Raw genomic sequence first — 70,885 nt, 5'->3', positions numbered from 1 at the left:
ACTACCTAAAACAGGTGTCTTACCTACGGGGGTGTGGGAAGGAAGAGAGTGAGTAAAGTCTGCATCTGCCAGGTGACCATCTCCAAGCAAGCTGTTGAAATCAACATGCCCGTGAACTACTCCCGCTCAAAACACAGCCTCCAGGATCCCCTACCCAGTGCCATCCACCTACTTTGCGGATTCCGCACTCTTGGGAGGGGCAGTTTAACACACTGGCATATTGTTTTCAGGGAAGGAATCAAAAGTGAGACCTCTGGCAAATTTGGTAAAATGTATCCCTTTAACTGGATGGGCAATTTCTGTCCTAGGACTTGATTTAGAAGAAATCATCATGAATGTGGACCACAACAGCTGCAGGATGTTCTGGGCAGCACTGCTGGTAAGAATGAAAAGTTTAGAACAAAGTGAACGTTCATCAATAGGGGAGTCCGTAAGTAGACAGGGTGGTCCAGGTGACGGGAAACTGTGCAACCATTTACCGATGATGCTGTAAAAAGGTCCATGCTATAATATTAAGTAGAAAAGTAGCTCCAAAACAGAATGTACAATCTGTCTCTTTTTAAATGTATATACATAGGCATTGTAGAAAGATTGGGATGGATTTGGGCTGGAGAGGATTTCTTACACAAGAAACAAAAAGTCCAGACCACAAAGGCAAATATTAACACATTCATCCACATTAGAATTAATACTCTGTTCAAAATTCACAATAAAAAGGGAAACGATAAGCCACAAGCTGGGAAAAGTTTGTAACAGTCTGACAAAGATAAGTATCCAAAATATAAAAAGAGCTCCTACAAATCAGTAAGACCAAGATAATCAAAAAGAAAAATAGGCTAAAGATTTGAACAGACGTGAAGAATAGAAAACATGAACAGCCAATGAACACACACAAAGATGTTCAACATCTTAGTAACTAGCAAAATCCAAACTAAAGAGTTCATTTTGTGTCCACGAGATTGGCAAAACGTACAAAGCGGGACAAATTGAAATTTGATCAGTTACACAGAACAAGGATTCCTTGGCACTGGTGATAGGGGGTCAATTTGTACAACCACTTTGAAGAACAACCTGGCGTTATTTTGTACTTACTCTACAGCTCAGTGATCCCATTCCTGGGGACGTTCTAGAGAAACTTGTATGTGTGCACAGGGGTCGTGGGCAACAAGGCTCAAACTGGCCAGACTGAGCCCTTCCCTCAGCACCCTGTTCTTGGGCGCCTGCTAAATTCTTCTTCCTTCTGCCCCGTCCCCTGACTTTCTATGGATGAGGCTGGACAATGCCTGCCCTAGGGTTGGGCCTTTAACTCTCCCACACTGCTGGCTGGTGTGACCCAGCCCTGTTGTCCAATCCCTGGGCAAGCCAGAGTCCATGCTCATCATCTGAATGGAAGCAGTGGGATAAGCTAGACCTGTTCTGGAGACCAGGGAGAAGCCAAGAGTGCTCAGGGTGTTAGGAAAAGAGGTGGCAGGGTGACAATTCATCCAAATAATAGACGCTTCTGCTTCAGTACAAAGAACAGGCAGCTCCATATGAACCAATCAGAAGCATCCGAGATACTCGCCAAGGGGAAAAAAGCAGGCAGAGCAGCTACCATTGCGAAAAGGGGGAAGTAAGGTGTGTCCATACTTGATTACTTTGTATGTGTATAAAATGCTTCTGAGAACAGGAACTTGGCTTTGGAAGAGAGGAAGTGGTGGTTGGGGGGCCAGGGGTGGGGAGAGGCTTCACTTGTCCCCTTGTGTTCATTTTTATTTTGCATATTGCCTGTGATCCTATGGACGATAAATAGAGTCAAAAATGGAAACAAGACAGTCACGGGAAATACAACAGATATGTGACTATTATGAGAGGTCATCCGGTGACATAATGCTACTTCCGGATGATTAAATCGGATTGGTCTCAATTTCAGTGAAGTCTTTTTTTTTTTTTCTTTTAGAAAAATGTTCCAGCCAAGTTTTTCCAGTTTTAGACTTTTCCTTGGACCCTTGAAGAGCCAGTGGCTTCTTGCATTGTGCCTGCTGCGCCAAACGCGTGGAGTAGATCCGTTCATCACACACGCCCAGCAGCCCTTGGTTCCCCAAGGGCTACCCACAGGTATGAACTCCTTTGACTTAAATCATCTATTGAGTTCTACCCTGGGGCTGCTCTTCAGTTCGAGTGAGTCTGAGGGGAATTGGCATGACTCTCCCCTTACCCAGGAGCCAAAATCACAAGGTCACTTTCTAGACCTCAGTTTCCCTTTGGGCCACATGGTGTATATGTGTCTCTCCACCTAAGCTACTCTGCTCTGTCCTACCCCTCACTCCCTTGATCACTCTTCTCCCACCACATTGATTCCTTATTCTTCAAAACTCCCACTGTGGTCGGCAGAATTCCAATATGTACCCCAAGATTTCAGGCTCTCCTCTCTTCCCCCTGCAGGTGTCTAGGTCCAGCAGAATGCCCTGGACTGTGGACGTGATGGTGTTTACTCCCGTGATCAGGCCATAATATACAGTACAGGTAATCTGACTTGTGACTTACAGAACTGTGAGCTAAATGGGTGCTGTCTTAAGCCACTAAGTTTATAGTAATTTGTTACATGGTAATAGAAATTAACAGACACATACACCAGGCCACCTCCACTCTGGCTTTTGTCTGATAGGTCCCTCAGTCTGGAAGGCTCTCCCCACAGATCTCGACAGGGCTCACTCCCTCCCTTCACCCTGGTCTCTGTTCAAACCTCCCCATCCAGAGAGGCCCGCCTGATCACACCATGTAGAGGAGGACCGCCCCTCATTTGCAATTCCCCCTCCTGGGTTATTCTTCTGTATGTCTGTTATCACTACCAGACATTACATGGCTTCAGAGTCATCGGAATAAATTTTTTTTAAAGATTTTATTTATTTATTTATTTGGCAGAGAGACACAGCGAGAGAGAGGGAACACAAGTTGGCGGGTGGGGGGGTGGGGAGCAGGCTCTCCAATGAGCAGAGAGCCCAATGCGGGGCCCAATCCCAGGACCCTGGGATCATGACCTGAGCCGAAGGCAGAGGCTGTAACCCACTGAGCCACCTAGGCGCCCCAAATTTTTTTTAACTTTTTACTTTGAAATAATTTAAAACTTACAGAACAGTTGCAAACACTGTACCAAGAATTCCTGCATCCCCTTCACCCGGAACCTCCAAATGTTGACTTTTTTTTAAGAGAGGGAGAGAGGGGTTGGTGGGAAGGGAGAGAGAGGATCTTAAGCAGGCTCCATACCCAGCTTAGAAGCCATCGTGGGGCTTCATCTCACAATCCTGAGAGCATGACCTGAGCCGAAATCAACAGATGCTGAACCGACTGAGCCACCCAGGCGCCCCCCAAATACTGACATTTAAACACATTTGTGTTATCATTCTTTCTATGTATAGAGAGATTTTTTTCTGAACCATCTGAGAGTAAGTTTAGAGAGATTTTTTTCTGAACCATCTGAGAGTACGTTGATGACCCAATTCCCCCTTGCCCCCAAATATTTTAGTCTGTAGTTCCTACAAACAAGGACATGCCCCTGCCTGACCACAGCAAAATCGTCAAAATCAGGACACTGACACTGATACGTGACCACCATGGAATCTTTAGATCCCAGTCAAATACCACCAATTGTCCCAATAATAACATCTTTTACAATAAGCCAAAGATTCATCCAGAAATCCTCACTGTATGTAGTCGTCTTATCTCTTTCGTCTCCTTTCATCTAGAACAGTCCCTCAGGTTCCCCTTCCTTTTCATTAGCTTGACCTCACCAGGATCACAGGCCAGTTACTTCGCAGAAGCTTCCTCCGTTGGAGCTTTTCCAGTGGCTTCTCCTGATCAGGTTTAGGCTTCGCCTCTTTGGCAAGAACATCTCGGAAGTGACGGGCGCTCCTGTGTGTCTCTCCTGGAGGCATAAGCTAGTTTGCCCTGTCACAGACCATACCACTTTGGTGCTCTCTGATTAAGGTGCTCTCTGCCCTGTTTCTCACCAGAAAGTTACTCTCCTTCTCTTTGGAATGAATACATTATCTTGTGGGGAGATGTTTGGAGACTACGCAGATACTCTGTCCCCAGCAAATTTTCATGGAGTAGTTTTCTCTTGAGCAATAATTCTCCCAGGGTCAATTACACCATAATATTTCCATCCTTCCTTCGACATTTGTTATTAGACATTCTACTGCAAGAAAGCGCTTTCTGTTCCTTCACGCGAGTGTATATATGTATGTAGATGATATCAGCGTGGATCCATCGGGTCCTGTTTTTATTCAACGGGTTATAATCTGCTATTGTCATTATTCATCAGGATGCTCAAATTGTCTCAGATTTGGTCAGTCACTCCTCTGCTCTTCTGACATGTCCCCAAGCATGACTGGAGCCCTTCTACTCACTTCCTAGCACGAGGATATGTTTTGGGCTCCCTGTCTACCTTCCAGAACCCAGCCCTCAAACCAGCCTTCTTTCCAAGGAGCCCTGTTTCCTTGCAGTGGAGGTTGCGGTACTAACACGCCAAGATCTGGGTGCTGGGAGCACTCATTGCCACATGGGTGGGCGTTCTCCTGGGCTCTCTTTGCGGACAGAGCTGGGGAATAATACGGACTGCGTGACGCCCCAGCACACGCACACGCACGCATGTGTGTCTGCCGATCTGTTTGTACAGGTCCAAAGCCGGGAGTTTACCCCGATCCCTCCCACTCCATTCCAGCACCATAGGGTCACCGCAGCCTATGCTGTTTCCATGTTTGTAATTCCCTTCTCTGACAGTGAGAAATCTGGCTCTCGTTTTCCTTAGTATATTACTTATTTGCTCATTCCCCCGTACTACAGAGCCACGGCCTCACTCAGCTGCCTTCCCGGCTTAGCCCCACACCTGACCCTTCACCTACAACAAATACTGGGAAACCGAAGGAGGAAGGGGGAAGAGGAAGTTGAATTTGTTTTGAACGAGTGATACATTCTCTTGGCTCAAGATTTTTAAAAAAAAAATTTTTTTTAAAGTATACAGTGAAAAAAAAAAAAAAAAAGTATACAGTGAAAATTCTCCCTGCATGGTCTGGCTCTCATCCCAAAACCTTGCTCCTCTGGGCTACTTCATTTATTGAATCAGTTTGCCAATCACAGACCTTCGGACCGCATCTAAGATTTGGTTAGGCCAAACAAGACAGCAATAAGGAAACTTGAATGTCTTCATTCCACATGCGTCTAAACACATCCATAAAATAAATGTTCCAAAGTGGGATCATTGATGTGGTCTTATGCGTTTATGTTTAACACTTTCAGGTCTGTCTCCCCTCTTAGACCAGGAAAGGGACTCTGTTCGAGTCACTGCTGTTTTCCCAGCACCAGGAACCACTCGAATATGGTAGACACCCAATAAACACGTGTTCAGTAAATGAAGGAATGACCAATGTTCTTGGATTCTTCCCCTGACTGTCTCTAGAATGTGTGGGGCCCTCGCTGTGTGCTCGGAGCTAGGCATCATTGTGCCAACTTCCCTGGGACAAAGGGACTGCTTTGACAGCCCACTTTACAGATGAGAACTCTGAGGCCCAGAGAGGGAGCACGGCTAAGCTGATGTCACACAGCGAGTCAATGGTCAAGCCACAGTTACCTCCCAGTGAGCCAGACTCGGCAGCCACTAAAAACCTCACCTCCTGTTCTCAATATGTCTCTTCTCTCCCCACACACAGCTCAGTTGTCCAGCCGCATGGACCCCTCTTCTTGCCCCATGCACTTCCCTGGAGCTATCTACCTCTTCTCAGCCTCATCCCCAGCCAAAGGCATCTGCTCCCCACCCTCGGCCCACACAGGACAGGACCAAGGAGAGGAGCTGTCATTTCCATACAGCTGTCCCCGGGAGCCAGTCCTGCCTGAGCCCCCCCAGTTTCCCTGAAAAGGCTGAATTGTCTTGGCTGTTTGGGGGGCACCTTTCGGCACAGGCCGGGCTGCCTGGGCAGGGCCTGGCTGGGCTATTATCCTACATTATCTCACTCCCCTGCTCCTGAAAAGAGCCAGTGACTGCTCGTCCCCCTCAGCCCTCCCCTGCTCGCTCCTGTCTTTTACACTTAATTACCTCACTCATTACCCCGCAGCCTGCAGAGGCCGGACCACAACTGGGGCGTGAGTAATCCCCGCATCACACACCCAGCCAGCCGGCCAGCAAGGAGCAAATTGCTCACACTGCCCATAAATAAAGGAACAGGGCCCACTCAGGCCTTCGGAGCAGAAGGACTTCGTGGCTGCTGCCGTGAGGGGCAGGCATTGGCCCCAGCTTCCCAGTTGGCCTTTGCCAGCCCTAGTGAGATGGTCTCCACCTCCCCCACCCCAGACGGTGACCTTGAACTTCCCCAGGACACTGAAGACACACCTCAGTGCCTCTGACAGATGAGACAGCAGGGGCCCACACCCCTTCCTCACCACAGCCAGGAAACTATCCAAGCACGGCTTCCAGGCTTCCTACGGGACATGACCCCTCCAGCCTAGCCTCACCACCTTCACCCCTGGCAGTGGATACACTGCCGGTCCCCCGTGTCCTCTTTTCCCCCCAGCTCCTCTGTGCACATACTACCCCTTCTGCTTCCCGAACACTCTTCCTGAGCACCCAAGAGCCTCCTTAATTCCTACTTTCTTGAAAGGTCACCTCCTCTGGAGAGCCTTCCCTGATTCCTCTGGGCTGGGTTAGGGACCTCATGGACTTCTCCCATCAAATCATCAAGCCATGACATTGTCACTGTCTTTTTGCTTTGTCTTTGAAGCAAAGACTGAGTCTTCTACATCTTTTATCTCATGCCCGGCCCAGGTCCTGGCATGTGCCTAGGTCAATTACTAAGCGCTAAGTAAACGTGAGTGAGTGTGTGAGCGAGTGAAGGAACAAGTGAATGAATGAGGTGAGAAACGGTGAGCTACACCCGCTGAATGAAGGAGTTGGGTTCCTGGGCCCTGTGGCGTGGCCTCCTCCCTCCAACACTGCAGGCTCCTATTGTCCCCGGCCTCTGAGCACATCAGGTTGGATGAGTGGGGAGCTCTCTGGGGCTGAAATGTCCTTCCCTCAGACTCCTCCCCTTGAATCGCCCTGGAAAACACCAGCTTCTCACCTCTGGCATGAGATGGTCCAGCCTCGGCCCAGAAGTAGCCTGTACCCCCTCTTCTCCATCAACTCAGGGGCCTCTGCTGATTCACCTCTTGTGTACCACCACAGGGAGGCTAGCACAGGGGCTGGCTATGTGGTACTCTTCTCCTGTCTGGAGGACTTTGCCTCGTCCTCTGGGTGCCCTTCCAGATCCAGGACACGGGAAGGAACTTGGGAAGGTGGCGGGGAGGGAATTCCCCAAACCTGAGAGGCCTGAGTTCCTGGAACCCTTTGCTATCTGGTAAATCCTATGGACCCTTTCTCAGAATAATGCCCTTAAATTAATAAAATAAAATGCACAGTCTTACAAAGGAAACCAATTCCATTGAACAGTTATCAAAATATGAAAAACAAGTTTGCATTACAGTAATCTGTGTATTTCTTTATTACACATTATAACACAAGATCTGGCAAATAACTTGTCATTTCCAAGTCATGATGAGTGTAAATGATAATTCAAGATATCTGGAACGTCTGTAATGTGATAAGAAAATATCTGTGGTTTCCATTAGTGACAAAGTCACTGGTCCTGCTGATACCACTACATTCATCACTGAAAGAATGGTAAGTTTCAGAGGAAGGCTAGTGGAATTAAAGATGTAATACTTTTTCTATCCAAGTTCACGGCAGACCTCCTAGATTCTTTCTGTGGAGCCCAGGTTAGGAGCACCTGGGACAGAGAATGACAAGCATGCCAGGCACATGCTCGCTCTTCCCTTCCTGTATCTTGGCAGACATCCTTAATCAATTTCAGCAGTCTTTCCCACGTACCCAAGCTCAGTTCCTGAATCTATCCCAACACCAGACTCCAAGCAATTGCTACCAACCAAAGCGGGCTCTTGAGTCGTCATCAGTTGGTCATTCCTGGGGGGGGCGGGGGAGGGGTAGTACTCTTGGGAGCAGGAGATGGAGGAAGAAAGGGTAGTGACAAGAGGTCTAACAACAGTAGAGGGAAGGGGCTTGATGGCAGCTACGTATCAGTTCACATCATGAACATGTACTGAGACTTCTCTCTGAGCCACATTGCGCTAGGAGCTGGGAACACAAATGGGAACAACCCCAGACCCCTGCCCTTAGAGTGGAAAGAACTGAGTGTCTGCATATCCCCGAGGGGCCATCCCAGGCCAGATGGATGGAGTCTGTGGGATTTCACTCAACCTGAGAAAAACATTACAACTTGAGTTTCCAGAAAATGACGGGCTGCTGAATCATCCAGGATCCGTGGCAGCAAACATGCTTGAAGAATCTCCCAAGAGGGTAAGAAACCAGGACTGAAGGCTTCATAACAAGAAAAAAAAAAAAAAAAAAGAAAAGAAAGAAAGAAAGAAAAGAAAAGCCCCCTGGGGTGCCTGGGTGGTTCAGTCGGTTAAGCCTCTGCCTTCAGCTCAGGTCATGATCCTGGAGCACCACTGAGCAGGGAGTCTGCTTCTCCCTCTCCCTCTGCTACTCCCCACCCCATATTCTCTCTCCCTCACTCTCTCTCTCTCAAATAAATAAATAAAAATCTTTAAAAAAAAAAAAAAGCACCAAATTGGGTCAAAGCCCTGGTCCAAGGGAGAATTCACTGGAACACTGGCGGGGGTGGGGGACAGACGGCAGAGAGGGGTGGAAGGGGTCTGGAGGCCAGAGCTCACACTGCTGACTCTGACGCTGGATGCTGACACTCAGACCTTTGTCCCTGCTGCTTTTGGACACTCAATGTAGAGCCAGAACAGCACGGGGCTGCCCGGGGGTGTCCGAAAAGGTCACCTGTCCACTCCAGACAGCAAGAATCAGGTGCTTCTGGGGCCCAGCTCTGCGCTCAGGACTTCCTATGGATTGTCTCCATGAATCATCTCTGCTCCCTGGCAGGCATGTGCCATGTTCATCAATGCTCATTTTACAGATGAGAAAGGTGACACTAGGAGAATCTAAGTCAGTTACACTTTACACCATTCTTTGCGCTGTGCCACAGAGGTGGGCCAGCTGGATTCGGAGGAGACCATTATCCACTTTGAAGCTGACCAAGGCAACTGAGCCCTAGGTGCCACCAGCCCTGGGATCTCTAGGATTCCAGACTGAACCTGCCACAGTATTGCTAGAATGGGTTCCCTGTGTCCCAAGCAAGGTGCTGCTACATTCTGGACTCTATACAAAAGTCATTTCTGTGACCACCCCACCTAAAACACCCCCTATCCCATCCTATCTTTGCCCCATGTCACTTGTCTTCTCACTGTTTTGCAGACAGGAAGCTGGCATTATCTGCCCACTTGTTTATTACCTGATGGCATAGTAGGACATGAGCAGCGTTAAAGCAGGTCTGTGTTGTTCACTGCTATGTCCCCAGCCCTTGGCATAGTGCCTGGCACATAGTAGATGCTCAGTAAGCCTCTGCTGACTTACTAGCTGTGAGCCCTTGGGCAATTTCTTAACCTCTCTGGGCTCAGTGTCCTCCTTTAGAAAATGGTTATGAACATACTGTATACCCCCCCAAAAGTGGTTGTGAGGGTTCCACGAGCTCATGTATGATCACAATCAAGCGGACCTTTTAGACAGGCCCTACTATGCGCCAGGATTTCCCCGTAGGGCCTTGGCTGTTAGAGACACAGGAGTCTGAGAGAAGATGCTCCCTGGGGCTAGAAGAGAATGAACTTGGAATTAACAATGACTGGCATTACTGAGCACCAACTCTCTGCCAGCTGGCATCCAAAACACCTCTCATTACCCACCTGCTCCGTAAGGTAGGTCCCCTTAGCACCAACATCCCCATTCGACAGTCAAAGAAACTGAGGTACAGAGAAGATAGGTAAGTTGCTCAGGGTAGATAACTTGCCAGTAAGCAGCAGATGTGGTGTTTGACCCCAGGCCATCCAAGCTTTGAATCCCCCAGCTCCCCAGCCCTCCCGCAGCTGGGGTGAGTTGGAGGAGAGGCTGGGAAGGTATGCACTGGGGCACATGGGTGCTCTGAATCCTTGGAAGTCTGTCCCCCCCCACCAAGTCTGGGGTCAGGCACAGGCCAATATGGAAAGCCCCTGGCCTCCGCACACCTGGGCCACCTCCTGGCTTTCTCCAGAAGCTGATGGATCACAGCTGGTGTATAAGCAGAGGCAGGGAGCAGGAAGGCAGAACTGGGGGTGCTGAGAATGGCCGATTCCTCTGTGCCAGGAGCCCTGGGAGCCTGGAAATGCCAACTCGGCAGATCCAACAGCAGCCTCAGCATCTGCCACGGAAGGTTCTGGCTCGGCTGCTGGGGAAGAGAGGGAGGCAGGCGAGGCCACTGTCGGGTGAGGGAGGTGGCCTTGATGTGGCAGGCAGGAGCCTGAAAGTCCCAGAAAAGGAACTTCCCTGCCCCATGCTTCAGATGGGGCACAACTTCTAGACGGGGGTGGTGAGGGGATCATGCTGATATCCCAAAGGCTCTTCAAGTAGAGCTTCCTATTATGTGCCAGGCCTCCTACTAGCCTATTTAATGGGAGTTCTCACTAGTTTCAGTTTACAGAGGTGAAATAGAGGCACAGAGAGGCAAAGTGACTTGCCCAAAGCAACACAGCTTGAAGAGTTAAAACTTGGCTCAGGGTGACCCAGGCCCAAACTCTGAACCACGTCACTTGCTTTTATGTGGGGCACAGGTGTGGGGGTCTCTTAGCCACTCCACTCCCCTTCTAGAGGTTTCAGGGAGCCACTTAAGGTGTGACCTTGTCAGGGACAGAGGGTAGCATATTAAGGAACATCTCCAGCTTTAAGGAAAGACACTTTAACGAGGGAATGGTGAGGCCCGTGATAGGATAGGGACTCGATTATCCCCAAAGGCAAAAGGAAATCTTGAGGGCTGACAAATCAACCCAAACTCAGGCCGAAGAGGACTAGGGTGAGGAGGGGGTCATGAAGAGGTTTTTCACTCAACAGTCTATTCATTCATTCAAGAGATATAGTCATTGAGCCCATTTATTTGCCCAGCACTCTGTAGATGATGGGACGTGGCGGTAAAGGGAGTGGATCTGGGCTCCCATTTGAGGAGCATTTGGCCCTGGAAGGGGGAGGAAGAAGGAGAACCCCTTTGGAGGGCCCTCCCCTACCTCCCCTATCCCAGCATTGGCACCTTTGGCCCTCTTAGAGGGAAGGACTCTATGGTTTAAAATCAGAGCTTTACAGCCAGATCAGCCTCGTTTGAATCCTGACCCCAGCTGGGTCTCCTTAGGCAACCATCTTGCCTCTCTGAGCCTTGGTTTCCTCTTCCGTAAGATGGCGACATCAGTAGGGCCCCATTTGGCCCTGGGTTGTGGTGGTTGAGGTGATGGTTAAATGAGGTAATCCACACAAAGGGGTGGATTTGGTTCCTGGCACTTAGTAAGTGCTCAATAAATGTCAGCTAGCATTATTATCACGTGGTTCTCTGAAATGTGCTCCTTCCCACCACATGTCATGTCTGTCCTGGGCTAGATCCCAGGGTCAAGCAGAAGGGTGGGGGGAGTGATAGCAGAAAGGGGAACTAGACAGGAGGGAGGAAAGAGTGCTCTAGGCAGCAGGAACAGGTCTGCAAAGGCCTTGAGGTGGGAAGCTTTGAGGGAAGAGGGTAGAAGCTTCAAGAGGGTCTGTGACCTGGCCACACCCACAACCTCTCCAGCTGGCCCCTTCCTGGAGCCCGCTGAGGCTCTGAGCTCCTGCGGCAGTGAGGAATGCAGACTGAAGGCTGCCAGGGCCTTGGCCACGGGAGAGGAGGCAGTGGGGCTGAGCGGTCGGAGGCCCGCCTCTGGAGCAGACCACATTGGCTGTGAGACCTCAGTCAAGTCACTTAAACCCTCTGGGCTCTGCTCCCTCCTCTGTAAAATGGGGTTAACCATCATGTCTGCCCGAAAAGGCAAGTGTGAGGATTCACTCAGGTAATAATTTGGAGAGTGTATGGATCAGTACCTGGCCCAGGGCTCAGAGCTGTAAGTGTTCATTAAATGAATAAAATAAAAACACGTGTGGCTGTGATAAGAGGGCTGCCACTGGGCCCTCCTCTGGACTGCACGCACTGAGAGTGGGGAACCAGGGCATGGCCGTTCCACCCAGCGCAGGGCTCCTCCGCAGAAGACCTTTGCCCTGACCAGACTGCCCTGGACCCAAACGGCCGCCTGAGGCTCTCGCTCCACCATCTTCCTTTCTCCCATCTCCCCCTTCACAGGGGCCAGACCCGTGCCCTGTCTGAAGGCAGCCCTCTCTTCTCCACAGGTCTTAGCTCTCATCAAAGTCTGTCCCTCCCCCTCCGCGTTCACACCTGCTTCCCAGAGAACCAAAGTGGCCCAAGAGAAAACCCCACACCCATCAAATTCCGGAGGACCCGCTGGGTGCCCTGAGGGCAAGACCACCTCTGCGAGTCTTGGGGTACAGAGCTTCACCCTTCTCTGGCCTCTCGCCCGGAGGAGGAGGGTCTGGATAGAGCACACTGGAGAAGCAGAGCCGCGTAAGTGACGCTTACCAGAAAAAGGGCCCCATCAGCATGCAGTGAATGCATTTGTGGCCACTCTCCTCCTTGGAATTCATACAGAATTCCATTATCGGCTCTGGACAGCAGCTCAGGGACTGTCTTGTCTCATGCCCATTTGACAGATGAGAAAGCTGGAGCCCAGGAAGTGGGAGCAGAGGGAGTAGCGCCGGGGCTAGAATCGGGCTGCTGACTTGCAGAGCACTGCTCCTTCGCAACCACAGACAGTGAACCCTGCCAACAGGAGGCCTCAGTCCCTCTATAGATGTGCAGAGAGAGCCGCAGGCGGGGGGGGGGGGGGCCCTTTTGCCAGCTCCCTGGACCAACACAGCCCTGAGACCCATACCCAGACACTAGTAGCTACCCTCCCTCCTGACGGGCAGAGCAAGGCTGAAATGTGGAGGATACCAGCGCAGACTAAGGAGGGCAGGAGGGCCGAGCCTGCAGTCCCTACTAGTGAGACCCATTATATCAAGCCCAGGACTCCTGGGGAGGCAGCCAGCAGGCCACATGGATCTCGGACCCTCCTCAGCTCCTCCACAAGGCGACCCTGTGGTCTTGAACCGGTCATTTCAGCCCCGTGTGTAGAATGGGGCCTAACAGAGGCCATGGTGAGGCTTAGATGAGTGAAGATGTGTAAATTAAAATAGTCAACAATTATCAAGTCAAGTTACTGTGGAACTGCTCTGTGACAGGCACTGCTTGAAACATTTCACAGGTACATTATCATGTAATCATCACCCTTGTGAGACAGGACCTGTTAATACCCCCATTTTACAGATGAGCAAACAGAGGCACTGAGAATCCCACCACTAGTGAGTGGCGAGAACTGAAAACAGCCTGACTCTGAATCCCTCTAGCTAAAGCCACCGGCGATGCCCGCTTCTGTGGAGGGCAAGCGTTTAGAACAGTGCCAGGCACCCAGAGCTGCCCAGTGATGCTGCTGTTGGTAGAACAATTATTATTGTCGCAGGGGAAACTTGCCACCAGCAGCGCTCTCTTCCCAAAAGTCAGAAGGATGACTATCCTGATGTGTTTTTACAAAATCTATCAGTTCTTCTCCTTAGAAAGAAGGGAGTAGTTAGCAGGTGCTCAAGGTAAACGTTTGTTGAACCGAATATTTAATGGTCTTTTTAGAAAACATGAAAAGAAGCGGGGAGAAAACCCATAGGCCTCCCGTCCTTCTTTCACTTTTCTAGGCATGTTTATTTTTATTTTGGTTCTTAGTTGCAAACGGGCTGTGAGAGATTTCTGGATTCTACGTACTTCACTTAACATGATTCCATGAGCCCTTCCCTCGTATGACGATTTTTACTGACTATAGAACAGGCCATCTCACACGTGTCTTCTTCACAGCCCCCTCTCCATTTTCTCCAGTTCGGGACTTTTATTTCGGTCTCTGATGCTGCAGCGAACATCCCTGAGATTAAAGTTCTTTACTTATTTGATGTGATTTGGAGACATTAGTTTCTCATAGTGGATGTTCTGGAACCAGGAAGCCAGTGTTAGGGGAGATTTTGGGGACCAAAGCCCCTTCTTGGTGTCCCAGTGATGAAGCTGTGATAGCCATTGTGTATTTCATTCATGTTTCAGGCCTCCCTACCCTATAGGTATTCTTGAACCTCAATTTCTGGGCCCAAGGTTTCTTCTTCTTCTTTTCTTTTTTTTTTTTTTAAAGATTTTATTTATTTATTTGACAGACAGAGATCACAAGTAGGCAGAATGGCAGGCAGAGAGACAGGAAGGGAAACAGGCTCCCTGCCAAGCAGAGAGCCTGATGGGGGGGGGGGGCTCGATCTGGGGCCCTGAGATCATGACCTGAGCCAAAGGCAGAGGCTTTAACCCACTGATCCACCCAGGCGCCCCAAATGTTTCTTCTTATCTGCTAAAGGTGCCTAAGCCACCTTCCAACCAGAGGACAGAGACCTGGGATCTTATGCTCAACCTGGCACTGGTGGTCAACAGGACCTTGGAGAAGCCCTGATGACAGAGAGCCCAGTCCCAGCTCTGTCCCTAAGCCACTGTGAACACTCAGAGTCTTGGAAAACTCCCTGGGTTCAGTGTCATGGTCTCTTTGTAGGAAATGGGAACGGTAGGACTGACAGGCAGGCAGAGATGAGCTCACGGGCACCCAGGTGTCTTTTTTTTCATTCATTTGAGAGAGAGAGAGCCCACAAGCAGGGGGAGGGGCAGAGGGAGAGGGAGCCCAAGGCAGTCCTTGATCCCCAGGACCCTGTGATCATGACCTGGGGCCGAAGGCAGATGCTTAACAGACTGAGCCACCCAGATGCCCCTGACCCAGGTGTCTTATCTACCACACTGGACTAAGCACGTCTAGACGCAATCTCAACACAGATGTCACCTCTTCCAGGAGACTCTTCCTGGCCACCCTGGCTAGGCACCATCATTCTCCATCCCCTTGCCCAGTATTATGTTCCGCACTGAGCAACTATTTGAAAGGATATTGTTGATACCAACATTTCCTTCTTCAGTGTCCCGCCACAGTCCCTTGAATGTCCCCTCCAAGAGAGAAGGGATGAGGACCATCACCACTTACTCCACAGAACCCCACAGATACGTGGGGTGCTCCAGGCAGAACCGTAAACACGGAAGCCACATGTATTGAGCACTACTATAGGCCGCATTCCACTCCAAGCCTTTTATATATAGCAGTTCTGGTAATGCTGCCAAGCCCCTGAGCTGGCAGCAGTTATTATCCCCATTTCATAAAGGGAGAAAGTGAGGCACAGAGCAGTTGAATAACTTGCCCATGGTTCCACAGCTGGTAAGGAGGAGAGCAGGGGTGTCCCACTGCATATCGTAAAAGTATGCTGAGCCAAACATGGGACAGAGTCTCTGTCCCCACCAAGCTCAGGGGTTAAAGGGCAAGCTGGGCTAGTCTACCATATAGGAAGTCAGGATACTTCCTAGAGGAAGTGATCCCTCAGCTAAGACCTAGGGGTGTGCTAGGATGAAGTGAGGAGAAGAACAATCTGAGGAGAGGAAACACTGGCCAAGAGAGAAGCCAGTGGGCTCCAAGCCTAAAGAACTAGAAGTGGCTCGTGTGGCTGTAGTAGGGAACTCATGGGTGTGCCATGAGTCAAGGGGTATGATCATCTCAACCCTCAAAGACTAAGGTTTAAAAAAAAGTCCCAGGAAGCAAACTGTATGAGGCAGTATAGCTGGGAAGATGGGCAATGCACACACCACCCCCAAGATCATGCAGGGCCTTGGCACGCTCAAGGGCCCAAATTTTATTCCAAGATTCTACATCATACCTCAAAGACTGTGCGAACCCCTCACTCATTGGTGCCCAAAGGCCATACAAGGGTTTCTGGAAATTTCTGCTGACTCACTGTAGGACCTCAGGCACCTCCATACCCTCTCCAGGTCTTAATATCCCAACTGGTATTGAATGACCCAGTCCCAAAAGCACATCCCCACTCCATCAGCCTGGCATCCCATAAACAAAATGCTATTCACCAGTGAGGTCCTGGCATTCCTGGAGTCCGATTCTGGGACTCTTGTGCACTGGCCATCCCATACTTGCTGAAGCCAGCCCACCACCATGGCACTTTGCCAAGCAGTCTCTGGGCAGGGTGTTGGGTTCTCCTGCTCCTCGTTCCTCCCAGATATAGGAGCTCCCCCAGGTTTTGGCTGGATGGTGTGTGTGTGGGGGGGTCTGCTCAGATCCTCCTGGAGACAAAGGAGCTGACCTGCAAAGAGTTCCAGCGGGAGCCCCGCTCCCCCTCCCTTCCCCCCTCTCCCTTCCCAGTCCACGTGTCTCTATTGTCTGCTCCCCGCTTCAGGGAAAGACACAGCCTCGGATGTGTCAAAACCACCACCCCCCGGCAGCAGGGAAATTAATTACTGGACGATTTTCACTTCCTCTTGCAGCGCCTGCCTGAGCTAGGCACCGGAACAGGACCGACTGAGCGGGGCCAGCATCCGCATGGGGGACTTGCTGCCCCCACCAGTTCTGGGAGAAGAAAGTTGAACCCCAAACCCAATAGGGCGCTTCAGTGGGAGGTCAAGCTGGGGTGGGGGTGATGACTTCCTCTAGTTAAAGCTGAGTGTCTACACTGGCCACTTCTGAATTGGGGGAAAAGGAGAGGACTGGAGGCAGGAGGGTCGCAGCTGGGGAGCTCACACTCTTTTCTTTGCATCCCCTTCCCTGTGTCCCCATGTGCCTGAACCCCACCTGCCCAGACCACTCTCTGTCCTCTCTCCTTGGCTTCTCCCTCTATCTTACACTTTTCTTTCCCTTTCTTTGCATCGCTGAGGGGCTTTCTTTTTGTGTGTCTGGATCTCTCTCTTTCTCCCATGGGTGTGTGAGCGTGTGTTGCTACTTCTTTCCATCTCTGTTTTCCTATGTTTCTCTCTTGTGTCTTTTTGTCCTTATCTCGGTCTCTATTTCTACCTCTTTCAGTGTGTGTGTCTCTCTTTCTCTGTATGCCTCTTTCTGTCTTTCTCTGTGTATCTCCTCTCTCCTCTCTCCCTCTCTCTCTCTCTCCCTCCTCCCCCCCACTCCTCTTTCTCCGTCTCTCTACATCTCTGCGCCTTTCTCGCCCTCACTTTCTCCCCTCCTGCCTGCCCGCTGCTCCCTGCGCCTGGCCTGCCCCCACCGCTGCCGGTTCAGGGGAACGTGTGCGGAGCGATTGTCCTGGGGGACATTTGATGGATTAGAGCGCTGAACAGTTCCATTGCTAGGGGACCACCTGATCTCCTCCAGCCTGCGTCCCATATAAAGCCGGCAGCCGGAGTGCTGAGCACAGCTCCAGCGATCGCCCGTCTGCGCGCCGCCGCCGCCAAGCCCGAGCGGGAGCCCGAGCCAGAGCCGGGGCCGCCGCCACCGGTGCCGGCTCCGCGCTGCCGCCCGCCCGCCCGCTGGGAGCTGTCCAGTGCTGAAACCCCGTGCAGACAGCCAATCGCGCCCGACTGGCCGCCTCCCCCCACCGGGGCCCCACGCAAGTGCCCCCACCGAGCCCCCCGCCAGTCGCACCATGCCGCGCTCCTTCTTGGTAAAGAAGATCAAAGGGGACGGCTTCCAGTGCAGCGGGGTGCCGGCCCCCACCTACCACCCCTTGGAGACCGCCTACGTGCTGCCTGGCGCCCGGGGGCCGCCCGGGGACAACGGTGAGTAGGACCCGGCGGGGGGGTGGGGGGGAGAGGGAGGGGAGTTCGGGCCCTCCCCATCTCGGGCCACGAGGAGGGGTGCGCGCGGCAGGGAACCCCGGGAGGAGATTTCCCTGGCTGTGTGCGCCTCCCGGGCTTCCCGAGGGCCGGGCGGGCGGGGCAGGGGCTAGGTCCCTACAAAGGGAAAGTCGCAGGGTCGATCCATCCCACAGCCACGCGCCAGCCCGGACTTTGAAAGTTGTGGCCCTAGAACGGGGCTGGAGTGAGAGGTGGTGAGAGAATGGAAAGAGAGGCACCCACGAAGGGCTAATGCTGGGGGGCTAATGCACAAGGCAGTCTGAGGGTCCTCTCTCCCTGGTGGAGGGAAGGAGGCTGGCTGCCTGAGTGTACTGCCCTAGTGGGGAAGATAAGCAAGCCAGGACTACCAGTCCCTGGGGAGATAGGGCTGGCTCCTTGGGTGTAGCTGGGGGCGCCCTCCTTCCCTTCAAGCCTGCTCCCCCTGGCGATGCCAGACAAGTGTACCCAGGCCCCCTCTCTCAGCAACTCTTTTGTTACCCTCAGCCACATGCCTGCCAAAGGCTGGGCCTGTCCTTGGGGCTGCAAGAAAGAGGGGATTTCTAGGAGGTGTTCCCCCAAAGTGGCTCCTGATCCCCTGGGCTGCACTCCTTCCCCACTCCAGCTTCTCAACCCCCTCCAGAGCCAGCTCTGCTGTTCCTTCTAAGTCCCCCACCCCCAACACACTCCATCTCTTCTCAGAGCAAGTTCCTACAGGGACAAGGGTTTGAGGGACAAGAGAGGTCATTCAGCCTCAGAAGGGGGTGATCTCTGAAGGGTGTGGAGAAGAATCAGAGACTGCCTGTGTAGGCCCCATCCCCCATCAAGGGGATCACAAAAGGGTTCTCCTCTCATGGCCCGTACCAGGCAGGTGTCTGGAGAAGAGGCATCCCTTTGGCAGTAAGAAATCTGACATCACATGTGGCATCAGCTTTGGGGTGTGTGGGGGGAAGGGGGGTGAGGGAGGAAAGGAGAGGGGAGGGGAGAAAAAGAAGAGAATAAAGGGCTGGGGGGGTGAAGGCGGGGGCCAGGGAGGGTGGGAGTTTTCACCTTAGGGATTTCCAAGCACTTCACCCACATTCCATCACTCTATCAAGCCAGGTAGCAAGAACGCACTGGGCAAAGGGCTCTGTGACCTCATCAAGGTCAAAGAAATTAGGGAGTGATCAGGGATACAACTATAGTTCCTCAGCCTTGTGCCTCCCCCAGAGAACCAATCCCCTTTTTCCATTGCCTATATGTCCCCTTATTCTACTGTCCTCTTTTCTTGACCCCAGGGCCTCTTGGGGTCAAGGACAGAGGCCCAGGGATATGGCTGGGCTTGTATGAGTGCTGGCAGGACAGAGGGTAGACCTGGGACCATGCCAGGGCTGGGGAGTACGTGTGCTAGGATCTGGGTAGGAACTGAAATGCCTGCAAGATGAGGATGTGGATCCCTTGGGGGACTGACACAAAGCCCCAGGCTCCCACCCCCTGGAGCCCCAGTGGTCCTGTCCAGGCCAGTTGAGGAAACCCAGAGAAGCTTAGAGAATTTCTCTTGCACAGCCCAAACTGCAAACTATTCCTCAGGACGGAGGCAGGAGCGCCTTGCTTTGAATTCAGTCTCAAAAAGCTTTGAAAGGAACCCTTGAGTGAATGGTGGGGTCAAGGCAAAAGTTGGGGCAAAGCTATCAGCAAGGGTGTTCTGTGGGGGTTCCACCGGGTTTGACACCCTAGAACCTCCCCTGTCTTTGGCCCTTTCCCCCAAAGGGCTGTAGACCAGCTCCCTAGCCTCCAGAGAATACCGAGGCTGTCGTGATAGTCTGATATCTGGCCTGGAACTCTGGGAGACTAGGTCTCTGACTCACTGTGTGACCTTAGGCAAGTGTCTTCCCTTCTCTGGTCCTCTGTCTCCCCAGCAGCGAAAGAGTTTGGATGCTGAACTAAGTATCCTTCCAACTCTGACAAGCTCAGCTTTTGTGAAGGTCAACTGTGAGATGGGAGGCACTGGAGATGCCTGGATGAGGGTCTAATGGACTGCAGGGGGCCATTGTCAGGGTCTCTGTAGGATTCTGTTTGCCATCCAATGCCTGGCTGAGGGTGGCAGAGTTTCTGAGACCAAGTATTTCTTAGCTTCGTTCTCTGCAGATGCCCCACAGCGAGGACAGGCACCCTGGCCTAGCTGCTTTGGCAGTGCCTGCGGTAAAGGGCCTGTGCCAGAGACCGGGGGTGACCCTTCAAGCCTGGGTATGGCTGGGAAACACAGGGTCCGCCTCATCCTGTTTTCAAGGGCCTCTCCTATCGCTGGGGTGTGGCTAGACTGGACAGTGAAGGCTCCCTCATTCCATGGGTGGACAGGGTGCTGGGGGTCCTCAGAGAGCCTGCCGTTGTGGCCCTGTGGCCCGTTGTCTCCGCTCTGCCGGAAATAACCTTGCTGAGCGTTTGAGGGAAGTGTGAAAAATTGCTGAGCCGACGTTTTTCTCTCCCAGCGTGTGTAAGTGTGCTGGGTAAACAAGGAGAAAGAGAGGAGGGGGGGAGGTGAGGAGATGGAGGGAGGGAGGGAGGGAGGAGAAGGGAGGGGGAAGGGGGGAAGGGCCTGGGGCTGGAGATAGTTCCAGTTATTAGAAAGATCCTCTTACAAGCCATTCCTGCAGCAACGGCCACAGGGTCAGGATGAAGCTTGTGGGAGGGGAAGCTAGGGAGGGGTGTGGGGAGGGGGCCTGTGAATGTGGAGGTCAGAAGAACCACAGGCTCCTAACTGATGGAAGATGCAGGGCCCCAAATAAAAGAGGTGTACTCCCAGCTCAGGGAATGCCTGGGAGTGCTGAGGATTCCTGGAGGACTCCTCCTCCTACACACACACACACACACACACACACACACACACACAGAGCAATGCTCTTCTTTGCCTCCCTATTCCCTCCCTTTTCAGCCTCTGAGGGCTGGGCAAAGGGTGCGGCAGGTGCATTGGGGCTCCAGGCCGCCCCCCACCCGCCCAAAGAACCCCGAAATAGGGAAGGGGAAGCCTCCCAAATGGAAAAAATCTCCAGGCCTTTCTGCATAGCTCCCCAAAGAAGGGAGACCAGATTTAATTCCACCATCCTGTCCAATACAATGCCTCATTTCTCCCCCTCCCGCTCCTCTTGCTCCTCCACTGTTTTCTGCCTCAGTGCAGCCTCCCCTTCCCCTCCTCTTCCCTGGGTGATGCTGAACACAGATTCAGTCTTGTGAGATGCCAACTCACGTCCCCCTAACCCTCTCACACCCTCGTCCTCCAACTCCGTCAAGCCCACCGCTTTGCAGGCGCTGGGCCCCCACCCTGGGAAGATGCTGGGCACTCTGAGCCATCCCAGAGCAGGCTGCTGCTCATCTATCTGCACAGCAGTAGTCTCCACGGACCTGAGCCGAAGACAGCTTCACTCCCTCACACTCTCACACCCTAACTCGGAACTCCAGCCGGACTCCTGGTCCCCCTTTCTCTGTATCCCCAGCCGAGTCCTGCCTCCATACTCCTTCAGAGTGCATCTGACCCAGGCAGATGAGGGATCAATGCCAATCCAATAACACAGTTGTCTGCCCTCCACAGCTACATTAAGCCTCCCCAGCAGGCCGGGGAAGCACTCCTACTCTTGCCCATGGGCTTATCTAGTTGACCACATTATACCAGCGCCCACTTCCTCTCACTCCCTCTGATGGCGCCGGGGAGTCGCTCCAGGCCAGGCCTGGAAGTCCGGCTGAAAATCCCCAACACATCCACCCCACACCTCAGAAAGTCCATCTTGAGAGCAGGGATGCAAAAGGGCTGCCCCAATCCCTTGGCAGAGGGAGCCCAGAGAAGGCTGAGGAGGTGCCCAAGGACACACAGCAGGCCCATCTGGCTCTTCTTTAACTACCACTTCCCCTGGCATCTCAGTCTTGGTCTAGGTCAACGATACAGGTTAGAGACATGTCAGAGGTCCAGGTTCAAAGTCCAGGTCCAATGTCCAGTCTAATGTCCAGGTCCAGATCTGAGATCCAAGCCTAACATCCATGTTCAACCTTAAGCCCAAGGTCTAGGTCCAAGGTCAATGTGCAAGGTTATAGGTCCTATCCAATATTCAGAACAAATTCATGTCCAAGTTCAAGTTTCAATGTCTAAGATCAGGTCCAGGTCAATGCTCAGGTTCAGGGTCCAGGATTAAGCCCCAGGTCGAATTTCCAGTCCAAGGTCAGGTCCAGGTCCATTCTTGAGGTTTCCCAGGCTCAAGTCTTAGACCCACCATTAGTTTTCTCTGTGGCCTTGGACTAGTCTTCCCCTACTCCAGCCTCGGTTTCCCTTTCATGAACTCAAGCAGTTGAACTTACTCTCAGCTCTGACCTTCTAGGGATCCAGAAATTTGACTTTCCTAAGAATTAGTCAGTGGGAGTATGGAATAAAAGGGCCCATGTGGGATACAGAATCTGGGGCCCACAGCCTCCCCGAAAACCTGGGGTCACAAAGGGGACATGAAGGCCTGGAGCTGAGCACCCACTTTTCAAACAGTCTCAGTTTGTGGTTCCTGAGGGAGAGCAGAATACATCAAGTCCCTATGTCAGCAAAGCAATTTACATATCTCAAAGACTCCCTGCACCCCCTAATCTCCCCACACACTGTGGGCAAAGGGCAGTGAGCACAGCGGGGGGGGGGGGGTAGAATTATCTCCAACCTACAAAGGCAAATGAGACCAGGGAGGCCCATCACTCACACGAGGTCACAAGGGCATAAATGGTGGACCCAGTCACATCTCCCTGTTGAGCACTTCATCTACACATTCTAGGGACACTCACAGCCTAGAGGTCCTCTGGGGGGCACAGTGAGAGAGACGGGGCCCCTACAGTCCCTGACCTCCCTCCCAGCTGTCTCTAGCCGCCAGCCTTTGGTAGGAAGGGAGGTTGGAATAGGCCCTCTGATTGCACCTCTCTGGAGCAGAGAGGGTAGGGCAGAAAGCGGGAGGCTTGGAGAGCCTGCATGCATTGTGCAAGGGCCTGCTGAGATTCCCCCAAGGGAGCACGAGGCTGCTCCACCAGCCAGTGCTAGGCAATTCAAGACCCTTAGCCACCTACTCCTATCTCTACAACCCCTTGAAAAATCTTTCCTATTGATTCCTGCAGAGCTGTGGACCTCCCTGTGGGCCACCAGGAATTGGGTCACAGTCAGGAAAAAACAGAATATGTGGGATTTCTGGAGGGGAGAAAGTGGGGAGGGACTCTGGAATCCTCTAGACACTCCCTGGGCCTGGGTCAGTGGGCATAAGCCCCACACCCTACAGCCGTGGTCACGTTGGGCCAGACCTCATTCTGTCCCCTGATCATCTGGACTCAGGGACCCCTCCCCAGTGGGCAGGTGTACCAGCTGCCAGGCCCTTGGAGGAGGTGGGTGTCATTTCTGGTCCAGTGCCCAGGGAACAGCTAACAAAGATGCTATAATAAGGGGAGGGGGAGGTACCAGCCCCTTTGCCCAGCTCTGTGAGCAGACAGGAGAAACTATTTTTATCCCGCTTTGCTGCTGACAGACCTGGCTTTCTGCTCAGCTGGCTGGAGCTGATTCTCGAGGCCCGAGGCCCTGGCACAGCAAGCAGCAGCTCTAAATATACCCGTGCAGCAGCCCCTCCAGCTCCCACCACCAAGCAGGGCTGGGCCCTCCTCAGGAAAGTGGGCCACCTGGAAAGCTGGCCCACCACCAGGCCCCTCTCTTTTTCTGCCCATCTCAAGGCAGGGAAGTGGGACAGGGGCTGGAAATTCCCGGCAGGAAGTTTGGGACCCTAGAAATCTGGGAGAGACTAGGAAAAGGAGTCCAGGACTAAGAGGCAGGAGGCTGGCCTAGCTCTTACGAGAGCTTGTGACCAAAGAGCTTGCTTTGTGACCTGAGGTGGGTCAAGGCCCCTCTCTGGGCCTCAGCTTCCGCAGGGCACTGTAGGAAGTGACTATCAGATTCCCTCAGACAAGAGCTAGTGTGCACAAAGCACTGAGCAGGGCACCTTGTATACAGTAAGTACTCAGTGTCAATCACTACTTGTACTACTTTTATTTGCAAAAATTTACGAGGGGCAGGAACATTTTCCCAAGCAGCTTCTCCCCAGCCCCAGCCCCTCATCAACCCATCAGACACAGGCCAACTAGGTGATGTTATCTGAAGAAACCCACTGCCCCTTTCCTGCACCAACTGTAAACTTCCCACCACCAGCAGTCGCCATCCAGTTGGGGTGTTTTGGAAAAAACACAGACTCTGGAGGGTTGTAAGCCTAACTCCTCTGCTAGTGACCTTGGGCAAACCTTCTCCCCTCTCTGGGCCCCCACGCCTCTGGGCGTAGCATACTGCCTGGCACAGGGGGAGGCTGACAGGAAGCAGTGGTAGGTAGCAGTAGTGGTATTTACTCAAGATGCCCCCTGCCCTCACCCCAAGGGGCCAGGCCGATGAGACTGTGTCTGTGGAGCACCCAGCACCTTAATCTCCATGAAATTCCCTTCCCACCACTCCTTTGAGTGCAGGATTTTTAATTTTTTAATCGATTCTGGACTTTCCATCTAAAGTATTAAGACTTGTAGGCAGAGAACACCAAAAGTCATTCTCAGGTGACATGTGCGTGACATCGCTGTATCTCCAAAGTGTCCCTCCAAGTGGCAGGGGTGGCTCTGGTCCCTATCCCTCAAATAGGGGATTTGAGCCCAGAGAGGCTGTGTGACTTGCTCAAGGTCACACAGCTAGGATATGGGTAAAAGAGCCAGGGTGAATGTGTCCCTGGCCATTCCTGCCTCTATTGGGACCCAAACAGGAGAGCCCTGCCTCACCCTGTCAGGTGGAAGACAGGCAGCTCAGCCATCTCCGAGTCACCTGTGGAGCAGAGGAAAGCACCTAAAACCCATCTGGGTTCCATGCACAGTTAGAGCACAACTTAGAGTGTCCTGAAGGGTTCTCCAGGGTTGAAGACCAGAGAGGTGAGGTGCTTTGCCCAAGGTCCCATAGCAGCCTGAGACACCCGTGTGTGTCTCCTTCTACTCCTGGTAGATTAGAAGGATATCACCAGAAATGCAGGGATGATAATGATGACAATAATAAAAGCAGCTTGAGAGGCTATTGTGTGCCAAGCATTGTACTAAGCACTTTATATGCATTAACTCATTTAATGCTATTATATGCTATTATATGCTCCCTTACACATATGTGGCACAAAAAGGTTAAATAACTTGCCAAGGTCACATAGACAGGGAGAAGTCTAGGCTGATCTAAGGAGGATGAGGTGGAGTTGAGGGGCAGTTGGGGGTGTGTGTGGAGGATAGGAAAATGGGCATCCCTGGGGATCTCTTCAGCCACGGGGCAGAGTGAGCCTTTAAAGCATACCAGTCAATCTTCTTCCTATACAGACCAAATCCAGAGAGGTTAAGTAACCTGGCCAAGGTCACAAAGCAAGTTAGAACCACCTAGTCCTAATGTGACCATGCAAACTCTCATAGAACCCCCAACTCCTCCCCACCCCCACAACCCATGCTAAGCTCCACAGATGCGGGGAATCAGGTCTGGCCTGCAATGCCCGGCCTGAAGCCAGTTATGCATCCATCCCTAGGCAGAGGATCAGCCTTTGTTTGAGGAACCCCTATTTCTATGTAAAGAGCCCCCCAGCGACAGGAGTACAGTGCTGCAGTGCTGCAGGCTGCCACCAGAGGGCACCACGGGCAGGAAGCCCAATTTGGGTGAGGACTCGCCTCGTTCACTGAACTCCTCCTACTACCCCACCAGAAGTTTCCTCACCCCGAACATGATATAAAAATTACACATCCTGAGGAAACAGAGGCCCAGAGAAGAACATCAGGATGTGTCTTGGCAGGTGCCAAGAAAACTGCAGCACAGAAACCCAGCTGGGAAGGTTATTATTATTACTAATAATAACACCACACATGTATCAGGGGTTTGCAATGTGCCCAGCACTGGGGTGGGATCCTGGCTCTAAGTCACTTGCTGGGCATGTTACTTAATTACCTTGTGTCTAAATTTCCTGATCTGTAAGACGGTGCCAACTGGAGTCATGAGGATGGAATGCATTCGTGCATATAAAGTCCTCAAACAGCATCTGACATGTTAACTGCTCTAGGATGTTCATCATTATTTCTTCATTTTTCACTCACTGTTTGTTTACTCATGGACTCCTTACTACAACTGTATGCATGCTTACATTATCCCCCATTTTAAAGCTGGGGCAAGAGAGGCACAGAGAGGTCAAGCAGTTTGCCTAAGGTCACACAGCTGGGCACCGTAAAGGTGGAACTCCATTCAGGCAGCCTGGTACCAAGGTGATGCTCTCAACCAGTATGCCATCCTTATTTCATAAAAGAACATGCGAGGCGCTGGTCACAAGATCAGTGATCCCCTGCAAATGGATCCTGTACTATCTATCCCCTGAGGCACAGAGAGGGGTGTGACTTGCTCAAGGTCACCCAGAATCTCTGCAGGGAATCAAGCTGTCCCAAGAACAGCCAGACAGAATGGCTTGTAGCAGATCCTGCTGGGCTGGGGAGTAAGGCTGACCTGGCAAATCTTTATCACCATTTATCACCCATTTCACAAATAACTTACGTTGTGCCCACAAGATGGGGCACCAGGGATAGGAGGTGAACCATCCAGCTGTAGCCCCTGCCTCGGGGACCTCTGGGGGTGTGGAAAACAAGGGGAGCAGTGCAGTAGATCCCAATCCTGGCTCCATCCCTTGAACAAGTTACCATCACCTCTCCATGCTTCCATTTCTTTATCTGTGATAGAAGTGGTTTTGTAACATTTGGTCAGGTGAGGGGAGCAAAGCGCTTAGCACAGGGCCCGGCACGCAGTAAGTGCTCAGTAAATATTAGCTATTGTCATCATTATTCCCAGTAGTTACAGTGGAAATATAGGAGAGAGGAGGTCTGGGAGTGTCTGAAGGTATTTAACTTAAGTCTGAAACAATACTCTCTGAATGTTTTGGGGCATGAGTGCGAAGCCTGATTCCTGGACTGGGGAGTGGGGGGAGCCTCCAGACCAAAGGCAGACAGGAGGGGAGGACTGGGTGCTGAGAGGCTGGGCAACCTTCCCTCCCCAATTAAAAAAACTGCCAGCACTACTGCCTTCTCTGCAACCAGAGCCCCTCCCTACTGAGTCATCCACCCCCACAAGCCCAAACCACTTCTGTGTGCAGCGGGTCCTGTGCCAACATCTGAAGGGAAAGAAGAAAAAAATAAGGGGCCTAACCTTGTCTTCAGGGCTGGGGGACAGTCTGCACAGACTTTACTCTATCACCATCCCAGATCCCGGAGGAGAGGAAAAGGTACAGAGGCTGAATGAGGCAGGATGTTTCAAGGAAGGCAGGCCCTGAATCCAGTTTACAAAGTCCTCTTCCACCTGCTTTCTTGAGTTGGGGAGGTTGAAGGTGAAATGTGGGGAGAGCAGGTCTCAAGGTCAGAAGGTGAGGTTCAAATCTCCCACTTTGCCCAGCTTTCCCCAGCTTGAAACCCCAAAAAGGGGCCTAACCTTCACTGTCCTCCCGGAATCAAAAGACAATGGACACACAACCTTGGTGCTAGGTTGGTAAGTTTGTGCATATCTGCCAGAAATTCTCCTGGGAGCCCAGACCCCAGGGTCCTCTTGGGAGGGTGCTAGGACCAGGCTAGGTCTTGAGGGGAGAGACAAATCAAGGTGGCCCCTGCAGTTGGGAAGCCTCTGTGGAACCCCCTGGGAGAGCCTCAGTCTGTCTACCCACCAATCACACAAACCCAAGTAGACAGGATTTCTGGTCCAACTGCGAAGAGGAGGGAGGAAGAGGGGGAGGTGAATTCTCACAGGGAGACTCCAGAATGCTTCTAGTGGAGCTGGGAGCAAAACAGGCTTGGGAGCAAGGACAAGGATGTCCCATTCCAGGACCGCCTATAATATGCCCCACATTTGACCTCTTAAATCCTCTAGCATCCCTGGGAGGTGGGTCTACCAAGATTTTTAATTCATTTATGCAACATCTACTTATTGCACACCTTTTTTAAGCCGGGCACATGCTGGGCACACAGAGTCAGCCCTTGGAAGCTCATAGTCGGGTGGGGGAGGCAGACGATTAAATAATCTTCAGTAAAGTCACTTTTTCAAGCAAGCAAAAAGTGTAATTATAATAGCTAACATTTATAATAGCAATTACTGTGTGCTCCCCCCCCCCTTCCTGATTTCCTTACACGGAAAATGGGGATGATAACAATACCAACTTTGCAGGGTCTATAAGGGTTGAATGAGTTAACACACATAAACCAGAGGCAGAGCCTGGTGCACGCTTAACACACACTTCTTTTCATCACCTAACTTCTTTTCATCACTTAACACAAAGACTCTGGGAGGCAATGTCCAAATATAAGCTCCATTTTGTAGATGAAAAAACAGATTCAGAGAAGTTATGGCAAGCACCAAAACAGCAGAATGTTCTTAGAATAAAGACAGCATGGCCTTTGGCCTCAACCTGCTAAGGCCTGCATCTTGGCTCCATCACTTACTAGCTGCGAATTTACAGACTCCTTTCGTCTTTATCTGTAAAGTGGGTGTAATACCAGTAAGACTTTCACTGCGTGGTTGTGAGCACTTCAGAAAATAGTGAGCGCACAGCCAGTAGAACCGTGGGAGCACCGTGCTCCGAGGGGGCGGTGCAGGGGTTGTTTTCATCGTGGCCCATGGAGAAGGAATCTGAACCCAGGCAGGGGGAAGGTGCGCGGCGGGGACCACTGTCTTACCGGCAGCCAACGTCTCCCAAGCGCGAGCACGGGGACGCCATGCTGGAAGGCGCGCAGAGTGACCGGCACTCGGCCGCGCCTCACCTTCGTCCCCGCTCCCTTCCCTCCCCTGCAGGTTACGCCCCGCACTGCCTGCCCCCCAGCAGCTACGATGCGGACCAGAAGCCGGGCCTGGAGCTGGCGCCGGCCGAGCCCGCCTACCCGCCGGCGGCGCCGGAGGAGTACAGCGACCCCGAGAGCCCGCAGTCCAGCCTGTCGGCGCGCTACTTCCGCGGGGAGGCGGCCGTGACCGACAGCTACTCCATGGACGCCTTCTTCATCTCCGACGGGCGCTCGCGGCGGCGGCGCGGCGGGGGCGGCGGCGGGGACGCGGGCGGCGCGGGGGACGCCGGGAGCGCCGGGGGACGCGCGGGGCGCGCGGGGGCGCCGGCGGGCGGCGGGCACCGGCACGCGTGCGCCGAGTGCGGCAAGACGTACGCAACGTCGTCGAACCTGAGCCGCCACAAGCAGACGCATCGCAGCCTGGACAGCCAGCTGGCGCGCAAGTGCCCGACGTGCGGCAAGGCCTACGTGTCCATGCCCGCGCTGGCCATGCACGTGCTCACGCACAACCTGCGCCACAAGTGCGGCGTGTGCGGCAAGGCCTTCTCGCGGCCCTGGCTGCTGCAGGGCCACATGCGCTCGCACACGGGCGAGAAGCCGTTTGGCTGCGCGCACTGCGGCAAGGCCTTCGCCGACCGCTCCAACCTCCGCGCGCACATGCAGACGCACTCGGCCTTCAAGCACTACCGCTGCCGCCAGTGCGACAAGAGCTTCGCGCTCAAGTCCTACCTCCACAAGCACTGCGAGGCCGCCTGCGTCAAGGGGGCCGAGCCGCCCCCGCCGCCCCCCGCCGGCGCCGCCAGCTGAGCCGCCCGCTGCCCTCGGGCCCCCACCTCCATCTCCGTCCTCTAAGAGCCCCAGCAGCGTTTCCCTGCCCACGCCCCTGGGGGGGTGGGGGGAACAACCCTCCCCCACCCCCACCCCCACTCCCAGCCCGGAACCTTCCTCTCCCGTCCCCAGACCCACCACTCACCTCCCGCACTGGCTCCCCCCGCCCTTACCCCGACCACATGACCACATCGTCCTTTCCATCCCCAGACTCGGACCTTGACCCCCTGTACCCGCCCTCAAGGCTCCCAACTCAGGCACCAGGTCCGCACCTCTCCCGGGCCCCAGAGCCGGAATGTTCTCCCGCCCTCTCCCAGACCCCGCACCTCTCCCCTATCAACGTTCAGACCTTTCCTTTCGATTCTCAGCTGAGTCTCTCCTACTATTCCTTTATCGGAACCCCAGTCTAAAGCCCAAACCTACCTTTGACTCTCACGTCTGTCCTGGTTTTCCCATCCACGCGGTACACAGGCCCTGCAGCTCCCAGGCCACATTTCAACCCCAGACCCTCCTTCGGCCTATGCCGAGTCTTGCTGTATGTGTGCCCATCTAGGGACTGAATCCTCACCCCTCTTTGGAGTCCCCAGTCTGTCCCTGATTCCCTCTGTAACCCGGCCTTAGGTCCAGTCATTCACATCCCCCCTACACTATGCTCACATGTATTTCCCACTCTCTTCAGTCCTGGGGCCTTCTCAACCACTCCCACCCCCTATTCTCTCCAGACCCCTTCATCCCTCCAGCAACTCTCACCCCTTTGAGTTCACCTGACCTGGGGCAGACTTGAGGGGCAGTTCAGGCCCTGCCCCCTAATGTAGTCCTCCTCTCACCCCAGGACAGCCCCTCCCTGGGCTTCCAGCCTCCAGCTGCCCTCTCCCCAGATTCTCTGAGCACTTTCCCCCACCCCCAGGACTACAGGTACCCCTCCTTATTTGTTGGGGGGAGAGTCTGGGGCACCTCACAAATGCCCTTCCCCCTGTCTGGCTGGGCCTCTCTAGTTATTTATTTGTTTATTTATTATTTACCTATTTATTATTATATTTAATCTCTTGGCCTCACCCAGGGATGGTCTGGCTTCCCCAGCTGGACTGGGAGGCCAGGGAGCCAGGCAAGGAGAGGGACAGCAAAGGCCATAGAAGGCTGTCCCCCCACCACACACCCCATATGGGGAGTGAGGGAGGAGCCTCACCCTCATCAGAGCCTGAACTCTCTGGGGAAGGGGGCACGAGAATGGGAGGGATAGCCTGCTGACCCTACACTTGGGGGGTGAGCTGTATGAGGAGGTCCAGTCATGGGGCAGGTCCCCACCCTCCTGAGCCTTCCACTCCCAGTCCAGGGAGACCGCAGAGAGGAACCTCCTCAATTCATTTCCTATTTATTCCTCTTCTTGAGGGACCCCAGGTTCCAGGGACCGACTGAGCCCCGGACCCCACTGGGGCCTCCGGCCCACTCCGCTCCCGGGAGGAGCGCTCCCTCCCGGCCATGTCTATGCAACTCTCCCGGGCAGAGGGGCCGGGGCTGCCAGCCGCCCCACGTTGGCCGCCACTACCTCCCCCGCCGCGCTTTTGCATGCCCGGGCGAGGACCGAAGCACACACCTCCACGCTCACAGGCCCTGGCCCCCTCTGCTTTAACTAAGCACACGCCTCTGCCCCATCACTAGGCGCCCAGCTCTGGGGGCAGGAGTCCTGGACTCTCCTACCCTCCCTCTCTCCCCTCAGCCACAAAGGAGGGTGGAGACTGGAGGGGCCGCTGGAGCAGGGGCACTTCTCTAGGGCTTCTCAAAGCTCCAGGCAGCCTGGGGAAGGGAGGCAGCAGGGATGTGGGGGAGGGAGATGGGTCACAGAAGCAATTACGGAGGGTGTTGACCCTGTAAATAGGAACTTCCGACAGCAATAATTTTCCATGCATGCTAAGCCTTTTGGCCATATTTTGTATGAGCGCTTGGCGCTCCCCCTCCCTCCTCCCCCCCCATGTCGCACCCCAGACCCCTGTCCCTTCCTCACCTCCAGCAGTATTACTTGTAACGCAATTCAGGGATATTAAAGGGACTTTGGCCACTCACCAGTGCCTCTAGGCCTTGTCATTGGGGAGGAGTGTGGGCAGGGGTGGCATCTGAGAGGCAGCTGGACTTTTTTTTCTTTTTTCCTTTTTACATTTTTTAAACATATTAATCCTGTTTGTTTTCTATTAATCTTGTTGATTGCAGCTAGATTTTTTTTTTCCACTCCATTTCCCTCCCTCTAGCCTGAATGCCCTGTAGCTGCCCCCCCCACCCCCCAAAGTGGGGAGTGGGTAGGAAGGGCTGGGGGAGGGTGTCCTTTGACATCCACAGACTCCCAGGCATTCCTCAGTCCTAAATATTCCTCAAATACTGGCGTTGCAAACTCAAAGATTTCAAGAACCAGATTAATAGCATGAATGAAACAGTTTCCTTTCATTAAGGACTGTTGGAAACTGTGACTTAACAGGAGAGACTGTGTCTCACCTTAAAGAATTCAAGTTAACTCTACCTGCCAAACGAATATAACAGTGAGCTAGAGTTGTCTCTTGACAGCCAGTTTACAACCCCTATTTCTTCCCCCACTTCATCCTCTGCTGCTTCGGCTGAGTCTCTGGCCGGCCCTTTTGGTCACACCTGAGCAAGTACATGCATGCCAAAAGGTCAACTTTGGTTCAGCAGGCAAAGTTGTCCCAAAACAGTAAACTGTCCCTTGAGCCAGTGAATGGCTTGTCTTCAAAAGTGTCCACGAGGATGCTGAACAACCGATCCATCCTCCTGGCCAGCTGCCTTGGTGTTCTTTCAAAATACACATAGGTCCTTGCCTTACTAAAAATCTCACTGGGGACCATCACAGCATGCTACTCAACTGCACCCCCCAGAATGGAGCCATGGAGAGGTGAGGCCCATGTGCTCTGGAGACTGGATGCCAGGCGACGGGCTGGAACTCCGTCTCCCCTGGGGCCACCTTGTGGGATTCCTCCTTTTGTGGGCAGTACACTCAATGTTAAGACCGGCAGCCTGGTGCCCGTCTGCCTCTCCGTTCGCACACCCCTGGACAGGTGGCTATAATCTGAGCAATGTGCTTTGCGACTGCAGCAATGAGAGTGATTTGGGCCCCTGCCAGATCTCCAGTGGGGCGCCTTCCTTTGCCGGCCACACACCGTCGTCTGTGGCTACCCACTGCTTCTGACCCAAAGTTGCATCACTTACGTCTGCTTCAGATCCAAGGGGCAGAGCCCACGCTAGACCCACATTTTATAAACATCTCATTCCCTATATTAAATCCCCTTAAAGCAGAAAGTGTTTGACACAGGGAACTGGCTGCTGAAATATTTGCTGAAAGGACTGAAGGGGAGAGCCCTCTGCTAGACCCCTAGAACATCCCCACAGAACTGGCCCGCCAGGGGAGCTGCCGCTTCTTCCAAAACCAGACACGGGCATCCGGCAGCTCATGGAACTACCGAGCTCAAGAACACAGCACTATTGGTGGGACCCAAGGATCAGGAGGCCCCCACCACTGCCATTTTTTTTTTAAGGTTTTATTCATTTAACACAGATAAAGAGTACAAATAGGCAGAGCAGAAGGCAGAGGGAGAGAGAGAAGCAGGCTCTCTGCCAAGCAAGGAGCCGATGCAGGACTTGATCCCAGGACCCTGGGATCATGACCCAAGCCAAAGGCAGCCACTTAACCAACTGAGCCACCCAGGTGTCCCCCCAACCACTGCCTTTCAAACTGTCTCCTGTCTCCCACTGTGCTGGCAGCTCAACGCTGGTACCCGGTTACAGAAAACCTCGGGCCTCCATGACCACCGTGCCAGCAGCCAGAGACAAGGTTCTAAGAAAATGGCACCTGCCCATTTCCGCCACTCATAGGAGAGCATCTAATCGGCTGAGCCGAGTTCACTGTCATTATCCTTGCTGCAGGGAAGTCTGAGAGATGTAGTTTTTAACTCATACATACAATACAGAAGGCACCCTAGAGGGAGGTGGGGATGACTGTGGGTACCCACTATCTAGCTCCCATCCTTCCCTCCTTGACAGGCAGCCATGCAATTTGGGAACCGAACATCAGTTTAAGGGGGGTCCAGATCAGTCGAAAAGTAATCCTGTCCCCCATGGGCTGATAAATGGGTCGGTCTCTGACTCAGTTCTGGCCAATGAAGCTTGAGGAGAGGCTCACTGGAATCTTTCAGGAAAGTTCACTTCTCCTTCTTAAGAGAAAGGAAGCCAAGTCTCTCTTCTCCCTGAACTTGAACAGGGAAGCATATCATCTTGTGATCAAGAAGGGAACCAGCCTTAGCCTGATGCCCACACCCTGGACAGCAAAGCAAAGGGACAGAAAAAGCCCACATCCCAGATGACATCCCAGAGTGCCAAAAAAACTGCCCTGAAGCCCACTTGGTATGCTGCCTCGAGACTTCATGGTGTGTGACCTGAGTGTCTTTATTGTTTAAGTCAGCTGGATCAGGCCTGCTACCCAACTGGCAACACGTTCCAGGCTGCTTTTCACGGCTCTCTCAGAGCCCTCCATGACTCAACTCTCGTTCTCCTCACACCTGTCTGGCTGCTCCACCTAGCGTCTTGGCGGACTCATGTTCCTACACCCAAGGAAGGAACCCCGTTCTCGTTCCTTCTCGTATCCTTTGCATTCCGCAAGGTTCTCTCCTAGACTCTCCTCCTCTCACTGTACTCTCATGAAACCCATGGCTTCCATTTCCACCCACAGGCAGATTAGCAGATTTACATTTTCAGTTCTAACCTCCTCTCCAAGCTGCAAATCCGTATCTGCCTGCAGGCCACCTCCTCTTCCATATCCCAAAGGCACAGACCAGCCAAGTCTGAGGCTGCGATGTGCTTCCCCCACCTCCATGGATAGCACCAGCACCCATCCAGTCTTGCAGCCCAAAAAACCCAGAAGTCATCTCTCCCACCTCTGTCTCCCCATCCTAGCATCCAGTCTGACACCAGCTTCTGGTGTTGTTCCTCTCCATGTTCTCAGTCCCCATCCCAGTCCACAGCTCCCACCATCTCTTCCCTGGACCAGCCTTCTCACTGGTCTCTCTGGATCCATTCCGCCTCCCCCACCTCCTTCCTCTCTTCACAGCAGCAACAGGGTTCTTTTTAAAAATGCAGGATTTTTTTCTGATCATATCACTACCACCCACCACCCCCACTTCCCTGCCTAAAACACTTCAATGTCTTCCTCTGGAGGGAGAGAGGGAGTGGAACACACTTAGGGTGACTTTTAAAGCCTTCTCTGGTGTGGCTCTTTGCATCATTCCAGCTGAATCTTCAACTATGGGACCAGGTGCCTCTTTTCAGCATTTTACTCTCTCCTGCCACAGGGCCTTTGCATAAACTGTTCTCTCCACCAGTAATATATACTCCCTCTGCACCACTGTCACTACCACCCTTACTAGTTAACGCCTTTTCCATTCTTCATCTCCCCTCAAGGGGTCACATGATGTTCATCTGTAGCACTTACCATCAGTGTACACTTTTCCATTAATCCATGTGATTATTTGGTCATTATCTGTCTCCTCCACTAGACTGTAAACTTCATGAGACTGAGAGCGAAGAGTCTTTTTGCTCATCACTAAAGCCCCTAGATATAGCACAATGTCTAGCCAATAACAGATGAATGATGATTATTTTTTAATGAACTATATACATTTAAGTCATAATCAATATTGGTGGCTTATGCTTTAAAAAAAAAAATTGTCTCTGTCCCTCATGGCCATAGCTGATTGGTTCAAATGTGGGCCTCTGGCTAGAATTTGGAAATTTCCTGTCTTCATCTCTCTGAGTCATAAGACCAGCTAGCTACTCATCATTATCCCTTCTCTCTATTCCATGGTAAGAGCATTCCAATTTTAGCTAAGCACACTGCCACATGGAATGAAAACTACATATCCCAGCTGCCTTTGTGGCCAGGGGTGGCCATGGGACCAACTTCTGACCAAACACATGCCAGGAAAAGTGTTATATGGGACTTCTGAGACAGCCCCCTAAAGCGGGGGAGGGTCGTGTCCTCTTGCTTTTCCACTTTTCTACCTCCTTTCAGGCGGGCACTTCAGCCTCAATCTTTTCCAGAAAGTGACTTTGAGAGTAAAAGCCCGACTCTAAAAGGATGGGGTAGACAGATAGAAAGGGTCTGTGCCCCCAGCAACCATGAAGCCACCATCCCAACCCCAGATTTCCTGTTTCCAGACTCTTTTTCATGAAAGGTTACGCTTTAGTGTGTTTTAAACCTCTCTTGTCAGACTTCTCTTGCTAAGAGCCAAATATAATCCCCACTGACAGCCATGTTCCTGTCATGTGTAGGTAATCCCTCTGCCAAATGAGGGACACAGTCTCTGAACCCACTTTTCCCTGAGGCCCAGATTCACCTTGCTGTCAAGAGAGCCAAATGTCCCCATTTCCATTAAGCTAATTCACATTGGCTTTCCTCACTTGCAAACAAGAATCTTGGCTAATACATCGAGATGAGTCTAGAAGTGCAAGCACGGAGAGACCTTCAAGATCTATTATTAATTCAAAATGTAATCAAATGGCTCATATTTATTGAGCACTTACAGCATGTTGAGCACTGTTCTAAGGACTTTACCTATGTCATCTGTTTTCATTCTTCCAACAACCCTACGAATTAGGTGCCCGTCTTTTGGCCATGTTGCAGGTTAGGAAACTGTGAGGCACAGACAGACGACTGGCCTCAGGTCATGCATCTAGCAAGAGATGGGTCATTTTAACCCAGGCAGGGGGCAGAACTCTTGGGGATGACCTGTGAAACTGCCCCTTTGCCCTGGTTTTGCCCCCTTGCCCCCCCCACCCCAACCCTGGTAGCAGAGCCAGAGACTTGAGTGCAGGCCATTCCTCTGGGAGGTGATTCCAGGAACCAGGAGCAAGAAGAATAAGACAGAGCGGGTGTTAGTGAGCTTACCACTGCAACAACATGGCTGGGGACTGCTGGTCTTTAAAAAGGGTCTGGAAAGTTCCAAATGGTCTGGAACACTTCTCACAATTGTCTACCTGTGACAATGGAAAACTGGCTTTATTCACCAGCTCTTGTCCCCATCAATGAACACTCTAACATCTCTGGAATGTGCTTGCGAAGGAGCAAAGCTCCCACAGGGAAGGAAAATGTGGATGACACAGGGAGCTGGGGTTGAGAAGCCAGCAGAGCTTGGACAGCACCTCCCACCACAACATCCATGGAAATCAAACGTGGGCCAAGAGGACTGGACGCTGACACCCAGGCTTTTACTCCCCACTTTCCTCATCAACAAACCTCACATCTGTCCAGACGTCCACCCACCCCTGAGTGCCTCCAGGTGGCTCAAAGGAGGCTGACCTCAGGGGTGTGGCTGACTGGTCTCCTCTGGGCCAACCCCAGTCATCCCGGTGGGTGACAGGCGCCAGCACCCATGCTTAAACAGCTCAGACAAGGTCTGTCCCTGGAGAACATAATTAACCCTGACTCAAGCGATCCCAATCAGACTGGAGAGAAAAGCTTTAATTCCATCATGGCTGGAAGGAAGTGTGGGGGGGGGGGTGTCTCTCTTCTGGATGTGAACTGCTCTGGACTGAGTTTGTGTCCCCCTAAAATTCATATGTGGAAGCCTAATCCTCAGTGCGATGGCATGTGGAGGTGGGAGGCAGGGCCCTCATGAATGTGATGAGTGTCCTTACAGGCAGAGAGCCCAGAGAGCTCCTTGCCCTTCCCCCACAGGAGAGCAGCAAGAAGACAGCAGTCTGTGAACCAGGAAGAGGTTCACCACTCCTTGATCTTAGACTTCCGGCCCCCAAGACTGTGGGAAATAAATGTTTATTGTGTAAGCAACACCAGTCTATGGTATTTTGGTATAATGTCCCAAGCTAAGACATAAGCAGTGAAGGAGGTTGCCACGGTTGGCACCGGCAGCCATCTTGTGAGAAGGAGAAGCAGCTGAGGTATGAAACTGCCTCAAGACCCCACGGAGAGGGGGGCTCTTCAGCAGGCACTGAAGCTGCACAAGAGAGAGGCAAACTTTCTGCCTAAGATAAGAACAAGAAACTCAAGGGTTGGTAGAAGTGACAAACACAAGATGAAGAGGAAAACAGAGAGAATGGGACCAAGCAACATGGCAGGATCCTGGACGTAGAAATGGACAAGAGCATTTCAGGGTTGGGGAATCTAAAATGTAATGTTCCTTTTTTTTTTTCTTAAGATTTTATTTACTATTTATTCAACAGACAGAGATCACAAGTAGGCAGAGAGGCAGGCAGAGAGAGAGGAAGGGAAACAGGCTCGCTGCAGAGCAGAGAACCTGATGCGGGGCTCGATCCCAGGACCCCGGGATCATGACCTGAGCTGAAGGCAGAGGCATTAACCCACTGAGCCACCCAGGTGCCCCGTAATGTTCCTTTTATGGCACAGAAATCCTTTCCTCTTCCCAAACACTCAGAACAGTCATCTGTAGACCCAAATGCCTGCTGAATGAAATTCTTTGTCAAAAATGAAAGGGGAGGAGTAGAGAGCCCAGGGGCAGGATGGGGAGAGCAGGTAGTCAGAGACTTTAGCTGCAGACAACAAACCAGGACTCTGGCCGGTGTGGACAGAAAAGGAATTTATTGATGTCCTGCCCCTAATTCCCTTGGACCACCTCTGAGGTCACACTATAAGCGGGTAGCTTCATCTTCTGGGTCCTCGGATGATGCCTTAGTTTGAGCACAGAGCAGCCAGCCGCGGGGGAAGTGTAACAACCTCAGGCCACCCTCCACCAATGAAGGACAGGAGTCAGTGAATAAATACCCAGCCCCTGTCCCTCGGGGGGACAATTCTGATGCACGATGCATAATGCTTCTTCAGAGAAGCCCTAGCAGGAGTGAGCCCCACTTCCCCACAAAGTTAACCTGCTCATCAGCGTACCCTTTAGTGGCATTTCTCCCTTCCCCAGTACTTCCTGGCATCGCCTCCTACAGTGATGTGTGTTCCAAAGATGGCCACAACAACACCTCCCACCCACAAGCTCTTTTAGAACCTTGCTATTCCTTCCATCAAGAGACGGAGTCTCTGTCCCCTTCCCTTAAGCCGGGGGGTGGGGGGGGAAACACTTGTGACAGCTCCCTCAAATAGAACACTGCAGAAATGATGCTATATGACTTCTAAGACGAGACTGGAAAAGGCCATGAAGTTTCTGCCAGGTTCTCTTAGGACACTCACTCTTAGAAGCCAGCCGCCATGCTATGAGGAAGCCCAGGCCACATGGAGAGGCCACATGTGGGCGTCCCTACACCTACTGACCAGGCAGTACCATCCAACAGATAGGTAACGGAAGTCACCTCCAGATGCTCCCAGCCCTGGCCATCAAGTCACTCCCCACTGTTGAGTCACCTGGATGGTGGCCCAAACATTGTGGAGAAGAGACAAGCCGTCCCTGCTGTGCCCTGTCTGAATTCTTGACCCACAGACTCTGTGGGGATAGGAAAGTGATTATTTTATGCCTCTACATTTTGGAGTGGTTGGTTCTGTAGCAGTAATAACTGGAACTTTTTCCAAATAAACTAGCTGCACCCAGTCCCTGTCTCTGCGTCTACTTTTGGGAGAATCCAAACGAAAACACAAGGATATTGCATAGATGCCAGAACCTCTCCAACTTCCAGTTCCAGGCTTCCGCTGGCCCCGGTGGAAGGTCCTTTATCTTACCTCCAGGGGGAGGCTTGTCTCTGTCATTGGTGAAAGGACAGCTGGGCCAGTATAAAGGAACTGCTGATTGGGCAGGTCTGGCCAGATCCTCTCTCCTCCATCTACACCACCAGGGCATCTGACCCCCAACACAGTTCTGAGAGTGGGGAAAGAAGGTTCCCCATAGGAAAACTAGGTTACAGTTAGCTTTGGGGGAGGGTGTTTTTGTGTGTTTTTTTTTGGGGGGGGTTGTTTGTTTAAGATTTGTTTGAGAGACAGCATGAATGTGCAAGGGGAGAGACAGAGGGAGAGAGAAAGAGAATCCCAAGCAGACTCCCCGCTGAGCGTGGAGAGCCTGCCTGCTCCCAGGGGCTGGATCTCATGATCCTGAGATCATGACCTGAGCCAAAATCAAGAGCCGGATGCTTAACTTACTGGGCCACCCAGGCACCCCCAGACCTTGCTAGTTCTGCTCAGCAATCAGGGGCCATGAACTTCAGGGGACAATAGACCCTCCTGAGCACAGAAGTTAGTGCCAACTAACCTAAGCCAATTATGTTTATTCCACTCCCCTTGCCAAGGATCGTTTTGAGCATGGATAGGTGATATAATTCTTGCCAAAGAGATATGAGTAAAAGTCGCTTCGGCAGGGAGTGGAGGGGTATGGAATAATTGGTTAAGCTTTCTTCACTCTTAAAAAGAAGCACAAAGGGATGTCCTAAGTTCTGCCTCTGAAAGTTGTTGTACAGCGATGTGATGCTCGGTGCTACAGCAGCCATCTTGGGACTGCCAGGGGGCAGCTCTAGGATTAAAATCCAGAACACAGAGGATGAAAAACTATGAACCTGCTGCCTACAATGGCAGATGGGACATTATACAGAGCACAGAGCACTTATACAAACCTTCACAATTCACACCCATACCAACTTTGGGTGACAGGCAGTATTGCTCATCAGAAAGAGTTATGAGTTCAGGTACGGAAAGTATCAGTAACTAGCTCATGTAGCAGCCTCCCCTCCCAACAGTGGGTACCATCTCTGGTTTTCTCCAGCTAAGAGGGTGACAGGCATTCCCATGCAGATGCCAACCAGGGTGAAGAGGAGGAAAACTAAACCAAATAAACCTATATTTACCAGACATGCCTGTTTTCAACTAGGTGTGATGCTGTCCAACCTCCTTGCCTTTGTTCAAGCTGTGCTTGTGTCTGGAAAGTCCTTCATGCCTACCTTCCATTCAACACTAACCAAGTGCCACGTACCTTTCTAAACCCTAAGTGTGTTACTCTCATTTACTCCCCCTGGCAATCCAGAGAGGAAACTGAGGCAAGAGAAGGTGAGTTACCCCCCCCCACCACCACATGCACACACACAAACACATGCACACCCTCTCAAGTCACACGATTTAGTAGGTGGTGGAGTCAGGATTCAAATCCATGCCATTTAAGCGACTCCAAAGCCTACACCTGCTTCTTTCTTCTCCCTTTCCAGGACCAAGCCACTTTCCAATTTGAATTCCTCTCCCCAGGGAGCCTTTCCTCATGCTCTCAGTCAAATAGGGCCTCTCCTTCAGCACTCTGGGTGTTCATGATAAAACCAGTCACTTTCCTTGGTTACTGGTCTTGGAAGCACGGATTTGTCCCCCACTCTGCCCTCCATCAGCCATTATCTCCAAATGTTCCACCATCTCCCCACACCTTCTTAACAGAAGAGAACGCTGAGGCTCAGAGAGGTTAAGCAACTTGCCTGAAACCACACAGCTTGGAAGTGGCCAAATGGGATCCAAACCCTGGCAAATCTGTGCAAAAGTCCTAATGTTGCCATAGATGCTGATAAACACCTGGAATTTAAACCAGGAGCCTCTGCCTACCTCCCCCTGGCCCCAGAGGACGCTGGGTGCTGAACCGGGGCCTCAGAGGACTTTGAATGGGAGAGAGTGGGGCTGGCACTCAGCATGTCTGGACCCGACCCAAGGCACCACCACCCACCCCACCCCACCCACTCCGCAGCCTCAGTGTCCACATCTGTAAGCTGGGTTACAGGCTCAGATGGCTTTCATTTTCAGCTGCCCTGCCTTGGACAAGCAGTTCAATAATTCTGTCCCTAACACCTACGTCTTAGTGGTGCTATGAAGATGCGATGTGTGCATGTTTAGGGCCGTGCCCACACATTGTCAGCAGCATTCCAGAAGGCTCCCTGTGACAGTTACTTTGGCTGGAAAGAGGCAGCCAGCAGTGAGGTACAGAATGTAGTTTGAAGTGAGACATCCTGGATTTGAACCCTGCCTGGCTCAGCCACTTACTAGCTCCGTGACCTTGGGCGAATCACTTAAAGCTCACTGTGCCTCAGTCTTCCCGTCTGTAAAAGGGGAATAATAATCACACTTATCTCGCGGGGTTGTTCGGAGACTGAAATAAGTTAATATACATGCAAAGGCTTCCGAACAGCGCCTGACAACACCGAATCGTAGTTTTAAATCACCTCCTTGGCTCTTCCAGCTACTGCTCCGACGGAGGGCCAGGGCAGCCGAGCACCGCGGGTTTTGCCAACTCATCCTAGCTGGGCAGGTCCGGCCGCCCCTCCCCGCCCCCGCCCCCGCCCCCGCCGGGGGCCTGAGTCACCAGGGCCTTCGCGTCAGCCGCGCCCCTCCCGCCCCACAACCTGCGGACTCACCCTGAGTCAGCCCGCCCGGGCGCTTCCACTGCGGGACGCGACGCGGTGGAGGGGAGGCTGCGGGGCGCCCCCCGGCGGACAGCCCGAGTCCCGCGCGGGCCGCAGCGCGCAGGCCGCGGGGAGCGCGGGGCCAGACCACTCCCGGGTGGAGAAGACGCGCGCTCGCCCCGGCGGCCGCCCCCGCCGCCTGCGCGGAGTGGTACGGCCCGGCCCGGGTTAAAGCTCGCGGGCGGCGCGGCGGCGGCGGCGGCACCGGCGGCGGCACCGGCGGCGGAGGAACGATGGGGCTGCGCGCGGGAGGAGCACTGGGCAGGGCCGGGGCCGGGATTGGCCGGGGGGCGCCTGGGGGACCCGGGCCCAGCGGCGGCGCTCAGGGCGGCAGCATCCATTCGGGCTGCATCGCCGCGGTGCACAACGTGCCGCTGAGCGTGCTCATCCGGCCGCTGCCGTCCGTGCTGGACCCGGCCAAGGTGCAGAGCCTCGTGGACACGATCCGGGTGAGGCCCGGGGAGGCGGGCCGGAGGGAGGGCTTCGCAGGAGGGAGGTCACACTGGACGCGAGACAGCACTGGTTCCAGGCGCTGCGCCGGAGCCCGGCATTTGCTGTGTGACCTTGAGCAAGGGGCTGGGCCTCTCTGGACCTCTCTTTCCTCTCTTGTACTGGCCGGAGATTGGTGGAGATAATTTAAAAAACGATCGCTAACTCTATTTATAAAGATAGCCCTTCCAGTGCCCAGGAGCTGTTTCAAGTGCTTAAGCTTCATGCCAGCCCTGTGAGGTAGATGCTACTACTGCCCCTCTTTCACAGACTAGGAAAATGAGGCACGGGAGGATTTTTTTTTTCCCCCTTTAAGTAACTTGTCCAAGGTTAGGCAGTTTGAAAGTGGCACAGAGTGGCTCCAGCGCCCAGCTGCATGGCCACCACACTCTGGAGTTAAGCCATGCTGTCATTTCTGGCAGTCACAGTCCGTGGCAGTGGGACTGGACATGTCATGCCTGCTGGGAGGCCCTTGCTGGAACTGGACCTTGGAAAGGACAGGGGTTAGCCTCATCATTGAGGGAGGGTGTTGAAGAATGGGGAAGTGATCCTGACAGGAACTTTATAGGGGGAAAGAACGTGTGTCCGCTTAGGCCTGCATGGGATCACGTCACCTTTCCCCATCCGACCCTTGGTGGCTCCGCGAGACTCCCAAGTCCCCGCCGGACCCCTCTGCAGCTCCCCAGAATGGTGTTCAGCCCTAGGGTTTGTACCACTCTACCTTTTGCCAGGAACTGCTGCCCCAGATAGCCACAGGGCCTGCTCGCTTTCTTGGTTCAGGCCTCTGCCCCCTCTCTGCCCTTGCTAACACTGTCCTGGCCTCTCAAGATTTCCCCTTGAACCCGAGCTATTTCTCCATAAAGCACTTCTATCCACCTGACTTAAATATTTGTGTTTTATTGTCTGTCTTCCCCACCTCGGGTCAACTGCACAAGAGCAGGGACTTTGGTCATATCCTGGCTGTTTCCTCAGCACTGACATAGCGTGATGTCTGGCTTTTCCTGGAGGATCCACCCCTGAGCCTTTGCACAGGCTTCCCCCTACCCGCCCTGCCAGGAACTCTTCCATCTCTTCTTTACTCTTTCTAACTCCTTCTTGGTCTTGCTGTCCCAGTGTCAGTGTCTTCCCTAATGCCCCCTCCCGGGTTAGTGGCCTGGGGTGAGGGTGGGGGGCAGACACCTGCTTGCTCACCAGCACAGCTCTGATCCCACTGGGTTTGAATGGCCTGTTTAGACACCTGTCTTCCATGCTTGAACCATATGCCGGGTGAGGGCAAGAACCAAGCCTGTCTTTGCTTAACCATATGTATTCATTTTCTATGGCAACTGTAACAAATTACCAGGAACCAGTGGCTTAAAACAATACAAATGTATTAGTTCATAATTCTATAATTCAGAAGTCCAAAATGCGTCTCAGGGCGCTAAAATCAAGGTGTCAGCACGGCTGCATTCCTTCTGGAGGCTTTTGGGGAGAATCCCTTTCCTGGCCTTTCCCAGCTTCTAGTTCTTTGGCTCATGGCTTCTTTCCCGCATCTTCAAAGCAAGTGACATCAGACCTCCTCTTTTGCCTTTTCCACTTTCAGGGATGCCAGTGATTACATTTAGCCCATCTGGATAACCCAGAATAATCTCTCCATCTCAGAACCTTAACTTCATTCCGTCTGCAAAGTCCTCTTTACCTTCCCAGGCTCCAGGGATTAGGATGTGGACGTTTTGGGGGGCCATAACTCCACCCACCTGCCACTGTACCCCCGGTGCCCAGCACAAGGCCTGTCCAGCACCAGCCTCTCATTTGTACCCCACTGCCGGACAGGCTGTGCTCTGCGCCTTCCAGGCATCAGCTCCGTGACTCCACCTGCAGCCCCATCGAGCATCCACACCTATTTTACAGATGAGGAGTGGTGTTTAGAGAGCTGAGCCCATTTGCTCCGGGTGTCTGGCGGCTCAGCAGAGGAGCTGAAATTTAGATGCAGGTGTTTTGGGGTCCAGAGTCCCCTCCTGTCCCTACTGGGCCTTACTGTTTACTCATCATTTCTGGAATAAATGGATAAATGAATCCATCAAATAAGAGAACCCAGTGTGGGGTGGGGGGCGGCGCCTGGTGGCTCAGTGGGTTAAGCCTTTGCCTTCTGCTCAAGTCATGATCTCAAGGTCCTGGGATCAAGCCCTGCATCGGTCTCTCTGCTCAGCGGGGAGCCTGCCTCCCCCTCTCTGTCTCTGCCTGCCTCTCTGCCTACTTGTGATCTCTGTCTCTCTGTCAAATAAATAAATAAAATCTTCAACAACAAAAAAAGTGAACCCATGGGCCAGTGGCGGGAAGCCTTCCAGGCAGCTCTCGCCTAATGTGGTCTCCCCACTGTGCTCCATCCCCTACCCTGCCCTACCTCACTCAGGCTTTACCCACCCTGCACCTGGTTGCTTAGGCCCCTAACAGGAAGTCAACCTAGATTCTTTCTTTCTCTTCTCACATTCAGCCCTTCTGCCTCCTCAGAGTTGCCGCCATATTCCGAACCTGTCTGCCTCTCCCCGTCCCGTCCACATCCTCATCCAGGACCAGCATCTTCTGCCGGATACCTGCGAAGGCCTCACCTTGGCTTCCCCTTTGTCCATCCCACCAAACTACTCTCTCATGACACCTTTCTAGAAGGGTCATCAAATCACGTCACCTTTTCACTTTAAAACACTCCAGGGCCAACCCATTGCTCTTAGAAACCAACCTGTACAGCCTGGCTCCTGCTGACGTTTCCGACCTCTTATACTCCTCAGCCTCGAGTCCAGTACGATCACACTGGCCTCCTTGCCCTGCCTCCAGCATGGTGAACTTGTCCTGGCCTCAGGTCTTTCGCATTTGCTGTTCCCTCTGCCTGGAATGCTGTTCCCTCCGGTAGTGCAGAGCATACATTATTGAGCACTTTCCATGTGCCAAGCGTTGTTCAGAGTGCTTTACACATGTTAGCTCACATAACTTAACAGCTCTATGAGGTGGGTCTCTTGTCTTCATCCCTATTCGATGGACGGGGCAGCAGAGGCACAGAGATTCATTGTCAAAGATCACATACCAGTTAAGTAGCAGAGCTGAGATTTGAACCTGGGCAGTCAGGGTCTGACTCTAAACATTCCACCTGTCTCTCTTCCCAAGCCGACTCCTCTGTGTTCAGTCTCTGCTTCCTTGTCACCTCAGAGAGGCCTCATGGACGCCCGTCCCTGGCCCGTCAGCCTGTGTCACTGTCCTCAGCATAGATCACTCCCAACTCTTACTCTTTTCATTCCATCTGCCCCACAGGACCGAAGTCCCGTGAAGGCAGGGGCTGTGGCTGTCCCATTCTGCCTCTGCTTTATTCCCAGAGTCTAGAACAAGGCCAAACAGATAGTGTGTATTTGGTATAATAATAAACTGATAAATGTTTAACAACCTGGTCTCTAGGGGGAAAAAAGCCCTGATTGGTAGCATCTGCTCATTTCCCTGATGTAAATCACCATGGCTGATTTTCAAGTTACCAAGTTGATGAAAACCAGCACACGAAATTCCTGAATATTTAACAGTTGCCTCTTACAAGCCAGCGGGAGCCGGCAAATACCCTGTAGGAGCTCAGCGCAGGTTAACGGAGTCTGCGTCGCAAACTGCCAAGCCTTGTGCCATGCTCACTGACACTGTGCCCTCTTCTCCAGGAGGATCCAGACAGCGTCCCCCCTATTGACGTCCTCTGGATCAAAGGGGCCCAGGGCGGTGACTACTTCTACTCCTTTGGGGGCTGCCACCGCTATGCAGCCTACCAGCAGCTGCAGCGGGAGACCATCCCTGCCAAGCTTGTCCAGTCCACCCTCTCGGACCTCAGGGTGTACCTGGGTGCGTCCACCCCGGACTTACAATAGCAGTCTCCTAGGCACCTCCCAACACTCCCAAGAGTCCGGAAGACACACCCAGCCTCTGGAGGCGCTGGACCATGCAGGAAGCCGTCAGGGCGCCTTCTCTGTGCCTAGGGGATGGTCTGACTCTGAGCACCTGTTCCACAAGCTGCAAGACCTTGGACTTGTTCCTGAACCATGTGGGAGCCCCAGATCCCACTGCTGTGGAAACGGGGTCCTGTCTTTGCTCTCGAGGTATTCTTGAGAGAATGAAATGGAAAAGGAGATGGGTTTGGAGAGCCACCTGTTCCTGGCTCCAGATTCCCAAGGACAAGCCTCCTTCTACATTTTCATCCATGTATTTCCCATTATGTGGAACACGTTCAGCCGCAAGTAAGGGAAAGCCTAGGTTACAGTGGCTTAAACAAAGAGAATTCTGGAGACAGGTGGTATTGGTTCAGCACCCCAGCGAAGGCAGGTCTCATATCTCTGATTCCTTTTGGCCTTCCCCTCGTTGCTTGTTACTTCATGGTCAAAGATGGCTGCTGTGCCTCTAGGAATCGTGGATGTGTTCAAGGAAGAAAGGTGTGGAGGTTGGGGGAGAGAATGGCCAAGCCAGCTGTCAACTTCTATCATGAAGTCAGTCCTTTCTCAAAGGGCTGTTTCCTGTTCTGTCCCCCTGCATATTTCTACCTAGGTCTCCTTGGCCCAAACCAGTTATTGCCACCCCTGGCTGCAAAGAAAGCTAAGATGGTAGGGAACAGAATTGTTATAATTAGTGGACCATTCATAGCCCATCTCCTGGGACTGACACACTGCTTCCTAAAATAAAATTGGAATCCCACTACCAAGAGAGAAATAAGGAATTGTGTACCAGTTAGTCTTTGCCATGTAACAGACCATCTCCAGACTTGACCGCTAAAAGCACGTCATTCATTTGCCTACAGTTCTGTGGGTTTGCAATTTGGGCTGGGCCCACTGGGACAGTTGTGCTGGTCGTGCACACTCAGCTGTTACCTCGGATAGGGCTGGATGGTCTAAGATGGCACCACTCAGTTGTCTGGCATTTGGCAGGCCAAAGGCTGGGTGACTTGGTTCTTGTCCATGCAGTCTCCAGCAGGTTTGCTCAGGCTTATTGACATGGCTTCGGAGTATCACGAGAGCAAAAGTAGAAGCTGCAAGGTTTCTTGAGTCCTAGGCCCAGAATTGGTACAACATCCCTTGCAAAGTTCTTTTGATCAGAGCAAATCATACAGCTGGCCTGGATTCAAGGGTTGGCAAAATCGCCTCTTACTGGGAGCAACCACAAAGAATTGGTGGCATTTTTTATCAATCACAAATGGTTGCAGAGAAGCAAAATACCGTTTCTCTCTTTTTGCTCCGGACCTTGATCTGACTGAGCTGAAATCACTAAGACATTGTCCTGGCCCTTAAATCTAGGGGAGGAGGTGATGGGGCAGGTGGATCTCTCCCAGAGCTGGGCCTGCTCTACCAGGGGCATCTGTCATGGTCTGTGTGGTGGGATGGGGGTAGGCCAGATGAGACATTCCAAAGGGGTTTCTGGAAACAAGAGTCCTGGGAGGGTGCAAAGTGAGGCAGGCCTTGCTCTCACTGTCCTGCTAAGGGAGCTCAGTCCCTGGATGTTTTCAAGCCTTAGTTTCTCCAGCTTAGTAACCAAGACAACAGCTTTCCCGCCCATTCTCTGTCCCAGGGAAAGATGACTGAGGTGACCAATTTAATGTAAATGAATGTAGTCCTAAATGCATCGTTATATCCAGGACATTGTTGGGAAAACTGGAGATCTGAATAAGGTCTGGATTTTACTTAATAATAACATACAAATGTCAGTCTCTTCATTTTGACAAATGTACGTGTAAAATGTAAAGTGATGGTGGGGTAGGCTGGGTGCAGAATTTGCACTCTTAACTCTCTTCACAACTTTTCTGTAGATCAAAAATCACTCCCAAATAAAAGCTTATTTAATAAAAATGGGGGAGTGTAATTGCTTCAGACTGCTGGTTTAGGTTCTCAAACAGGTTTGCTAAAACACGGATGGCTGGGCCCTACCCCCAGAGTCTCTGATTTAGCAGGTCTGGAGTGGGGCTTGTGGGTTTGCTCTTCTAAGGAGTTCCTGGAGCTGCCTCTGCTGCTGCTGTCCAGGGACCACAAGTTAAGGCCACTGATGCAGACTGAGGCCATGATTTTCAACTATGGTGACACCCCCTCCTCATATTGGGCTGAGTTACGGGATTAGCCCATGTTACAGGATTAGTTTGTGCACCCACTGGTTCGTCGTAGGACATTGGACAAGCCCCTCCCTGGAGGTTTTTTCCAAGCTGTCAAATGGACTGTCTACCCCTGAGATTTATACCAAGGGTCAGGAAGCTGAGGGCAGGATTTGTAAACTGCCATCACGAGATGCCACTGGTTCATGTGAGTGATTACCTCCTCCTGACCCACGGGTCTAGGGTACCAGAATGGTCGCCCCTTCCTGAAAAAGCTTTTCCTTCTTACAGAGAAGACCCAAGCAGGCAGCACCAGGGCCCTGCATCTGGACAGGGAGAGGGCAGTGCGAAACAGACTTGAAGTGGGAGGGATTGGCTATTCTTTTATTATTATATGTTTTTTTTTTTTTAATTTAAATTCAATTGGCGAACAGAGAATACATCGGTAGTGTCTGTTGCAAATTTCAGGGATTTCATCAGTTACACACGCCACCCAGAGCTCATCAAGTCATTGCCTTCGTTAATGCCCATCACCCAGTTACCCTATCCTCCCACCCACCTCCCCTCTAGCAACCCTGTTTGTTTCTTAGAGTTCAGAGTCTCTCATGGTTTGTCTCCCTCTCTGATTTCTTCCCGTCGAAGAGGAGCAGGGTTCTTAAACCCGCTGATGGCTCTCAGTGGGGTCTGGGAGCTGCATTTTTCTCTTGAGCCAGGAGGTGGCGCTGCTTTCTGGCCGGCCGGAGCGGACGGGGCCTCCAGGCGGCCGAGCAAGTTCTGGGGGAAGGGGTTGGAGGGAAGGGCCTGGCTGCGAGTGAGGTGCATCAGGTGCCCAGAGAAGCCAAAGGCTTGAGGAGACCTGGCTGGGAGTTTTAGGTTCTATTTACCCTGTTCCCTACTGCTCTATGATCTTACATCATGGCCTCTCCTCTAATCTACACCGTCGGGGGGGGGAGGGGAGGGGCGGGAGGGTGCGGCTAAGCCAGATGGTCTCAAGTTCAGCAAAGCTGGTACCTCTTGCAAGAAGCTTCTGGATACTTCAGGCTAAGCCACATGCCTCTTCTGGGCTTCCCAGTCTGTGTGTCCCCTACCCAGACAAACCCCTGCCCGCCGCCCCCAGGAACTCCGGTCCAGTGAAAGTGTGTAGGGATCCCTTAGGCCCCTTGCTGCCCTGGAACCCACCCCCAGTCACCACAGAAGACTTAAAATGATTTTTAATTTCACAAGTTAGATGTGTGTGATTCACCTTTTAAACCTGAGATATTAAAATGCTAAATAATTAGGGGCACCTGGGTGGCTCAGTGGGTTGAGCCTCTGCCTTCAGCTCATCATGATCTCAGGGTCCTGAGATCGAGCCCCGCATTGGGCTCTCTGCTCGGCAGGGAGCCTGCTTCCCCCTCTCTCTCTGCCTGCCTCTCTGCCTATTTGTGATCTCTCTCTCTGTCAAATAAATAAATAAAATCTTAAAAAAAATAAATAAAATGCTAAATAATTAAAAATTAAAATAAGAGAGGCAAGCTGAAACACACTGAGTCCTAGTCCTGCTGGTCCCTTTGCCCTCCCCACATTTGGGACAGTTGCCTTCATGACTTTGGCATATACCCTTCCAGACCTTTTTCTAACTTTGTAGTAGTGTAGTGTGTAAAGTACAATAAAGCATGCTTTTCTTTTTTACATTATTTTGCAGATTGCCTTTCTCCCGCCCAGTACTGTGCCATTCACTCCATTATTTGCCACTATTTGCCATCCACCGCATTAACTGTCTTTGCTCTTCTCCCAGAGTCTCCCTCATTCTGGTCACTTCCTCAGAGGGGCCTCCCCTGACCATTCTGTCTAAACAGTCTCCTTCCCCCATCATTCCGTCACCTTCCTCGGTTTTATTTTCTTTGTGGCATTTATCACACTCTCTGAAATGATCTTGTGTCTGTTTCTGTCGGTCTCACCAGCTAGAAATTATTCTCCAGGCAAAACTTGATCTGTCTTATCACTGAAGGCCCACCGCCCAAAACATAGTAAGTGTTCAATAAATATTGGTTGGATGACTAAGTTCCATGGAGGTGTGGCTCATTCTTTTTTTTTTTTTTTTAAGATTTTTTTATTTAACAGAGGGAGAGAGAGAGATCACAAGTAGGCAGAAAGGCAGGCAGAGAGAGAGGGTGAAGCAGGCTCCCTGCTGGGCAGAGAGCCTGATGTGGGGCCCAATCCCAGGACCCTGAGATCATGATCTGAGCCAAAGGCAGAGGCTTAACCCACTGAGCCACCCAGGCACCCCTCATTCTTTTAATTGAATGTGGCATCCCAGGGTCTGAATATCAACTTTTCCTAGTCACTCTCCTATTAATGGAAGTTTGAGCTTTCCAGCTTTGCTGCTACAAACAACTTCCGATGTCACTCTCAAGTTCTTTCTCAGCTGTATCGCTGGGAAAGGGACTGCCTGCTGACCCATAGCTCAGGTTCTGACTTCTAAGGTATAAGCAGATTGCTCTGCAGGGTGGCTGTTACAGGGGTGTTTTCCTCCAGCGGAGCTTGGAGGAACTTCTTTCCTTCCCTGCACTCCAGCCAGCGCTTCTTAACCTTTTTGGGGTCACAAACATGGTTGAGAATCCAAAAAAAGCCACAACCCCTTTCTCCGGGACACACAAATACGTTGGGCCATTTCTGGGGCTCCTTGGACTTGATGGTCTCATCCCGCAGCAGACCCTGTATGGAATGTTCGAAGCCTAGTTATCTGATGGTAGGGACGGGAGCCCTGAAGCACACACAGATGGGGGTGTGAATGAATGAATAAGTGGGATGTAGCTTTGTGGGGTTAGAGAAAAGTGTTCAGATCTAATCTGCCTCCAGTCAGAAAAAACACTTACTGGGGGGAGACAGGGAAGGATCCTAAGGGGTTAGGCAGCTCCACCTGTCAGCCCTGAGAAGCCAGGGAGCCTCAGTTTGGCATCCACGGTCAAAGTGGGGAAGCAGGCAGAGGCCCTGACTCCCCTGGGCCAGAAGAGGCTGCAAGGCCTTCATCCCTGCCTCCCGCACGCATGCGTGTTTACAGCCATAGTTGCTTGCTTGCCCACTTGCCTGCTCTGCCCATGCGGTCCCATCCGGACTCCAGCATTCCCACCGAGCAGGAAGGTAGGGAGAGCTCATCTCAGAAAGGCCATCATCACAATCGTGGCTTCCACGCTTTACAAGGTGGTCCCAACAGGTGGACGGGGCAGACATTATCTTCCGTCTGGGAAAGATGGGTAAACTGAGGACGAAGCGGCGCGGCGACCGCCCCCAGAGCGGTTAACCGCCGGCCCGCACACACGGACCCCCGCCGGCCATCCGCCCGGCCCTCCCTCGCGGCCCCTTCCCCGGGCCTGACCCCCGGCGCTGCCTGACGGATGACCTCAGCTGCCGCCAATCCATTGGTTCCAGCTCCCGGGGGGGCGCGCAGAACAAAGCGCGCTTTGTGGCGGAGCCGTCCCCTCGCCCGGCGCGTCCGCCGCCGGGACCCCCTCCGGAACTCCGAGCGACGCCCCCCGGCCGACAGCCGTGTAATGTCTTCCAGGCCGCGCGGCTGCTGCTAGAGCCCGAGGGCCGCGCTCGCCTCCCCCACCCCCGGGGGCTCCCTGGGGCAGCCCAGGGGCCCCGCTTGGCCCCCCAGGCTGCGGGATTGGGGGGTGCCCCCGGGATTGGGGGGTGCCCCCAGCGGGAGGTCCTGCTGGCCGCCAACCTGTCCTTGCGGAGGGAGCCGGAGGACAGGAAGACTCGGCGCCCGTGGCCCTGGCTGTGGCTGCGGGGCAGGTGCTGTCCCCTGATAGCTTTCTGCTCTAACCCCTGGAGCGACCCTATGGGGTGGAAAAGGCTATTAATGGCGGTGGTGGTGTCCTTGTTGCAATTACTATTATTGTCATTGTTTCAGGGTTGTGAGCCAGGGAGTCGCTTTAGATTCCTACAGACCTGGGTTTGAACCTTGACTTTGCCACCTCCTAGCTGTGGACGGGTTCACCTCGCAGGACAACTGCTGTAGCAGCCAGCATCTCTTGAGCACTACTGTGTGCCAGACACCACTGAGAGCTTACAGGCTTTATTTAATTCATTTAATCCTCCAACGACCTTAGGAGGGAGGAGGTATTATCCTCCCCTTACAGAGGAGGGAACCGTGGCCCCCCGCACTCCTGGAGACAGATTCGTTGCCCTGAGCCTCAGTCTTCTTGTCTGTACAATAGAACTTCAAGGGTGGTGTACTCTCATCACTTACCTCCTTCCAGATGAGGACACAGGGGCTGGGAGCAGGGTGGCCCAGGACATCCAGCATGTTCTGCCCCTAAGGCCCTCTGTCTTTTGAGGATTTTCCATGGAAGGTACATCTGTTGTGGCTGTGCCTCCCCACAGGCTTGGAGGGGAGGAAGAAGTAGGAGGAGGGTCTGCCTGTAGCTGGAAACCCTTCCCAAGGGCAAGTTTCACTGTCCTGTCCTGTGCTTAAGGGGTGATGGGGTGATGGCAGAAAGAGAAGGAAACCATGCTCAGGGAAGAGACCAACGGGTCACAGACAGAGCTAGGCAGGGCTGGGGCTCACTGCCCCTCCAACCTTCACACACCTCCCTGGACTTGCACCCTCAAATTGGTGTCAGAAATACACACCAGCCAATGACCCAAACACGCTGGGTCATCAGAGAATAAAAAAGATGGAAATGCCTGTCGTCTTGAGGTCCATCAAGGGGAGATGGGCAAGAAACACACACGAAACATGTAAAAAGTGTAAAGTGCAGTATCTGGTAGTGATACATGCTATGAGAAAAGAGCAGGGGAAGAAGAAAGAATAAGATTGAAAATATTGACTTTGTTAAAGTGGTGGGCTTCTCTGAGTTGGGGGCATTCACTTGAACAGAGAGGAAAGAAGCCCTGCAGACATCAGAGGGAAGTGTGTTCTAAGCAGAAGGAACAGCATGTACAAGGGTCCTGAGGTAGGAAACTGCGTAGTGTGTCCAAGAAACAGCAAGAAAGTCACTGTGGTAGGGGGCAGCCTGCGTGGGACAAATAGACGCTGGAGTTGGACAGGGGAAGAGGTGGGAGAGATGGGCACCATCAGCTTGAGAAGGGCGTCTCAGGTGATGAAGACTGATTTTTCCCTCTAAGTGATCTGGGAGCCATTTGAGACTTTGAGCAGAGGGGAGACCTGGGCTGGCTCTGGCTGCTGAGTGAAGCAGAAATGGGAAGGGGATGGAGGGGGAGTCTACTGCTGTCACCAGGGCCAGATGGTGGCTGGTGAACTGGACCAGAGTGCAGAGAAGGGATCAGAATCCAGATGTAAACGGGAAGATGGAGTCCCAGAATTTTCCAGTGGATGGAACTGGATCTGAGGGATGAGACAGGAAGAACCTCAGTAACCCCCAAATTTGAGAGTCCACCAGCCCTTTCCAGAACCTTCCCTGCAGACCAGAATGTAGACAGAGTCTCCGGAGTGAATCCCATTCCCTCTGGTGCCCTGGTGGACTTGGCCAAGCACAGAACACACAGTAGGTTCTCTGGTTCCCCAAGAGCACAGTGAGGAGCCGAGGTTAGAAAAACATCTGTCAAAACCCATCAAGAGCCTCCTTCACAATATGGGCCACTTGGGACAGGCGGGCTTCATCTCATCTTCAGGGACCATTGTTTTTGAATCATTAAATCTATTTGCTTTTGTTTTACATTAAAAAAAATATTTTAAGGAAACTTGAGACAGCCAGACTAAATGGAAAATCAGTAGCACGTGACATAAAGAAATGTGCCTATCAATACAAATAGTGTAAACACAAGAGCCTAACCAACTTCTCCAGATCCGGCTGAGGCTGCTTTCTCTTTGTAGCCAGTGTCTAAAAGACCCACGTTCACCGACCCAGGGTTCTCTTCTTGCAGGAGTCAGAAGTGAAAGAGAATGAGAAAGGATTCATCCTCTTGCTTTCTGTGTCCTTACCTTTTTTTTTTTTCGTTTTATTTAACAACCAGAAAGCCCTTATGATATTATTTAAATGCTTCCCAAACCTGAAGCCAATTAACACAACATGTAGGTATACTTATTACCCCACTTTGCAAATAAAGAAACAGACTCAGAGGGGCGCCTGGGTGGCTCAATGGGTTAAAGCCTCTGCTTTCAGCTCAGGTCATGATCCCAGGGTCCTGGGATAGAGCCCCGCATCAGGCTCTCTGCTTAGCAGGGAGGCTGCTTCCTCCTCTCTCTCTGCCTGCCTCTCTGCCTACTTGTGATCTCTGTCTGTCAAATAAATAAATAAAAGTTAAAAAAAAAAAAAAAAGAAACAGACTCAGAGACACGAGGTCCGTTGCCCACAGTCACATAGCCAAGATTCAAACCCTCCTCTCATTGTGGAAGCCATTCATTGGACCACCATGCAGTCTGTCTCTTGAAGGCATTTCCTTATCACGTGGGAATCGCTGAACTACTGGAACTAGAAAACCCCTCAGTTAATTTTAATTCAGTAAAAGTGTCTACTAAAATGTAAGTATATCATACCACCCCTTGCTTAAAAGTGTTTGAGAACTGAATTTAAAAACAATCCCAGGCTCCTCACCGTCAATGCCCTGACAACTGGCAGGTTGTCCTGTCCAAAGCCTGAGTGCCTTTGTTCCCAGTTTCTCTTGCTGCAGCCTGGAATAGCCTTTCCACTGCTTCTTCTGACTCCTTCACATCCTTCAGGACTGAGCTCAAATGTCAGCTCCTTAGAGAGGCTTTCCCTGTTTCCTCATCCTCCCATCATCTCCCCAATATTCTCATCCTGTTCTTTTTTTCCTTTGCAGCTTGTAATTATTTTGGTTATTCGTCTGTGTACTTGTTCTTTTTCCTGCTGCCCCACCATGGTACAAGTCTGTACAAGCAGAATCTGGTGGTCGCAGCAGCTGGGCATCTGAAACAAAAAACTCAGAGTAGAGCAGACGGGTGGCATTTGTACTGTCCCCGTAGAGGGGAGTAGATGTGTCTGTGGAGTGCAAAGGGCAGGGGACCACAGGAAAATGAACTTAGTATGAGAAAAGGTCTTTCTCACAGTCCTAGTGTTCAGGCGATGGAAAGGACAATGTCAAAAGGTAGTGAGCGTCCCATCACAGGAGCTATGCGAGTTGAGATAGGCCAATACTTGATCATGATTGCTTGAGATATGGGGATTATGTAGAATGGACTCATTACCATACATGGGGGTAGATAATCGTTCACTTGCTCATTTACTTCATTCATTCATTCATTCATTCAGTCTCCTATCTATTTATTCATTGACTCCATGTTTCCCCAGCTTTACTGTGTGTTAAACAATCATCATGGTTTGGGGCACAGCCACAGAGGATCTGCACTTAATATCTTAAGTACATATATATTATGTACATAATATCTCCCGTCAGCCTTGGGAGGCTGTGTGTGTTCTTAAATCAACTTTATTGAGGCATAATGTACATACAACAGAATGTGTTCATTTAAAGCATACAGTGCAGTACGTCTTGACAAATATACACACACCCGTGTAGCCACCACCTCTATCCAGACTCCACCACCACCACAAGTTCCCTCGTGCCCCTTTGCCGTCAGGCCCCCCATTGCCACCCTGGTCCCAGACCGTCACTCTATCAGAAAGTGTCGAACACTTCAGAGTTTCTCGAAGACCAGTTAAGCACCACCGCTCACCCCCAACAATACCCAAACAAAAATGAAAAATCAGAATTCCTTCCCACAAATAAAAAGTAACCGACCTAAATGAATAAAACGGAAATGAAATAATATTCTCAAATTCTAGCTGGTATCATTGCCTGCAGACTAGCTTCCTCCAGGTTATAAAAAAAAATACACAGCGAGACAGAGAGATCCACAGGTGTTAGAAAGGTGCGCTTGGCATCCCTGGAGGTGCTCCTTGCCCTGTGGGAAAGCCTGGCAGAGAGTGAAGAAAGAATGATTTTCTCACCATGGATGGGTTATTTAAGACCCTGCTGCGGTTCACTCCTATCCCCTTCTGTCCACTCCCACCCTCACCACAGTGATGCAGCTTCCACATTTGGGACGCATGGCAGCTCCTCATCTCCTCTTTTATCCCCGCACTCATTCATGTGTTCCCCTAACAAGGGCTGAGTAGCGACTGTGGGCCAGCTGCTGCAGCTACAGACAAAAAGCTATGTTCTGGTAACCATGTCAGCCTTGAAGGTGGCATAGTGCCCAGTGCATAGGAGATGCTGAGCAAATCTATTGAATGGGTTGCTGTGAGAGGAAAGACACAAATACCGTATTCTTTCTGCTACTCTAGGCTGTTGCTCTAACAAAATCTGCATGGAGCAATCAAGGAGGACTTCTTTGGGGAGGTGGCCTTTGAACCCACACTTGACCACCTCCTTCCACTCATTCTGCTTCCACTTACTTGACAGGTGCAGAAATGGGGACATAGAGGTAAAATGACTTGCTCAAGGCCACACAGGAAAAGAGAAGGAAGTGATAGATGGGCAGAATCTAGGACTCAGGATCGCAGCCTACAATTTCCCCCAAGGGCTGTGCCAGGTCTCAGGCCAGCAGACAAGAGAGCAGGCCTGGGGAGGGGGCTTCTAGGCCCTGAGTCTGGAATCCATTTGCTCTGGCCCAGTAATGTTTTCCCAGGGAGAAGTGGGAGGCCCTGGCCCTGCCCCTCTCTGTACCCCCCCTCCCCACCATCTGCTCCCTGTTTATTTATTTATACTTAAGTCTCACCTCCCAACCCTGCCGGGGGCACCAAACATACCCGGCATCCCTGCAGAGAGGGGAATGAGGGGGAGAAAGGCACTGTCAGCCCCCATGGCCAGGGGAAACCCAGGCCTGAGTGCTTCCCAGCCCTACTGCCCCTATGGGGATCAGCCGGGATGACGGGGTTCAAATCCCAGCTAGCGTGTGACTGCTCTGCACTTCCATCTCCTCATCTGTAAAATGGGGTTAATAAGAGTAATCACCTTGTGGGGTTGGTAGTGAGGATTCAGTAACGGGCGTGGACAGGGTCTGGCACAGACATACGCAACGAGTGTCCGTGTTGTATTGTGTGACCTTGAGTAACAAACTATCCCTCCGGCCTATCCCTTGTCTCTGCAATGTGCAGCTAGCCATTCCCTCCGAGGAGCTCCAATGGCATGTCCCAGGACTTGTGAGGGCTAAAAACCCTGTCCCCTCCCCAGAACCCACACCCCTGGTGTTGGAATCATTGACGCCAGCCCCCTGCCTCCAGTCCATACTGCCCTCCAATAATCTCATTTGCAGGGAAGGCAAATGGACACCTTCTCTGGCCCAGCACAAGGCCAGGGCAGCACTTCCAGCAATCTACCTTGGCTCCCTGAATGGCACCCTCCAGAAGGCTTAGCACCCTGCAGGGTGCTGACACACGGGCCATGGCTGTGAATTCCAACAAACTGTGCCCAGCTGCTCCTTAAGGACCATCAGCTCAGGGTCTGTCTGCTGGGAAGGAGCTGCTGGCCCGGGCTGCTCCCAGGGCTCTGTTCCAGACCACCCCCCCCCCCCCACGTAACAGCCTCCTCCTCCACCCTGAGCTACCGTGGACTGTGTGCAGTCCTCCTTCTCTCTGTGCCCCATTCTGCTATCTGAGCCTTTAGACCCCAGCCTAGTCCCCATTCCCCTCGCTGAGTGTGCAGTCCTCGATCTGAGCCCCATCCTCCCTCTGCTCTGCTAGTTCCTTTTCTGGGCCCCCAGCCTCCCTCTGAGACCCTGTCACCCTCACCAAGTCCCTGTCTGTTTCCCTGAACCTCGTTCCTCTCTCTGTCACATCTCCTCTGAAGGTCGTCTTCCCTCACTGAGCCCTACTCCTCTACCCTCCCTCCCCTCTCTCCGAGCCCCCATGTGTCCACAGCCCCTGACCCCCTTGCACACCACACAATCCTTGGGAACCCCCACTTGAGATGCACATGCCATCTAAAGGCTGTTCAGGGGTCCCAAGGCATCTAAGCCAACTCCCCATTCTGGGGACCACACTGCCCTGAAGAGGCCATGGTAGGGGTGTGGGGGAGATTTCTGCAAAAGAGAAAGGAGAACAAACAGGCAGAGCTCAGGGGCCACCCAGCTAGGGAGGGAGCACCCATCATCCCAGGACCAGGGGCAGAGACCAGCCCATGGCTGTGACAGGGCTCACCCAGAGTGGAACCCAGAAGCTCCAGGCACCCCATTCCAGAAAACCTATTGGGTCAAGAAGCCTGACCCCAAGTGCTGGGTTCCTTCTGGGGTGGAGAGAGTCAGGGAAGATGGATAGGGCTTCCATACTAGAGAGGGACTGAGCAATGCGAGGGTTAAGAGGCCACTGAAGGGCCATGGAGAGATACACTGGCCCTGTCCCACTGCCTGCTAGACCTCTGGGAAGCCTGTTTCCTCATCGCCCCAGGGAAACCGAGGCTCAAGAAGAAATACCATCTGCCTGACTCTCACAGGAGGGCCTGGGCTGCCATTGGACCAAGCAGGGTACATTTTATATCTTAACTTCTCTCTGCTACACCCCAGAACTCCTAGGCCAAGGGAAAGGAGAGGGCATGGGGGAGCCCCACCCCACATGAGCATGGGTGGCAGGGTGGGGGGAGCCGAAGTTCCAAGGAGGGAACTTCCAAGGAGGGAATGGTGGTGGAGGCGAAGAGGAGGCAGGTGTCTCTGGGATCCTCTATCCTCCCCTTCCTCAGTCCTCTATCCCCCACCCAAGTGGGCCCCTGACCCCCCCCCAACTCTGTTCTCATCTGGCCTCCATGTGCTCGGCCTGCACCTGAATACACACTCCCCAACGATCCGTCTTGGGCTGTCAGAGGATCAATGGGGCTCCCAAGGCCTGGCCCAGCAGGGAGCTGGAGGGAAGTCCCTAACAAGAGCTAAGAAGGGGACCCCGGAGGTTGGGGATGTAGTGGGGAGAAGCCCAGCTGGGAACAGAGACGTGAGCTTGGGTCTGGCATCTTGTTGGAGCAAGCCCCTGGAAGGCCTGATTCCCCAGTGGGGAGACTTGTCAACTCCCTTATCCAGGGGTCCTGGACCAGCTTCCAAGTCTGTTTTGCCTTCTAACGTTGGGGACCTGGCCCTTCACCACTCTGGGCCTCAGTTTTCTTATTTGTGAACATGAAGGGATCGCATCTCAGGTGGACATAAGGTTCTAAAATCACTAAGAGATCTCTCTTTATGAGCAAAAGAAAATGGCCTCCAAAATCTTAAGTGAAATAAAACAAGAGGCAGAGAAATGTGTATATTCACCCGCCTTCCATGTGCATAGAACTCTAAAAGAGGATACAGGATACATGTGTGTATCAGCCTCCCTGTGCATGGAACAATCTGGAAGGACACAAGAAATAGCAAGAATAGGGATGGCACAGGGAAAGGACTTGGGCGGTTGGGGAGAAAGTAGGAGGAAGACTTGCCTTACATTTCTTTATATTGTTGAATTATTGGCCCATATTCATGGATTCTTGGTCAAATAATAATTACATTTAATGCAAAATACATCATCCTGCTAGGAAGTATGTGGGTAGGAAGTATGAAGAGAAGCAGAATATTTGCAGAGTCTTATTGTATCTCCACCACAGATATTTATTAATTAGAAAGAGAGAACTAGAGGGGTGCCTGGGTGGCTCAGTCGGTTAAGCCTCTGCCTTCGGCTCAGGTCGTGATCCCGGGGTCCTGGGATCAAGCCCCATGTTGGGCTCTCTGCTCAGCGGGGAGCCTGCTTCCCCCCCCCACCCCACCTGCCTCTCTGCCTACTTGTGATCTGTCGGTCAAATAAATAAATAAAAAATCTTCAAAGAGGGAGAGAGAGAGAGAGAAAGAACTAGAGCCTCTATAGTGGAGAAAACTGGCAGATAGCACCTTACCAGGTGATCAAGGTGAACACCACTAGCAAGGGGGCAAATTGACATCTTGTCCCCCCAACAGGACACACTGCAAAGTCCACAGCATCACTGCTGTGACATTGTAGCCCAAAGTACCTGATCTGAATCTAATCATAAGGAAATAACAGAAAAACCCAACTAGGGGGACCAATTACAAAACAACTTGTCTAGGGTGCCTGGGTGGCTCAGTGGGTTAAAGCCTCTGCCTTCGGCTCAGGTTATGATCCCAGGGTCCTGGGATCGAGTCCCCATTGGGCTCTCTGCTCAGCGGGGATCCTGCTTCCTTCTCTCTCTCTGCCTGCCTCTTTGCCTACTTATGATGTCTGTCTGTCAAATAAATAAAATCTTTTTTAAAAAAAACCAAACAACTGGTCTGTGCATATGAAAAAATGTCAAATTCATAAAAGTAAAATACACACACGCACACAAACAAAAACAAACAAACAAAAAACCCTGAGGAACTATTCCAGATAAAAGGAAACTAAAAAAAAAAAAAGAAAAAAAGAAAAAAAAGAAAAAAAACCCAAATGCAACACGTATCCTGGATTGGATACTGGATCAGAAAAAAAAGAAAAATGTTTTCTGTTTGTTTGCTATGAAGGATATTAGTAGAACAATTGGCAACATTTCACTAAGTCTATAATGTAGACAATAGTATTGCAACAATGTTAATGTCCTGATTTTTGTATCTGTACTGTGGTTTTATTAAAGAGTGTTCTTGTGTTTAGAAAGTATACATGGAATAATTTAGAAGAGGCATCCTGTCTGCAATTTACTCCTAGCCATACAGAAATGTAAGCAGAATATAAATGTAGCAAGGGTAGTAAAATGTGAACATTTGAGGAATCTGGGTGAAGGTATACAGGAATTCTTTGGACTATGCTTGCAACCTTTCTGTAAGTCCAAAATTGTTTCAAAATAAAAAGTTCAAGTATAGATAGAGGTCACTGGCCTAGCTAACATCTAGTAGGTATACGTGGTGTCCAGATGCTATCACATATGTGAGGATGAAATTTGACTGTGTGTGCCAAACACTTACACACCACATCTGCCTACTAAATGGTAGTACTGTATATTAATATAATGGGATATTATATTATAATATTATAAGATACAATATTATTAATACAATGGAATATAATATTATAAGATATGATATGTTATTAATATAATGGAATATTATATTAGCGAAAAAGAACTACAGCTGCCTGCCTCAACAGACAGATCTTCAAAGCATATTGTGGAAGAAAAAACAAAGTAAGATAGGATACACATTATAAAGACAAATGTATCTATTATATCACGAGCATTCTATACTTCTCAGAACGAAACACAGTTCTCTGTATTGTGTAAGGATTTCTTCTTTTTAAAGATTTTACTTATTTATTTGAGAGAGAGAAAGAGATCACAAGTAGGCAGAGAGGCAGGCAGAGGGAGGGGGGAAGCAGGCTTCCCACTGAGCAGAGACCCCCGATGTGGGGCTCAATCCCAGGACCCTGAGATCATGACCTGAGCCAAAGGCAGAGGCTTAACCCACTGAGCCACCCAGGCACCCTGTGTAAGGATTTCTATGTATCTCTGTTAGAACATTCAGGGGAATAATAATCAGGATAGTGGTTTCTCTGGGGTGGGAAGGGGGATTTCTACTGGGAAGGGCTGCAGAGCCCTTCTGTATTAGCTAGCTCTCCTGTGTGACAACCCAGCAGCATGATGCTTTAGAACAGTGACATTTCTTAGTCATATCTTAGTCACACTGTCTCCTAGTGTCTGAGGGTCAGGAATTTGGGAGTGGTTTAGCTGGGCAGTTCTGGTTCTTAGGTTGCATTCATAGGTCAGCTGTGGCTGTCCTCATCTGAAGGCCTGACTGGGGCTGGAGAATCTGCTGCCGGAGGAGCTCATCTGCACAGCTGGCAGGTTGATACTAGCAGTTGGCTAGGGGCAGAGGGCAGAAGAGAGGAGAGGGACTCAGTTCCTTTCCACGTGGGCCTCTCCATGGGATCTGAATTCCATCATATCTTGGTGACTGGATTGCAAAAGTGAGCACTGACAGACTGGGTAGTTGCCCTCTGAAGCTCTCCCAACCCTTCCTATCCCCCAACACCTGGCTCCTTTCCCCAGAAGCATCCACTTGGATTCGTTTCTGGAATATTCTTCCACAGAGATACCACTTGTTTATAAATGTATAAGCAGGGGCACCTGGGTGACTCAGTTGGTTGAGTGTCTGATTCTTGGTTTCAGCTTGGGTCATGATCTCAGGGTCATGAGATCAAGACCTGCATCAGGCTGCACGCTCAGCAGGGAGTCTCCATGAGATTCTCTCCCTCTCCCTCTGCCCCTCCGCCTACTCATGCTCTCTCCCTCTCAAATAAATCAATCAATCTTAAAAAAAATAAAAAAACAAATGTATATGCAAATACATACACTTTTATTCCCCCCTAATGGAAGCCTATTATACACACCCTTTTATATCATTTCTGCCCCCATGCAAGTATAGTTTACAGATTCTTACATAGTCATACATAGGAAACTTCAACATTTGTTTTCATGTCTTAATAAGTATACCATCATGTGGATGAGCTGTAATTTATTCAACAACCCTCCTTTTATGGACATTCATTTTGTTTACCTGTTATCACTTTTTAAGATTCAAATGTACAGGGTTGAGTTTAAAAAAAAAAAAAAAAAAGGTCCTCAGTTCATAGCAGATTATCATTGTTGACCCCTACATGCCTCTCCTTTGTTTTATTTTTCTCTCTATATTCTCTTTTGTCCCATTTCCCCTTCTCATTTTCTGCTTCTCCACAGACCTATTCAAATGGGTCCCATGTGTTCCTTGTTGTGTCAGTCTTCCTGAAAAACACAGTATGCTTGCATGGCTATTGTTGCTTTCTGGATATGCATTTTAATTCATTTTCACTCTGGTGCTCATTCCCTGCTTAATATCAGTCTGGGTTGTGGCTTGACTTATGGCTTCTAGATACTGACTAGGACTCCTTGGTTTGTAGTCACGTATTTTCCTCTCTACTACCCCAGGAATGGGCACCTGGGTGGTTTTTAAGTCTCTGCTGCCACACCATCACTACACTGGCATGTCCTTGTCTGGGCTGCCATGAGAATCTCACCTGGACAAAGAGTCAGGAATACAACTGGTGGTTATCTTTTGCACTACAATCACTTATTCTCAACTTAGAAGCTTAAAACAACACTTCGTTTTATTCACGACTTTGTGGGTCAGGAATTCAGGAAGGGCTTGGCTGGGTCACTCATCTCTGAACCATGTGGGGTCAGCAGAGACGGGGTGGAGGTTCCCTTCCAAGATGGCTGGCTTCTTCACTCATGTCTGCAGCCTTGATGGACCTGTTTTTTTTTTTTTTTCCGTTTTTATTCTTATTTCTTCTTTATCTTACAAACCCTTGTGTCGAGGGCTGACTTTCAAACTGCTATGTACGAAACCCGGACCCAGAAGCACGTCGTCTAGGAATGATTTAGCACCAGGTTCCACACGAACGTGTGTTGCGTGACAGGCGAGGGGGCGACCCCCTTTCCGGCTGCGCCCCGTTTCCCGGGACAAGGGGCTCTCCGCGGCGGGGCACGCCATGCCACACCAGGCGCGCGCAGCGGCCCGCCGGCGGGGACGGCGGGGGACCTGCGGACCTGGTCTTTCTCTCTTTCTCTCTCTATCTCTGCCTCCCTCCCTTGCTGTCTCATCCTAGAGGACAGCTCTCCATAGCTAGCTAGACTTCCTCCCAGCATGGCAGTCTCGGGGTGCCTGGATTTCCTTCATGGCAGCTGGCTTCCCTCCAAGTGATCGTTCCAAGAAAGAGGAAGTAGAAGCTGCTAGTCTTTTTTTTTTTTTTTTTTAATATGGAACACTTCACGAATTTGCATGTCATCCTTGCACAAGGGCCATGCTAATGTTCTCTGGATCGTTCCTATTTTAGCATATGTGCTGCTGAAGTGAGCACAGAAACTGCTAGTCTTTTGAGATCTGGGCCTCGAAGCTGTCAGAGCATCACTTCTGCCATAGTACTGGTCACAGAGCAGCCCAGAGGCAGAGAGTAGGTGCATAGAACTCACCTGTTGCTGGGAAGATGATCAGAGACCCAGTGGTCATCTTTTATACATTCCCATGTATATTTAATGTGACAGCTTGCTCTCCAGATGGCTGCTTCTGTCCCCACTTCCACAGCACTACCTCCACGTCCCCACCCACACTTGGCTCCATCCAGCCTGTTCAGCTCCCTCTTTGCACAGCAAGAAGCATTCCTGTATCTGGGTCATCTCACACATGCGCAAATGTAACTGTAGGATACAGCCCCAGATGCAGATTTGTTAGGTGAATGGCTATGTGCACTTGCAGCTTTGACAGACACCGCCCGGCTTCAATCACCTCGCAGCTCCATCTCTCTGTGATGAATGGGGAGTCTGAGCACCCCTCCCCACCTCTACCCACCCCACAACAGAACAAGTCACTGTCCCCGGGCTTTTGCCCTGGACCCCAGAGTCCATTCTCTATGTGCCGCCGGAGCGGGTCCCCTTAACACCTGAGTCAGAGCCTGTCCCTCCTCTGCTCAGAAGCCTCCGATGAGGGGTACCTGGGTGGCTCAGTGGGTTAAAGCCTCTGCCCCTCTCTCTCTGTCTGCCTCTCTGCCTACTTGTGATCTCTGTCAAATAAATAAATTTTAAAAAAAATTATTAAAAAAAAGAAGCCTCCGATGATCTCCTGCATGACTCAGAGTAAAACATTCTTTTTTTTTTTAACATTTTATTTATTTATTTGACAGAGAGAGAGATCAGAAGTAGGCAGAGAGGGGGAAGCAGGCTCCCCGCCAGAGCAGAGCCCAATGCAGGGCTCGATCCCAGGACTCTGAGATCATGACCTGAGCCTAAGGCAGAGGCTTTAACCCACTGAGCCACCCAGGCACCCCAGAGTAAAACATTCTTAAGAAGGCTCTGAAGCCCTGTGTGTCTGACACTGGGACCTCTCTCACCTATTCCTCCTGTCTTCCCCTTCTCTGTCCCACCTGGGGCTCCTGGCACGAGTTTGAACCTGCCACGCATGCTCCCACCTCAATGTCCCTCCACCTAAAAAGCTCTCTCCCTCTGTGTCCCCAGGGCTCGTCCTCGCTCCATCTGTGCCTCCAAGCAAACCACCTCTTCCCACTCGGGGTCTTCTCCCTACTCTGTTTGGCTTTCTTCCGAACATTCCTTCCCCAACATGTGGTCGATCAAGCTGTATCTTCGTGTTTGGTCCATCTCTTCTCCAGACCATAAGCTCGGGGCAGAGGGATTTGGTTGGATTTGCTCACGGCAAATCCTCCACACCAGCTTTCGTTTAGGCTCTACAAATATATCTTGAGTATTTGTGGAATTCCATCACTGTGCTAGTTTGCAAACCACCCCCCAAGCCATGTCCAGACCTCAGTAACATAAATGAAACCAAACACACTGCCAGATTCCTATCCTTCAAGCTCACGGTTCTCCTGCTCAAGAGCCTTCAAGGCTAAGTGTTTCCCCAGCTTTCTGAAAAGAAGTTCATGCATGAGATTTCCCCAATGTTAAGTTTTTCCCCTTATCCATTAGTCTAACCTTATTGGCAGGGACTCAGTACAACCAAAACCAAAAACAAAAACAAAAAACAAAAAACAAAAAACAAAACCAAAAAAAACCCCAACAACAACAAACCACTAAGAGGAAAAAGGAGGTCTCTCACAGTGAGTTCATGTTCACTGGCTGGGGCTTCTACTGGTGTAATGAAACCAATCCCAGCTCTGGGACAATAAACATGACAACTGATAACTTGAACCAAGTTCTTTCCCCTGGCTAAGCCTCAGTTTACCTATTGGTGGAACGAAGACAGTTACACTCTTCCATATGATACGCAAGCTACTTGCTAAATGCCAGGCACAGGACCAGGCCCTGGACACATTTTAATTCCCTCAACCCTCATGGCAACTGTAAGAGGCTGGAGCTATTATTATTCTCCTTTCCCAGAAAAGGAAACTGAGGCACAGAGCAATTAGCATGTCTTAGTTTCCATAGCCTGGGAGTGGTGGGGCCCAGATTTGAACTCCCAACACACCCACTCCGAGGCTGGCTTCAAGGCCAGCTAGTTACTTTTGTGGCATATTTTAGGGAAGAAGTGTGCTCATGGGTATGGATTGCTGAAGGCAATGAGAGGAGGTGACCTTGTCCATGGGAAAGAGTCTCTAGGACCAAATGTACACAAAAGATACAGAGCTGAAGTTGTGCTGTGTGGAGTCCATTGTCATGGTTCCCTCTGGGCTGTAAATTGAGGCTCCTGGGCTCCCAGATGACTTATCAAGAAGGTTTTATTCTCTACCATTATTAGAATAATTACCATTAATAAAAACAAACAACTGTTGCATGTTTACTGCATGCTAAGAATTTCATTTGCATTTTGAATCTTTCAACAATCCTAGGACATTAGTGACTCGCATTCACCCCATTTTGCAGGCAATGAGACTGAGCTAGGATTTGTTCCTTGTGTCTTTACCCTCTAATGGGTCCATGGAACATCTCCATTTCCAAGGACTTTCATTCATTATCTCATTCAACTTCACAGTCATGTCTTGAAATCCATCCTCCTACCATTCCCATTTTGCTAACAAGAAAACTGAGGTGCAGTGTGCTGCTCAGGGCCACACACAGTTCTTTGCCACAAATCTGCCCTGTCTTACCTCCCCCAGCAGCATCCAGGATGTCACAGATGGAAGGGGCCCGATTTATAGCACAGGAAGGAGCAAGTCAAGGCCTCTGAGGCAGTGGGCAGTGTTCTCAGGCAGTTGCCCAGAGATCCTGTTTACTGGCAGGGCCAGAGGCACACAAGACCCAGGAGGAAAGCCCAGGGAGACGCCCCATATTTGTATCTTCAAAGCCTTGCCCCCTTGCTCTCCCATCCTCAGGGTTCCCCGGGAGGAGGGTGGGGGTTGGTGGTGAGCAACCTGTCACTTCCATGGAATGTCCTCCAGCCCTGGTGCACTGGCTCAACCCAGCCTCTCCACTCCTGCCCTTTCCTGACCCCCATCTGCCTCCCCACCTGGACATCCCCACATCTGGGCTCCTGTAGCTCATTCATTCAGCAAAGCATCATTGAATGTCAGGTGCTATTTTAGGCATTTGATGTTACTTTGAGAATAAACAGTGATCCCTGCCCTGCATTGTTGATACTCCGCAGCAGGGAAGGGACAATAAATAATAAATACATTAAGTAAAGTATATAGGGTGTTAGACAGTTATAAGGGCCATGGCAAAATAAAAAATAAAGCAAGGCAAGTGGTTTAAGAGTGAGGAGGAGGGCTCATGGGGTTAAACAGGGCACTGAGAAAGTGACATCCAAGCAGGAACAAGATGAGGCAGTGCACTAGGCAATACCAAGAGGAAGAGTGTTCCATCCACAGCAAGTGCAAGGGTCCTGAGGCAGAGTGTCTGGTGTATGAAGAGTAGCAAGGAGACCAGTGTGGCTGGAGAGGAGTCAGTAAGGGGAGAGGGTGGGAGAGAGGACAGAGGGGTGATGGGGTGGCTGAAAGGGCAGGTCATATGTGGGTAATCATAAGGATCTGGCTTTTACACAGAGTGAACTGGGAGCCAAGGGAGGGATTGGTCCAGAAGAAGGACATTGTCTGATCTGTGCATTGCAAGACTTTTCTGACTGCTGGGTCAAAGGACACACTGTGGAGGAACCAGGAGATTGAGATGAGAGGAGACGGAGAGATCAAGGAGCCCTGTGAGGAGACCGCTGCAATAATTCTGGGAAGAAATGAAGGTGACCTGCCCTGGGTGGTAGTAGTGTTCCAGTTAGTGTGGCTGTGTAACAAACTACCTCAAAACTCAGCAACTTAACGCAACAACCATTTTACGATGCTCATGACTTCAGACCAAGTGTGGTGGGGATGGCTGGTCTCTACTCAGGGCTCAGGGTCAGGGTCTACTCAGGCTCAGGGTCCTGAGCCTCCGTTGGAAGACTCCAAGGTTGGATGTGAATCAATAGCCAATAACGGGAATCATCTGGAGACTGCTGGACTAGGATCACCCGGGACCTGTCGGGTTGGCCTGGGCTTCCTCACAGGATGGTGGTCTCAGAGCGCTTGGACTTCTTTCACAGGATCTCAGGGCTCCAAGAACAGGTGTTCCGGGGAACAAGGTGAAGCTGCACCACCTGTTAGGACCCAGCCCCGGAAGTCACGCAGAATCACTTCCGCCAACCTCCCGTGATGAACAGGGTCCCAAGCCCTCCCAGACTCAAGTAGAAGGCACGTGGACCCTGCCTCTCAGTGGGGCCATGTTCCAAAACTGTTCCCAGCACCTAGAATCTTCAAGGGAAATACAGAGTTTCCTTTGTTGGCTGACTCAGGAGGCACAGGGAAGAATTAGAAGTGGTTCTGGTCACCCGGGGCTCACAGCCCACTAACCAAAACAGTCACCTTCCAGGCATGTACAGCCAGAGAGGAGACCCAATCAGCCTTGGCTGCTCAGGGCAGGCTTCCTGGAGGAAATAATGCGTGAGATGAGTCTTAAAGAGTGAGGGATCAACCAAGAGAAATGGGAGAGGGCACCTGAGGACAAGGAGAACTGGGGTCACTCCCGTTGGGATGCGGAAGGATGAACACTTGAGAGAGGGGTTCTGGCACCAGCTGTCTGGGTTTGAAGTCTGCCCTACCCTTTCGAGTGGGCGACATTGGGCTAGCCACCTCACCTCTCTGTGCCTCAGTTTGCTGTAAAATCGGAGTGATGATCATGGCTCTGCCTTCAGGGGAGGAAGTGCATGCAAGGGAGCTGCTAGATAGAAAAAAGCCTTAAACTGTCAGTCAGCTCTGACTAGGAAATTACAGATGGTGGTCATCTCATTTCAGCCCCCTGGGCTCTCAGAGGAGGAAAGGGGAAGAGACTTGGCCAGCCTCACCAAGTGTAGAAGGGGAAGACCTGAACCGTACCCTACTGACTGACCTGCCATGGCCAGACCCCTCCCTGCCTGGGCTCACTCCTTACCTCCCAAGTTCACTTGGGGGGAAGGGATGTCCTTCTTCCTTGAAAGCCGGTGAGGCCTCCAGAGGGGATCCCCTGACCCAGAGGTGGAGCCTTGAAGATGGAGTGGTCTCTGCCCCTGATAAGGGCTTCCCCCCGCACCTCCCGCCTGCATTCTCCACGTCGCCGTTCAGCAGGAATTCCTCAGTTCAGCATGGAGTTCCGGTAGATTTTATGGGCCAGCCACAGCAGACAAATGGAGAAGAAAAACATCCCTCTGGAGCTCTGCTCAGCTCTCAAAATCTGATTTCCGCTCAGCCGGAAGGAGGCTGGGCTGCTTTAACCCTCTGTGGGAGGGGAGCACGGGGTCTGATTCAAGATCCTCCTAGGTCCTTGCCCTGCCTTGCTACCACACAGGCTCCTTCCTTCCCCATGGCTCCTACTCTGCCCCCCACCCTCAACCCTGCCTGGGGCTCGGCCTCCCCTCTCCCTTTACAGAACTGCCTCAAAGGCCCCAGATCCCAGTTTAGGGTCATCAGCAAAGCGTTTCCACACACTTTGAACACACTCTATGCCAGGCGTCTTCTAAACAGGGGCTCTGGCGCGGTCTGGAGCAGTGTGGGAAAGGACATGCGCGTGGGACTCAGACAGAAATGGGATCCAGCTTCATCTGGTCTAGTTTGTAAGATGTGGGGCAAAGTCCCTTGACCTGGCTGGGGTTGCGTTTCCTCATCTGTAAAATGGGCTTAATAATGGGATCTGTTTCATAAGGACTGTGGTGAGGAGTTAATGAGAACAGGCATGTCAAGTGTTCAGCATGGAGCCCTCCATAAATAATAGTTGATGTTATTGCTATCACTCCCTCCCTCCACAAACTGGATGGGGTAGGCATCATCACTCACATTTAACAAATGACAAAAGCAAGGCACTTGGGGTGCCCCCTTTATCTGCTCCATGCCTCTCACTTCCTCTGGTTATTAACCAGAATTGCAAGCCCTGAACATATTAAATAATACCATCAACCCTTATTATTCAAAGACTCTGTATTAAGGAATCTGCGTACTCGCTGAAATGTGTGTGTAATCCACAAACAAATACTCCCCAGTGCTTCCATTCTCTCCCTGAGTCTCTGGACACACGTGCCCAGCTGAGGTGGGTCAAGCTGGCGTTCTGTCTTCTTGTGTCCACTCTCATACTGTAAACAGGGGGTCCATTTCTGTGGTCTATTTAGTGCCCCACTTTACACATCCATGGGCTTTTTGTTGGAGATTTTGCTATCTAAAATGTCCCCAATAATAGTCCTGAAACGCTGCCTAGGATTCATAAGCTCCAGAAAGCTGCGACATGCCTTAGGGAGAAAAGACACATGTTAAATAAGCTTTGTTCGGGCATGAGTTACCTGTTGTCCAGGATTCAAGGTTAATGAATCAACAGTATATATTAAATGAGGTGTCCTTCAACAGAAACACACATAAACCAGGGGAAGTATTGATCAGTTGATGAAAATATAATGACCTGAGGCTCAAAGGATCCTCACCCTGTATTTCCCCCTTAGGAGCTGTCATTCAGTTAACTGCTAATTCAGTCTTTGCGGTGACTTTACAGAATATAATTACGGCAGATAATCAAAAATCAACTGTACTTTCAGGCTTTGGGTATTTTCAGATGTGAAGATATTTGGAAGGCGCTGCGGTGAGCTACAGTTACAATT

At 51.6% G+C, this 70,885-nt stretch overlaps 2 protein-coding genes across 2 annotated transcripts; both read left to right on the top strand.

Moving 5' to 3' along the window:
- Positions 1-17,575: 17,575 nt before the first annotated feature.
- Positions 17,576-29,396, top strand: SCRT2 (scratch family transcriptional repressor 2; the record flags this gene model as incomplete). The annotated part of the gene is made up of 2 exons (XM_080813718.1): positions 17,576-17,708; positions 28,603-29,396. 2 exons carry the CDS (start codon positions 17,576-17,578, stop codon positions 29,394-29,396), a joined length of 927 nt encoding a protein of 308 aa, XP_080669844.1.
- Positions 29,397-41,897: 12,501 nt separating this feature from the next.
- SRXN1 (sulfiredoxin 1) lies at positions 41,898-48,115 on the top strand. The gene is made up of 2 exons (XM_080814453.1): positions 41,898-42,247; positions 45,956-48,115. Exons 1-2 carry the CDS (start codon positions 42,032-42,034, stop codon positions 46,157-46,159), a joined length of 420 nt encoding a protein of 139 aa, XP_080670579.1. The 5' UTR covers positions 41,898-42,031; the 3' UTR covers positions 46,160-48,115.
- The last annotated feature ends 22,770 nt before the right edge of the window (positions 48,116-70,885 follow it).

Source organism: Martes martes, assembly GCF_963455335.1.
Source record: "Martes martes genome assembly, chromosome: 9".
NCBI classification, from domain to species: domain Eukaryota; kingdom Metazoa; phylum Chordata; class Mammalia; order Carnivora; family Mustelidae; genus Martes; species Martes martes.
This window is presented reverse-complemented; position numbering and strand designations above follow the sequence as displayed.

What these genes read in the sequence shown, in the direction of transcription:
- SRXN1 (XM_080814453.1), top strand. Translation starts at nt 42,032, where the DNA reads ATGGGGCTGCGCGCGGGAGGAGCACTGGGCAGGGCCGGGGCCGGGATT. An exon ending in GCCTCGTGGACACGATCCGG is followed by an intron (nt 42,248 to 45,955) that starts GTGAGGCCCGGG and finishes CCTCTTCTCCAG; the next exon opens with GAGGATCCAGACAGCGTCCC.